Raw genomic sequence first — 60,948 nt, forward strand, 5'->3', positions numbered from 1 at the left:
AGGGTTTCCCTTTCCCTCAATAAAACAGGAAGACAGCCAGGTGGAAAGCAGCCCGCAGAGGAGGAGGTGGCAAACGAGGACCGAAGGAAGGATGCACTGGATTAAAAGCACAAGTGTTGGTACCATGTGTGCGCGTGGGGAGTGGTGTTGCTGTGACTTTTCTAGGCAGGTTCCTTGAATGACCCAGAAACCCCTCCGAGCACATCTTGAAAACCATCTTCACTCAGGCCATGAGAAACAAGGCTTTAGGCATTCAAAACACATCGAGGATTTCACAGCTGGGGGAAAGTTATGGGCAATTGACTCACCCCCCGCCCAAGAAATTCTGGGCTGGAAGGAGACTTATTTATTTGTTGATTTATTTATACTAGAATTCTTCTCTGCCTATTCCTTGTTTAGTTTTGGTTTTTAGCTTAGATCACCTGACATGCTCATGAAGAAAGCATATTTTCCCCTCGCCCCAGACTCTCGCAGAAGAACAGTAGAGCTCGGCGTTCACCGATGAATGTCGTATGTTCTGCGCTCCCTGGGGTTTCTTTACAGTGGTGTCTTAAACTGGCAAAATAATCAGAAACACAGCAAGGAGGAGAGTACAGCGAATGGAATTACAGTTCCTTTATGCAAGAGACGTGGGTGGCACTAAGTTTCTGGCTCCGCAGCAATCATAGTGAGGTAAAAACTTGTGCAAAAGAGTGCCTCACTCAGCATAGAGACCCCATGAGATCTCAGGAAGCCTCCATGAAGGGGGCTCTTCAAAGGGTATCTGAGAGAGGGAGTTGGTCCATGTTCCCTCACATGGGGAAGGAGCAGCCGTGCATCCTGCTGTGGGAGGGGGGCTAAAGTACAGGAGGGGGCAAAGGGGGGAGATGCCTCCTATCAGAGAGGAAGGCAGGAGAAATCAAAGAATAGGCAGCAAATAGAGAAATGGAGGATGCATTTAGTGAGACTTAGGCCAGGGTCTTTCTGGATGAACACACCCAGCACTACAAGGCCACCCTGCCAGCCATCTCAGCACAAATGAAAACTGAATGGGCCATGCAAATGGTGTCTTCTCTGGGCCCTAGAAAGGTCCTTAAAGAGGAAGGGTCTGGTATACTGGCACTGGATAGCATGAAAGAAGCCTGGCGTCTACAAAACACTTTTCATTCTCCGTTTCTCAGAGCTTTGTGTCCTGTCCTCTTGTGGTGGGTTGACCTTGGCTGGATGCCAGGTGCCACTAAGTTGCTCTATCACTCCTCTTCCTCAGCAGAACACGGGGGGAGAAAATAAGAAAAAAAACTCATGGGTCAAGATAAAGGCAGTTTAATACAGCAAAAGCAAAGGCCGCGCATGGAAGCAAAGGAAAACAAAAGATTTATTCTCTACTTCCAATCAAAGGGCAATGTCCAGCCACTTCCCGGGAAGCAGGGCTTTGGTACGCGTAGCGGTTGCTCCGGAAGACAAACGTCATAAATAACAAATGCCCCCCGCTTCCTCCTCTTCTCTTAGCTTTTATTGCTGAGCAGACGTCATATGGTATGGACTATCCCTTTGGTCAGTTTGGGTCAGCTGTCCTGGCTATGTCCCCTCCCAAGATCTTGCCCACCCCCAGCCTACTGGTGAGGGGGGAATGTTGGAGAGACAGCCTTGGTGCTGTGAGAGTGCTGCTCAGCAGTAGCCAAAACACTGGAGAGGTGTCAACACCTTTCTAGCTACCAATACAAAGCCCAGCACTATGAGGGCTGCTATGGGGAAGATAAACTCCATCTCAGCCAGACCCAATACACCTCTGCAGAAGGTAACAGGCCTTGCACTCCAGTGGGCTTGGCCACCCCATCCCTGCCACCAGGCAGGTGGGCTCAATGCTTCCACCCAGCATTAAACCAAGATTAAGTCCACTTCTCTGTGGTTTTGATGAATGAGCGAAAGTGAGGGAATAAAGGATTTATGATCCTCCATTTTCCCCTCTGAGATGGGCAGAATTTCAGCCCGTATGAACAGGAGGGGATATGGTGATTAATTCCCTGGCCTTTAATCTCACGCAGGTCCTACACAGGGTTTTCGCACTGCCAGTGTGTGTTTGTAGGAAGAGTCTATTCCCATTGCAAAGGACGCCCTCCACATAGGTGTTTTTAGAGAGTTGTTCTCTCTGCACCCCTATAAGAAAGAAATATTATTATTCCTGGTTTTCCCACTGGGGACCTGGATTCCAGTGATATGAGCTGCACTATCAGGTCAGTGCCAGTCGGAGCCTGCTCTCACGGCCAGCCCTATCGCACCATCTCCATTCTTGCCCCAGCCTGGCCCTGTGGAAGACGGTTTCTGTGAATCAAGAAATTCTGTCAGTCACTAAATTGTGCAGGAGCAAGACCTTGTATGGACAGCGTGGATGTACACAGGTGATATTCCAGGCTAGCAGACATTTGGACCTGTTCAGCACAAATACTCTTTTCTCTGTAGAGCAGCCTAAGGACAGCAAGGACTACTGCCGGCCAAGGCGTATCAGCTAAGGGTAGGTGAGTAAGAGACACCACAAGTTAAGATGGCTGTTTGTTAGCAGAGCTGGGTGGGAGAGGCCAGGAATGGAGCAGCGGTCAGAGTTACAGGCTTCAGGGAAAGTGAATACAGTGAATGCAATAAGGAGGGAAGCTGAAGATCAAGCCTGAAATGTTTAAAGAAGAGAAGGCATCCCAGCGCCTCATTTTTACTAGCATATTAGTATCTGATATTCATATTCTCTGAGATTCATCCAATTAACCAACCAATGAATATTCCTAACATTTCCTGTTGCAGAAAATACTATTGACGAAGGAAAGAGAATGTCAAGAAAGTAATTTTTAATGGTTATTTATTTATATTGAATGGTACTAGAGCGTTATTAAATATTATGTGAATAGTACGATATTGCACCATTGTCTGGTCTTGCAGCATAAGTGCTTACTTCTTTTCCAGGAAAACACAGCAGACTCTGTAATCAAGAATGTATCAGTTTTAGTTGTTCTCATTTTAAGGGTACTCCCTTCAGTCTTCATCTGACCCAAATGCCACAAGACAAATTCAAGCAAGAACATTTCAGGTCCTTGAGACTGCTGCCTGCATTATGGAGATGAAGGAAAGAGACAGGAGGAGACAGGAGAGTATAGCCTGAACTCCATAGTCTTATGGCATCTCTAGCAGCAAGTTTGTCATTTTGGTGATGTGGTGATAGTCCCTACCGAGATTGCCCTCTAAAGGTGCTGACCACAACTCAGAAGTGGGTGGTGGTCAAAACATAGGGCAGGCAGTCAGATCTCCATCACAAGGGAGAGGGGAAAGGTGCCACAAACTGTCTCAGTGCAATGGCAAGCTGCGTTGCACGGTCATGCCTAAACAAGGCTGCTGCTGGCAGTGAGCAGGCTGCCCAATTTCTGTGGAGGTCTACTGGGACGTTATGAAATCTGTCCTGCAGGGTTCACGGTATCCACTCCAGCTCTGTTGGGCCAGCCAGCTCCTGCAAACTGTCCTCCCCTCTGGGAAGAGCCAGGACAAGCTCTCCTGGCCACAGTATGGTAAGACACAAGGGATCTCCTGCAGGAATGTGCACAAGCATCACATCTCAGGTCTCAGCAAAAATTGATCCAAGGTCATATATCCATGTTGCCTGTCTGCTCTGTGAAAAGTCTCTCCCAAGTGGTTCTGGCGGCCATGAAACCTCTTAAGACATGTTTTTCAGTTTCCTTCCTTCCTCCTGGAGGAGGACCAGTTGCTCAGGACAGGAAGCAATGGGAAGCAGGCAAGGGCAGTAGCTTGTGGTGCTCTGCAATACAGCCCCACTGCATCTCCTGGGGCAAGGGGGAGACACCCAGGAGCAGCACCAACAGGGTAAGGAAGGGCAAGCTAAGGCATGACAAGGTCTAGTCTTCCTCACCAACTGCACACTGTTTCAGTCCCTGCTTCTGCCAGTCCCTGTAAGCCACAACCCACTGGGAAAAGTGTATGAACTCTCATTGGGGCACTGGATGTCAGTGCAATGGGATCAGGTAGGGAAACAACTCTAGTCTCTTGGTTCCTCCTTCTCTCTCCAGACCAGAGCAGAATGGATGGGCCTATTTGACAGGAGCCCACTGTTGGCTAATCCAGAAGCCTGGGAGAAGCTAGCAGACCCAGGTCCTGTTTCTAATGTTCTCACCGATTTACTCTTGTCAGTTGGCCAAGGTACGTCACATCAGCTATCTGTAACTTTGGGGTTTTTTAACAACAAGGGACCCACCTCCCAGAAACATGGAAGCACTTTTAAGACTCTTTTGAGGAAGCACTGCTAAAAATGTAGCATACTAGAGTACAAGTCATTCCATCCCTGTGTAATAAAAAAGTCACATTCACAAAGGCTTTGCTTAAAGTGCAATGCGAAATTCACAAGCCAAGATCCTGTGAAAGGCTGAGAAAGAACTGCCGTGGCCACAGGTACCTGAAATGTCCACCCCACTAGAAAACACTGTCACCCTCAAAAAAGAGGGACAGCTCTGCTTGGCTATGGTGGCTGAAAGCCTCTACAATGCCTCAACAAGGATGAATGCTACCTTCCTCTTCCCTTGACAGAAACCTCAGGGATCAGGAGGGCAGTGGATAAGACACATTGACTGACGCTGCCTGAGCACCCTGTTTGGTAGCCCTGTGTTACACCAGCGCATTGTTCCTCCCCTCCTTGGGCCCTCCGTTTTCAAGGCCAAGCTTCCCAGCCACTCTGCTGTATTTTCAACAGGGGTCTGGTGCAGGCCCCAGGAGACAAAGCAGGGAGGAGAAGGGGAAGGAGAAAGAGCAAGCAAGAATGAATCTTATTAAACGGAGCGAGGTACTTCTCTCAGTCTCTCATCACATGCGGGCTGATTGGAGGTGAAATTACACTTGGAGGAGGGGAAGCCCCCCTCCCCTGGGACAATCCAGAGGCTCTCGCACAAACTTAATTTCAAGCTCTGTTGAAGATGGTGTTTGTCTTTTTTTTTTTTTTTTTACATGCATTCAATTTAATTTCTCAGGCAGACATGTGAAAATGAGAAAGGCAGACCTTTGACTGTGAAGACAGCCCGGTGCCTGCTTCTTACAGATCCAGTCTCACATTGTTTTCCTCCATCACTGCCCTCAATAAATCTGTGCGCTGGGGTTGCTAAAATGCCCACCACCTCCCTTCCATGCTTCAGTGGAGACAGTTAAATTATTTTTCTTTGCATTTAAGCAATGCAGTTCATTTTTAATTCAAAACACCCCTCAGCTTTTGACAGCTCTGCTTAAAACAGGAGCACTGTGACCTTGAAAAGGATCGGACGTGCTGGCACCATGAAGTTCTGATCTGTACCCTGCTCTCCAGTCCGTACTTGCTTGCTCTCTTGAGAGAAGGTGGCTCATGGTGGTTTCTGATCCACCCATATCAGTGTTGATGGTTGAAGGGGAAGGAGAAAAACTGCATTTGGTTTCGGAAGGCTCCCGACGGAGATGTTCCTGGAAATTCAGCTCTCCCAGCCCGCACAGAAGCACGTGCTGTTCGGCTCCTCTGCAGAGAGTTGATCTGGCTAGTTGCATGCTAGTTTTCCAGTCTTGAGAGCTATATATACACAGGTAAAAAACCAGCTTGGGGTAGGCTGTTGCCTTTCCAGCTGACCTGCTTCTTGTGCCCAGGAACAGATGCAAGGTGATGATTTTTACAACTAAGCCCTGACTGCCAGGAAGTTAGAAGAGCTGCTGGTGCAGGACGGTTCCAGTGGGTCCAGCTTCTCCCTGCCTCTGAGACAGATGGAGGCAGACAAGCCTTGCCCAACGTACTTCTGCATCACGATTTCCTGCTGTGACCCAAGGGAGGATCACGAGCAAAGCATAAAGCGTAAAGCAGTACAACTGCTGTCTGCAACCCCATGTCATACCATGAAAATCCTGGTTCCTCTGTTTGTTTCATGGTTGACGCAGGGATTAATTCTGTCCTGTCCGTGGCATGGTACTTGCTGGAGCTTTCAGCAGAACAGTGAGCGTTGCTTTGTTTTATGGAGGGGAAGACAAGAAGGGCGGGTTCGCCATGGTCAGGTGGGGAGTGGCACAGGGAGAACGTAAATGGTAGAGACTCACAGCGGTGCGCAAGAGAAGCAATCTTTGCAGCAGCAGCATTAGGTGGGTTTCAATAAAGCAAGACTTTGCCCAGGCAAAAGAAATGTTAAATACATTTTTTATTTTAAAAAGCAATTAATTTAAAATTAAATGTGAAATGATGACAATTTATATCCAGGCCTTAAGCAATCCACTTAAATTGAATAATGAGTTGTTCTGCGCAGCAGAATGATTGAGGTCACGTTTCCTGCAGATACGTCCCTTACATCTTAGTCCAGCTCTGAAGCAAGAGTAATCCCATATCCCCGTAAAAATGCTATCACCCTCTCCCCTCATCTTTTTCACATGCCACCCCATTTGGAGGGCAAACAGCAGCACGTGCTTTGCCTGGTTTGGGGCCAGGTGACAGGAGCTGACTGCCCAGCCAGTAGCTACGCCTTGGAGTGGGACGGGAGGCTGAGCTAAGGGTGCCTTCCCCTTCTGGCTCACACAAATTTCCTCTGCTCTGCTCAGTGCAAACGCAGCCACTGACTTTTCTTTGAAGCCTTGTAGGAATTTAATATCGGTAAGACTTCTTTTCCTCTGCCAAATTTAAGTGAAAATGAGCAACACCATTCAGTGTGACCTGGACAGGCTGGAGAGTTGGGCGGAGAGGAACCTTATGAAATCCAACAAAGACGATTGTAGGGTACTGCACCTGGGGCGGAATAACCCCGTGCATCAGTGCAGGTGAGGGGCCGACCTGCTGGAGAGCAGCTCTGTGGAAAGGGACCTGGGAGTCCTGGGGAACAACAGGACGACCATGAGCCAGCAATGTGCCCTTGGGGCCAACAAGGCCAGTGCCATCCTGGGGTGCATGGAGAAGAGTGCAGCTAGCAGGTCGAGGGGGGGTTATCCTCCCCCTCTGCTCTGCCCTGGTGAGGCCACATCTGGAGTACTGTGTCCAGTTCTGGGCTCCCCAGTTCAAGAAGGACAGGGAGCTGCTGGAGAGGCTACAGCAAAGGGCTACAAAGATGATTAGGGGAGTGGAATATCTTTCTTATGAGAAAAGGCTGAGGGACTTGGGCCTCTTAGTCTGGAGAAGAGAAGACTGAGGGGGGGATCATATTAATGCTTATAAATACTTCAGGGGTGGGTGCCAGGAGGATGGGGCCAGTCTTTTTTCAGTGGTGCCCAGTGACAGGACGAGAGGCAACGGGCACAGACTTGGTCATAGGAAGTTCCATCTCAACATGAGGAGGAACTTCTTTACTTTGAGGGTGGCAGAGCACTGGAACAAGCTGCCCAGAGAGACTGTGGAGTCTCCTTCTGTGGAGATACTCAGAACTCTCCTGGACACATTCCTGTGCGATCTGCTCTGGGTGACCCTGCTCTGGTGGGGGGTTGGACGAGATGATCTCCAGAGGTCCCTTCCAACCCCCATCATTCCGTGACTCTGTGATTTCTGTCATCTGGTATGAGAGCGGGCAGACGGACTGACAGCACGATCTCGTAAGGCCCATCTCATTAAGAAATCGCCCACTAAAGAGACGGGTGTGGAAGGAAAATGTTTCCGAGCAGTGAGGCCGTGACAGGCGGTCCCTCGCTGCGGAGGCCACGCAGTCCCGGCAGGCGCCCGTAGGGAGTATTGGAGTCACTCAGCCCCTCTCGCTCGGCTCAGCTCAGTAAGCAATTCAGAGTCGGGACAGCGGCTGCGGGCTGACAGAGAAGAGCCGCGGTACACCTCAGCAGCCGTCCCTACCCCTCTCCCCTCCGCCCCGGCGCCGTTACTCGGCGGCCACCCCTGCCGCGGGCCCTGACAGCGGCGGGCGCTGAGGGAGGCCGGGGACTACATCTCCCAGCATGCCGCGCGGCGGCACAGCCCGGCCGGCCCGCGCCCCGCCCCGCTTTCCATGCTGGGAGCCGTAGTCTCGCCGGAAGGCGGGAGGGGGGTGCGCGCGGGCTCCCGCATGCAAACCGCGGGCGCCGGTGGCGGCTGCATGACGGTCGGGCGGTAAACGGCCGCGCGCCGCCGCCCGCCGGTTCCGCGGGCTGGGGGAAGGCCGCGCTGCCGGGAGCCTCCGGGGTGGGGTGCGGGGGGTTACAGGCCAGCCTGCTCCACACGCCCCCCGCCCTGCCGCGCGTTGGCCGTCCCGCCGGGCCGGCTGTGCGCCGCTCCGGCCCCGGGCGGGCGGGCGGTCCTTTTCCGGAGGCGCCCGCGCGTGCTTCCCGCCGTTGCCTCCGCCTCAGGCAGCCTGCCCCGCGGCGGTGGGCGTGAGGCTGTGGGGGGGCGGCCGCTGCGCCTGTGCTGCTGTGGGCCGGGCTCGGCTGCCGCTGCCCTCGGGGCTCTTCTCCGGGTGGGCTTGAGCGGCTTCTCCTCTCCTTCAGTCCGGCTCGTGGAGCTCGTAGCGGGGCGGCGTGGTTTGGCTGAAAGCGTCCTGACGAAGCCGTGCTGGAAGAGCAGGCTGCCGCCTCAGAAGGTCTGAAGAGGAGGTCGAGGTCTTCCCTCCGCAGCCGCGTAGCGCTGGAGGTAGCACGGCGGCCCGTGGAAGGCGGTTAAACTCCTCGCCGGTCTGATAGCGGAGCATGGGTGAAAAGCCATGTCCCTCTCTCGTGTCGAAAATCCTTGTTTTCTGCTGTTTCTGTTTGTCTTCCAAGCGATATTCATCCTGATACTCTACCGAGGTGGACCTTCAAATGTGTTTCGTGGGTTTTTAGACTCGCATCAGGCTCTGGATTACTCAAAACCTCACGATGTGTACACAAACCTCAGCTTGTTTACCCAAGCTCCTAGTGAAGAAGCTATGCCGTACTGCTCGGTGCAGTCACCAATATTTGGTGGGTATAAACCGGTAGTGTTTGAAATAGCTGCTTTGGTACGTGATAACACGGAAGGCTTTGTAAATATAAGTATGTTTTTCAAACTTTCCCACTTTAAAAGTGGTATACTGATGTAATACTTACACTGACAAAACTTTCTCGTGTTCATTAACTCATTTTTATTGGTTATACGAGAAAAAGTATTTTACTGATCCGAAAACTTCCAACATTAAGGACTTGGCTACATAGAGATTGTAGAACAAGAGCGAAAACAGTGCATGCTGTTAATACGAACATAGTAACACTTTTTACTTTTTCCTTGGCGGTCCTGTATAAAATGGGCCAGCGATTGTACTTCGGGAACTGCATAATTTTGATGTCTGACTCACTGTAACTCCTGGGTTCTTTATCTCAGCCTCATACCAAGCCTGTAGTTCAATATGAATTGATTAAGTCGGCTTTAAAGACCATTCATATGAGAATGTGGCTTGGCACCTTGCTCTTCATGGTGATCTTTTTGACCTATGGTTGTTACGCGTCCTTTAGACATAGAAACTTCTTTAGACTTAAAAATCTGGTCACAAGTTAATTTGTATTTACACTAGGACCAAATTAGAGCTGATCCTAGAGGCAGCATTAATCCGGCTACTGAACTACTAAAACAGTTGAGAAACTTCTAAGTAAATACAAAGTCAAACCCATAAAGCAAGTTTGTTGGTAGTAAAGTGGCGCATCTCTGGTAATAGTGAGTCAGTTCGACTCAGCCAGCCAAGAATGGACGAGTTCTGTAAGCATGCACTTACAGCTGATTTGGGGATGCCTACTTCTTCAAGTACTGTGTAGTAAGTTACCCTTGCCTGGTTTTCCATACTGCACAGGTTTCTCCACATCTAAGTCTTGCATATAACTAGTCTGGGAGCACTACTTACTAGTTGCCCTGCTGTTCTAGGGAAGCTGATCACTGCACGTGGAGCAGAGTAAGCAAACGGTTCACAGGTGGAAGTATTGTGGAAAGCCAGTGCTGTGGTTACTCTTGGTCAAGTTGCTTACTTTGGTTAGAGAACTCTCCTGGGACGCTTTGGATGAGCCTTTTTAGACTGCAATCTTCGTAATGATGCTTGTTCTTTTGGGAAGTTTTCTTCCTTCCTCTGTTGCTGAAGTTAAATGAAATACATGCAGTATGTATAACAAAATGGTATGATAACTTTTGGGTATATGCTTCAGCGTTTCCCTTGGAAACAGCTCTACTAAGTAAATACTGAAATACTAATAGTACAGAGCCTTTTTGCACAGGCGCCAGTTGTAATGGTCTTAGTGCAGTCTCTGTTCATCACTAGCTACAGCCCATCGGTGCTTTTGGGAAGCTACAATTCTGTGTTTCAGACTTAATTGTTTTATTTGAAAAAGCACAGCAGAAACATGCCTGCATCCTGTTTGTCTCCACTACTGATGAGAATCCACTGTCCTGAAAAGAGTCAAATGAGAAAGCTTTGGTCTCAAAAAAAGAAAAACAAACAAAACTAGGTGCAATTCTGTGCAGCTTGCCTGCAAACCATCAGATAAGCAAGAGTAGTGACGTATATGGAGGAGGCAGATGCAGAATGAAATTACACTAAAGTAATCGATGCTCTTAGACCTCTTAGATCACTGCTTCTGCCCACCCTTGAGAGCACTGAGAACAGAGGGGGTTGGCCTGCATGTGGTACTTAAGAGCTAAAATGAAACCAGAATGTTAGTTATAGACAGAAACAAACAGTAAAGTTGACTGGGAGAGAAAAAAAATATTAGGCAAAGTAATTGTGGAAGTTTTGCTGCATAAAAATTAGAGTTGAGCATGTGAAGCATTGTTGCTGTGAAACACAAACCCTTTGGAGCATTGATACAGATTCAGCTTAAGAAAAATGAGCGCTCTGCTACAATTTAACTTTTACTTGGTGATATTTCCATTTAAGTATAAGAAGTAAATTTTTCCTTCTGGTATTACTATATGCCAGCCTCTTCCGGTTTTGGGGTTTTTTTTCACCCTGAGAAATGCATGCTACTCTGCAAGGTGCTTGCCCTTTGTTTTGTATGTCATGGGCATATATGAATAGATACATAAATACTTTCATAATGTCTTGATTGGTTTTTATCATCTCTCATGGGACTGATCGCTCTTGGAAGCATTACATCAGCGAGAACGATACCTTTTAATATTAATTTAATAAACTCCATTAAATGAAATTTCAAATCAAGTCTGGAGGACTCCAGTCTCCAATTCAGAGCTGGTAATAAGTCACTGTGTCCACCCCAAAGCATGTTAAAGTAACTGGAAGAATGCCAAATGGCTTAAGTGGTTTCTGCATCAGGGCTTTTCTGAAATGCGGCACTTCTTCCACTTATGTATATAGTAGATCATTTTGATAACTGTTTGAATGTAAGATCAGCTTGCAGCTCATCTGTCTTTTTCCAGCCTCTTGAATCTACAGCATCTTGGTTCTTCCAGGGCTGTGGAATAAGAATTAAAGTATAATTGCTAAAGATGTACTAGAAGTTTTGCATCTGCCTTGGAGGAACTAGACTCTTGCTGACTAATGTTACTTTTGTAATGCTTAGTGGTGTCTGTTGAACATTCTGTGACTGACAACTTGAAAATGGAAATTGTACTAGATATTCAGTGTCTTCACTAATATTGTGAACAAATTACTCAAGTTCCCTTAAAAGTTAAAGTTTCTACACAAATAACCAGTTGCCTGTTTCTCCCTTCTTTGTTTTTGGAAAAAGCAAAGTGCTTATATGCTAGAGTTGTGCTTATTCAAACTTGACAAAGTAGCATTTAAATTCAAAACCTGACTTTCTCACATGGCATGCAAGATGTTTTGTTTCGGTTCATCTTTTCCTCTTTCACAGGAAGAAGCTTGATGCCGGAAGACTGAGGTTTTTATTTTTTTTTAAGGGGTACTTTCATGCATGTTTTGCGCTGAACGACTTGGTTTGGCCCTTGAGGACTTTCATAGTTGCAAGTTCTGTCTGTAACTCTGCTGTTTTAAATAACGCTGATGCTATGGAAGAATTTTTTTCCATGCCCTTCTTATAGTAGTTACTCCCTTTCAATCCCGTCTGTCATAACCTTTTCATGAGTATGACTGTCTGTTGTGGTGATGAGTTGCTCCTGCTGTGTTTTCTAGTGGATGCTCTTCTACCAAGGTTTCTTTTCTTCGATTGAAAGAGAAGTAAAAAGGTGGTAATGCTGAGATTTCTTTTCAGCTGTAGTTGGGGCAGCCTTGTATTCTGTCATTAGAAACTGCTGCTGAAATTAAGGCTGTTGGTCTGCTATTTTTTTTTTTTTACTTTCATTCAAACAGTGGTAGAACTATACAAATGTGACTCTGTTAATGTAGCATGAGGTGCTGCACTTTGTCGGCAAGATACTCATTCATGCTAGTGTTCCTGTTTGTTGAGCTTGTGTAAATTCTGCTTATTGTGGTTGAACTCAGTAGTTATAGCTGCTAACTCTAAATGTGTAGCAAGGAGTTTGGAAGTCATGTAGTTTCTTTCTTAAGATGGGATAGATCTGGTCAAAACCAACAGATCCCCCCAGTCAAATGCGTTGCCTGGAAAGTAAAGCAAGCAGGGAGTATGCTGTCACTGGCACAGCTAACAATACAGGCAGGGAATTGGGAGTTTTAACTCTACACACTAAAGTTTCATAGTAATTAAACGCCTTCTGTGTGATGGTACAGGCACAGAAAGAGCTTAGGAACCAGGCTGCGGAGAAATTGCTTGCACGCTTCAGGGTGTTGATTCTGTACCTTGTCTGAATTGGGATCCTGTGCTTTCTAGCACGTCTAAGATGGGGTTTTCCTCCTTTCCCAAAGCTGTGCTTTAGCAGGTTTATTTTTCCCTATTTGGTCCAGGCTGCAACTGCTCTGTTCACATCTGGGATTTAACTGGATTACAGTGCATTAGCCTTTTGTTAGTTGGGCGGGAAGGAGACCTGAGAGCCAGAATTCAGCTTGTAGCCACAGAGCGTAGGGCAGCCAGAGGTTTGGGGGATGTAAGTCACAGACTAACTTCTTTTTTCTGTGTTTCCTTGGCATATACTAGATTGAGTTTCTGAGCTGAGTTGTTTGAGGTATGGAGCCAGGCAGCTCGGGAGAACATGACATCTTGAAAAAGCTGAAAAATGCAGATATACCTTCAAGAATTGTACGTTTGGGTATGGAAGGAGGCAACAGGAGTGAAACTATTGCACATTATCTTACTCATACTCTTATGTCCAAATTTAGATTTTATTTTTTTGGAATTTAAGGATTATCGCTAAAGAATCTTACTCTGCAATACAAAGAGCCCCGACTGTATTATAGGAAACAAAACCCTGCCTTTCTGGGAGAATAAAAGGGATTAATTCCCATTCTTTTATTTTCCTTGAAGCAATGATCTCTAGTTGAAATCCAATCCGAAAGTAACATTTCTAGCAAGCTCCGGTTATCATCAAATCAGTGGTTAATGGTGCTTTAGGTAAAAGATCTGATAATCAGGGAGTTCATAAATCTAAAAAGCAACATAAATTACAGGTTAAAAACAATGTTGGATTGAAATGTGGTGGTCTTTAAGGCAGAACAGGAAACTCTCTGCATTGAAGTAGGTAATAACATCATAAAATTTTAACAATAAACGTGACCTAGATTCATGGGCCCACAGCGTGATTCTCTGAAGAACTACTCTTCTGTTTCAGGTACAAAGGTATGGCAACGTACTCCAGTTCCCTACTGAGGGTAACACAGTCAAAATCAAATCCCCCCTGCATTTTAGATACTTAGGGAAGGATTGAAAAGTGATACTTAAGGTTCAGCTATTGCAAGATCTTGTTGACAAGCAAAATTCAGCTTTTCCTTTTAAAAACAAACAAAAACCAACCAACAAAAACAAACCATGAAATCACATTCACAGCAGCTACACCTTTTTGACAGTGTGAAGAATGGGATCACCGGCTGTTCTGACCGACCTTCAGGAGATGCCGTTATGTGTGTTCCTTGAGGAGGAAAAGGAGATCAAGTATAGGTTTGCCTGTCAGAAATGTGAGATATCCCAGCTTCCACATCCTAGCAAAATGTTTCCCAGTTCTGAATGGACAGCTTGAATCTTATGCCAAATTTAGTCCCTAAGCCTTGTCAGTGCTCAAAAAAGAAAAAAAAAAAAAAAACCCAAACAAAAAACAACCCACCCCCACCACCAAAAAAAATAGTGGAGGGATGTTGCTTCCTTCTGTGTCAGTTAAACAGGATGTGGGTGAACACAGACTCAATTTTTTTTTTATTAGAACTGTAGCAGAGATGTGAATGTAGGATGGGCTGGAAGAGGTATCTTCTGGACTCACCTGCTTAAATATTTAATTAGACTTAAGACACCCATACCTTTCCCTGCTCAAATGAACTAAACACCAGGCTGAAATATTTGCTCTTTCTCTCTCAGGCTTCATTATCAGAAGTTTTTTGAAAGAATAATTTATTTCAGTGGTTTAAGAGGGAGTCTGACTTACAAGATACTGAAAACTTGCTTCAAGAGAGCCATAGGATTAACTATGAGCTTGGAAGGAAAAGAAAATCTTATCTACAGCTATTTAAAAACCCCAAAACCCTAACAACTTGCCTCACAGGCTTCTGGTGCAAAAAATATTTTGTCTTTAGGTAGCATGGCCTGCAGAGAATTGTTGGTCCTACTTAAAGCTGTCATTTGAAATTGTCAGCTTTTAATTGTGATTTAAGTAAAGGGTTCCTCTAGCTCATTTAAGTAATACATTTTAATCTTGTTCTGCATTTGTGCTTTATTTTCTTAGAAGTTGACAGTGGTTGGAAACTATTAAGACAAACTGATTTGTCTATTAATATAACTCTTCTGCTAATTCTGGAATCTTTTCTCACTACCCAGAAGGAGAGGTATTTAAATAATTGTAGAATTTGTTTATTCATATTATTACAATGTGAGACTTGTGTTAAAGTGGTGATTGACACTTTATATTGATTTTTTCTTACTTGTGACTTGTCAAGATTTTTTCCATCTGAAGAATGGAGGAATTCAGATAAAAATGCAGATTATTTTTTTTAATTAGGTAAAAACTGTTAAACATACTGGATATGCTTTGCATTTTAAATCAAGGTGCTGAGTAGAGGAACTATCATATGTAGTTTCTTTCTACCCTGCACCTGTTCCTGAAAATACATAACATCTCTCTTCTTCCTTCTCAGTTCTTTTTGTCTGCTTTTCCCAAGACTTTGAAGTACTGCCTGTGTATAATGTCTATAATTAAATAATATAGCAAATTCAGCCCTTGTGGCGTGTGATTATAACATCAAATTGAACTTGAAACTTTTTTTAAGGTAAAGCTACCATTTCCTAGAGCGTTTGTATTCATGCAGGCTTTAAACTACTTCTCCCCCAATCTGCTGAATATCCTTTTGGGCATCTTTGTCCTTGAATCTCCTCTGAAAGAGGCTTAGAGACATTTTCCATATGGGTAGCAAAAGCAGTTATGTCTGTTCATTTTGATTCATTTTCAACGCTATTCTTACAGTGAATAGATTTCTCCAAGGATCCCATCTAAGCAACACAAGGCAGAAGGTTTGCTTGTGTAGTAGGGAGCCAATACCAGGAAAAAGCAAGCTGTGCGGGAGCCCCGTGAGGCTTGCTGTCTGTGCTGGGACTCGGGGTGCTGCTCTGGCAGGTCACCTGCCGGCCTGATGCTGAGCCCGGCACCCCGCAGTGGGGAGGTAACCCTCAGGCAGGGTGGAATTCATCGTGTGGGCACATCTGCGTGGTGGTGTTAACTGTTCCATGCTAGAGTAGGGCTGGTGTCTTTAGTAAACATACGTAGCTAATCTGATAGGCTTGAATGAAGGTTGAGAAACATCACTGATCTTACTTTTATTTTTTTCCTGTCTCTCCTTACAGTTGGTCCATTAACCATCACCTTCAGGGTGCTCCCTAGTGAAAGAATGATCATAAAAAAAAATCCTTTTGTTCAGCCTGGTGGCCGCTACAGGCCACCTCACTGCTTGGCCCGCTACAAGTCAGCCATCCTTGTAGCCTACAGGAACCAGGAGAAGTACCTTCACCATCTTCTCTACTATATTCATCCTTTCTTGCAGCGCCAGCAGCTCAGTTACAGTATCTACCTGATTCAGCAGGTAAATCTAAATCAGATGTGCCTGGTGGTGTAGCTGAGCTTCCCAGTTAAGGGTTAGGTTTTGACCAAGAAATGTGAATCTTCTTACATGTAAGTATGGTTTTATGCAGAGCAGGTCAGTTAGATGCTGTTCCATCTCCATGGCTGCTAATGATTGAAATATCATACCACTTGTCAAGATCATCATTCTGCTATTGATTTTTTTCTACTTTTTTTTCTTTTAGAGGGATAAAGTTGTCATTAAGTGGTAACTTGTATTTTCAGTTCAAGAGTTGAATGTGATTTGTCTGTAGCTTGTCAGTGTGGCTACTGAGCAAAACTGTTGAGACTAAATGCTGAAGTGAAGTTGAGTATTTTTAGTCTTTATCAAATAAAACCATCTGGCTTGACCCTGCTGTGGGGCAATCTGTGCAGGTCAAACAGTCATTTCTAACTGACGTGGACTGGTGTTGCAAAAGATCAGTGGTGAGAGAACAAGTTTTGGATTCATTAATTAAAACTGATAGATGATTGGGAGGGAGAGGAAGCTTTTTTGTTTGACCAAGATCTGTTTTCTCATTTCTAAGCTTTAATGAGCAGTAGTCAGGGCAGAAGTGTTGATGTGCAGATGTACACCTGAGGATTGACTTACTGGTCTCTTAAAAAGTCAGCTTCCTTCAGGTGCCCACGGTATACAGACCCTGACACAACAAAGCGTACAATTGCTGAGAATACTGTGAAGGGAATGGGTGAAACTTTCAGAGTCTGGGGCATGAAATTTGCGGCCAGTATTGATTCATTCCAGTGTCATTCAATTGAATAAGGCTTTTTTACTAACATAAATTTTAATTGAGTTATCCTCTTTGTTGTTTTGGTGAAGAAATGTAGGTTTTCTTTTCCAGGTGGGGAATGGTACCTTTAACCGAGCAAAGCTGCTTAACGTTGGTGTCCGAGAAGCCCTGAAGGATGAAGACTGGGACTGCCTTCTTCTGCATGATGTGGACCTAGTACCTGAGAATGATTATAATCTCTATGTTTGTGATGAATACTATCCCAAGCATATGGCTAGTGCCATGGATAAGTTTCAGTACACGTAAGTGCCTCCATTTGCTTTGGATATATATATGCTAATGGGTTCACTTTATGCATAGAAAGTATGAATGGGGACAGTGAAAGATCTAACCTTTTAAGAGGGTTTGTGTTTGTTTTGCACTAGTGACTTTCCCAGAAAAGGGTATTCTTGACCTAAGCATGCAATCTTGAGCGGTTTCTTGCCTGCAGTTCTCTGTTCCACTGATAGGTCAGCTTGGTGACAAATGACTGGCAGATTTCTGTTTGCCTTTCCTTCCAGAATAAAAGTGTAGGGTGGGAATTACTGGATTACGTGGAAGATGTCTGATAGGATGCAGGTATTTTGAACTAGCCCAAGCTGTGAATTTCAAAACGAGCTTTTCTTTGGTCTGGCGGGGGGGGGGGAAACCATGGAGGGGGACATCACATGATAGAAATGACACTGGTATTGCTCTTTTGGGTTTTAGCACTGTCATGACTGTAAGGTATGCGATTAATATGTGTGTGACTTGGATCACTTTGCTAGTATGTGGAGGACTGGTATTAGCCTTCAATATTGATGCTTTTTTTTTTTCTTTCTCTTTTAGTCTGCCATATAAGTCCTTTTTTGGGGGTGTATCTGCTCTGACTCCAGAACATTACATGAAGATGAATGGGTTTCCAAACACGTACTGGGGCAGTGGTGGTGAAAATGACGACATTGCTACAAGGTACTAGTGCACAGGACAGGCTTAAAATAGAACCAGGCTGGCTAGTGAAACATGTAGCATTACCCTAAGAAAGGAACCAAGATGATGTTCCTTAACGTGCTTACAGTCTCGTTATAATCCAAAAAGCTGGTGGTATTGGGAATGGTTTATGATGTCAGAAGATGCTCGGAATCTATGAATCCAATTATTGTGTGCTGGGAGGACAGAGCTTTTCTCAGATTTTGGAGGGTGGAATGTTACTTCACATCCTTCTGCCTTCAGTTGCTCTGGAGCGTACAAGGGGTTAGAACCACCAGTAGTTGACAAGTGACTCCATTGACATTAACAGCCCCAAGGGAAGGAAGGAATTTGCAAGCTTGACGAATAAGAAAAGCAAGAAGGTACTTAGTAATTCTCAGACAGTTGGGAATTTAAGTTATGTTAAGTGCATCTAGGTTGCTCCAAGTATTACCTAATCACCACTACTTGGAATTAAGGAACACAGGGAATTCTAAGGTCTGTCTTCAGTGCTGGGTGATGGAGAAGCCTGGGTACTATTGTGAGTCAGTGACAGCAAGAGCTGATGTTTTTTCTTGTACTTCAGTTGCCATGGCAGCAGCACGCTATAGAAATGAATACAATGAGTTTAGTTCTAGGTACTCTGCCTAATGCAGAGTACAAAATCATGGTTGTAGCTTCTTTATTCAGCTTTGTAGTTGCACTGTGCACCTTCATCATCCTGCACTGAGGCAAGCTCTTGGGGAGTTTATAAAACTAAACTGACAATAAAAGCCTCTTGTGTGTTTTTTGGTCTTGCACAGTGTGACAAGTTACACAGTTCTGGTGGAATGTTCTGTTTGAGGAGTGTAGGAGTTTTTACAAAGCAGTATTGTTATGGGAATTGAAAGTCAGATTTTCTAACATAGAATTCCTCCTTTTCCTTTCAGAGAAAGCTAACTAAAAGGGTGTATGATTGTTTAGAGATTTGGCGTTTACTAAAGGAATGGAATGCCAGGAAAATAGGTCTTTACATCAAACACTACAATGCTGGGTCTATTCAGCTGTTCTTAGTACAGCTTAGGCATCTAATGTGGTTTTCAGTACCGGTGGTAGAGAGTCATGCCAGTTATGCATAGGAGTGTAAGCAGGTTATGTAAATCCCAAAATAGCCCTTTCTTGAAGGGAAATAAATCATGTGTTGTTTCTTTGAAAACTTACACTAATGATGAGCAATGTTCTGGCCCATAGGTACCTGGAGGCCACGGACAGTGCCTGTTCATGATTTATTCACATACTGAAGCCTCAACCTGCAGAAGTTAGGAATGAGCTGGCTGGTTTTGAACGGCCAGCTTGATGCACCTACTGGGATTTGGATTGTAGGAGGTGCTCAAGCACTTCTTACCATGTAGCAACACAATTAATTAGTATTTGAAATTGGACATTGAAATGTCAAAAAAAAAAAAGTCCTGTGTAAAGATTTTCTTGCTGGGATACTGCTTATTAAAGCAGAGTTAGTGATAAAACATGCTGGCTGCTACTTACAGTTGGCAGACTGCAGTACTCTCTAATGTTAGTCCTAGCAAACACCAGGGTCTACCTTTTATTAGAAGAAAACACTACTCTGATTGGAACCACTTATGTGTTAACATTATCCACTACAGGAAAGTCTGTTGGGTTCTTCTTAACAGTAAATGAATGTATTAACTGTTTTGTATTATGGTTTTAGTTTAGTCTTGCACTGCAAAAACTGTAACAGCAAAGCTAGGTTAGCATTCTTGCCTTTTCTTTTTGATTGAATGTGCAATAAGCTTATCTTTAGAAAAGAAGAAACCTTGCCTGAAACTCAATCTGAAATAATAGTACTGTCAATGAAGTGTTGTAATCATTTGATGGCTCTGGACTAACAAATATTTTCAGTTCTGTAGCTTCTTTCGGCTATATAACATTCCTGCTTCAGTGCAGCTTGCTGCTGTACCAGATCTCAACGGAAGGCAATCAAGTGTTGCAAACATGCCAGTTAGATAACCTCAGTTGAGCAAACATTCATTCTTACATTCACAGGAATTTTCTCTGCCTAAGAGCTGCCCTGTGATAACGAAGGTTTGCTAGCCCTAGTACTGTTACAGGCACTTTTTATTGGTAAACTAACATAGATGCCATCAGCACTGGGTAGCTTGAAAGTCACCCCAAATGCTGGTTTTAGGAGCTCTGTTCTGGAATTCTGAGCTTTCAGTTCCCTTTTTTCTTATCTGTCTTGCAGCTGAGCAGCTCATACTTTTTTGTCTGGTGCCTGTATTTGTCACTAATCTTTTATGAAGCCAGTCCTCTAATCGGGCCATCTGAATGAATGGCATTTCTCAAAGAACAGAGAGAGGCTTAATCTGGATCTGAAACTCAGGACTGGCTTCCTTTCAGAAACTGCAGGTTTGGTTTGTTGGGTTTTTTTAAGTTTAGGTAATGGGCCTCTAGGCAGCAAAAGCTCTGCTTCTACAAGGAAGTGAAAATAATGCTCAATTGTCAGATTCATGGGAGTTGCTCCTGACTGCTCTGTATGCTGTTGTTCATTCCCTGCTTGCTATAATCCTCTTTGTACCCTGTCAAAGTGCACTGCAGCTGGGAGCTTTCTAGCCTGAGCCTGATTAGAACCTGCTAGAGAAGATAACATGGCACTGTGGGGTTAAACTTGCTCCCTTCAGCTTCTGCATTTTGCTTTGATTGCATTAACACTGAAAAATCATCTCTGACTTTGAATTTCCTATAACTAAGCCTAGAAACAGCATCTTTATGCCTAAGCAAACATTTTGTTTGTTGTTTTAAAGGATTCAGTTAGCAGGAATGAAAATAGTTCGGACATCACCTCACCTTGGACGCTACAAAGTGATGGACTACAATGAAGAGACAGAGACACAAGAGCCTTGGAGAAGGTAATTATTCTGGGGGGGCAGTTAGGAGGCTACTCTCTGCCTTGTGGCAGGTTGACTGTTACCATCATCTTCCTCAGAACAGGCAGTAAGTATACCTAATGCCACTGCTTCTTGTTCTGCTTGATTGTGGCTATTTAAAGAAGGCTTCCAGTCAGTTTTAACCGAATCATTCTGCTTCTGTCTCTGCATTTGAAGGGTTTCCCCTAGTTTCCTGGTTTTTTCCTATTGTTAAGGACCTGTGCTAGCTAGGAAGCTAACACATAGCAGACTTAAGCATCAAATTCTTCAGGGAATAAAACTTTAAAAATAATAGCACCTGACTTGTAAAGAGGGAGAGTTCAGGTTGAAGAGGAGCTTTGTTACAAGGTCCCTATAATAAAAACTTGCCCTTCAACCTGTGGATTTACAAAGTGCCATTAAAACAGTGGAAAGCAGCATTCTAGTTTGAAGACATGAGGAAGGTGCTATGAGAACCTTAGCAAAGACTCAGTTTACATGAAGGAGCTGGAGGAGGGGGTTAGGTCAAGTGTGGTGGAGGCTTCTCACACTGGCAGTGCAGACTTCCCTCTATCATCTCAAAACTCAGGTTTCCATAATAACCCTGTCTTAAAAACCTACCTACAGCAGCCTGTGTACACTATTGCTGCAAGCCTCTGCGTTGCGCTCCCAGGTCTCACTAAGCTGCTGCCAGTTTCTTGGTTTTTTTGCACACTGTAGTTGTCATCTCACTGGTCTCCCTGTCTGATCAGGTTCCAGTCCAAATTATCTTCCTTGTTTAGAATACTCAGTATGAACTTAGTCTAATCTGTTTAGTCTGATAAATGCTTTCCCTCTCTAGTCTGTATTATGTGAGAAGAATTTCCTTGGGGCTTTTCTGCTAGCAGCTTTCACCTGCTAAGCCCTTGCCCCCTCTGGAAGTCTGTTTCTTCTGCAGCTTCAGCTGCAAACATCACCTTTGTTCTCTTCCTTTTTCAGGCCTACTTCCCGACACGACACCAGAAAAACATGGAAGGATGATGGAATGAATTCGTTAGAATTCAAGCTCCTTTCCAGGACAAAGCATCCTCTTTATACCAACATCACTGTGGATATTGGATACGTTCCCCCATTTTCTTAAGAGAATGAAAGCAGAGTTTGGGCTCAGCATGGCAGCATGCCTCTGGGTGTTCAGCCTCTACTGCCTGGTGTGTGTCCGCACCACTTGAGACTAATCCTTTTGTCTTTCAAGCATTTCACTTCTGACTATTTCAGATCTAGAAGAAAAGGCTTCAGCAGTAGGGTGTGATAGCTAATAAACAGGCTCTGGCTTACTGTAAAAATTGTCCAAGCACTGTATAACCAACTGCTGAGCCAGACCCACCTCCCGGTCCTTGGGGAACAAGGTCTGCTTGAGAGTAAGCTGACCCAAGTTTTCTGGAACCTTTGTTCCACAGCTGGATCACTCTGTCCTGCTGCATACTTAAGTGTTAATGGGGGTGCAAGCTGTGGTGTCAGACAGGCCCCTGAAGTGCTCTATTTTGAGAAAGGGTTAAAGCCAGGTACAGTTCTGTAAATATCTTTTGTGAATTTAAGTAAAATAAATTGAGTTACATGTTTGGGTTAAGGTTTTCTAGACTATTTAATAAGAGTCTAACAAAGGAGAAAGTTGCCCTGAAACCAGACAAAACCAGAGCTTAAGCCCTTGGTTTTTTTCTGGCCTGATCCGTGAGTGTTTAAATGTGTTTATTGTAGCTGTAAGTAATTCAGGCTGAATGGGACCTGAGGCTGTCACCTAGTCTAACCTCCTGCTCAGAGTAGGGAAATGAATCTAGTATTTCAGCTGTTGCTCAAACATTAATTATCTTTCAAGGTTGATCTGTCTTCAGTATGAAATACCTCAGAGAAATTAAATACTGGAGGAAAATCTAAGTCAAACATATCAACAGTGGAGCTGTGACCCTGTCAGGAATGCACTTGTACTTACCTGACTGTGAGACTGACACAGTCTGCTCAAGACCTTGCCCTTTCTCTGTAGAGTCAGGCAGTAGCACTGCCTACCAGGTCCAATTATTTCCACAAGCATGACACAGAGTATTTTTGCTTATTAGTTGTAGATACTAAAATTTCCTGTTCACTGAAAAGCTGTATCTATCCCACTAAACACCAAAGAACTTATTCCAACTGTAGAGAAGACTGAAGCTTTAAATAACATGTCAACCAGCTGGAGAACCATTCCTTCAATATTCTAGTAAGCAAAAGTTGCTTTTTGTCATGTCATTCTTAATATATTGTGTCCTAAAAGAAACTCTCCCAAGCGTGGCTTCACATCTGCCTGCAAGGGATGCATAACCAACAAGCCAGGGTAAGGGAAGTGCTCTAATCAAGATTTTCACAGAAATCCTGTAACATAGTGGAACGGTTAGTTACCCACAGACTTTCACCAGGCTTCTAAAACAAGAATCACAAATAATAATGGCCTAGGTATGTATACAAATACGCACTCTGCTAACAGTGTGGCCCAAAGCATTAAAAAAAAAAATATATGGACATGAATTTCTCTCCATCTGACATAGCTGGCCACTGCATTTCCATCCACATCCCTCCAGAACAATACACAGCCTACTGCAGAACTGAGACTTTCATTCCGCCACAGGACACTTCAGCAGGCCGAGGGCAGGGTGAGTTGAGCTCATGAAGGACAAGAGAAGCCTTTTGAATTCAATGGAGTGTATTTATTGAGAGATTTTTAACATCTCCTTACCCATTACCATTGTTGCCCTTCCTTCACTCATAAGCAGTTTTTCCTCAGGCTGGACAAAATAAGCTTTTCTCAGTGAATGTGTAGTTGGTGAAGAATTCTTGTGCTTTTAATGAGGAAAGACTGGCCTGTTCCTTTTGAAGTCATGGCAATGTTGGCAGCACGAGGCAGCCTTCCCCCTACAACAAATAAGAAGTTTAGGAATAGCTGCAACGACAATTCTTTTTTTCAGAAGACTTAGTTCAAGTCCTTCCACCGGACGAGCCCAAACAAGGACACTTTCACAAATGTCGCAGCAGAAAGTGCATAGAAGAACACGAGGACCTGTCCCTCAGGTCAGTCCATACCTCCAGTCCTCCCAAAAGGAAATTCTCAACCGATCGACTAGATGCTGTGAAAAACAACTTTCTTCTGTGCTACGGAAGTACTCTTTCAAGCAGAGCGCCGGGAGTCATTTGCTGTAGCAGCAGCAACCCCACAAAAGGTCTGTTGCCATTTCCTATAACCTGAGCAGTGCTCACCCTTATGAGATCTTGGGCTGCATGCTGAAATCCACTGTGATGTTGACATATAAAGGGTTATGTTCCACTGAGAGCAGTTTATACGAACAAGAGTTCAGCCCATCTGTTTTCCACGTTCTAGATACCTGACGTAGAAGCTTCATCCTGAGGACAAAAAGGAGAAAATCTTCATTGATATGCAAACGAGAGGAGTTTTGAGCTCTTTCCCGTGACTAGTAAACTTGGAGGCAGAGCTGCAGCCTTCCTGTATCTGCTGGGAATGTAAAGTCATGCTTTTCCTGTCCTCAGCAAGTCAGACACAGGGGGAAAAAGGCCTTTGGTTTAATCTCTGAAGTCATATACTCAAAACATATCCATGTAACCGTAACTTTGGAAGTTTGTAAGGAACATTATCCGGTCAGTTCTAGGCAGATCTCATGTACAGAACAAGAGCTGCCAGCTGTGAACAGGGGTGTCACACGGGTGTCCCCCAGGGCCTCTGGGTACCACAAAATGCCCATTTGGCCTAGAGCAAAGAACCTGGCCCTCAGGTGCCTGGCTCCCAGTCACATACCAAGACAATGCAAGGTGGAACACTGTTCTTGACTCACCTCTCTCCGTTCTCCTCATTACCGTGGTCTCGTTTGTGGAAGATCATCGTGTACCTGGCTACATCAGCAGATGGCCTCACCACTCTCATCTTCTGCATCTCAACCCTGGAAGAAGCAATAGTGCCATGAGCAAGACATCACCTATAAACAAGCTCTTAAGTAAAAAAAGAGCCCAACATTTGGAGACTTTATCTCTTGTAGATGCCATGGAAGCAAGCATAGAGAACTGTAAGAAACTTATCTGTGTCTCTTCCACACCGATTTTGCCAGAGAAATGGGGCTCAGAGTTGCATTTCTGGAGAATAGGTCCAGTAGGGTGACAGATACCCCTTTCTTTTGAACAGAAGCTGGTAGCTACCACAGTAGAGGTTGTGTAGAGCTTTAAGCACACATTATACAACAGAGTACATTTAAATTAGTATTGTCTGGTCTAGTTTGTACTGCCCTGTATTAACCTAGGAGGTCTGTAGCAGGATTCCACACGTTTTGCAACAAGTTCATCTCAACTCCTGCAATAAAGCTCCTATACTTGGTAGTTCTCCACTTAAAAAGGAAAAAAAAAGCTTGTTTTCTTTTTTAATAGCTGCAAAGTTTTTGTTTGTTCACATGAAGAAAAATTTCTTGGAGAACAGTACCAGAAACACTAAGCCCTGTGCATGGATTTAAGTATCTGACATCAGGCACTTGATTGGAGCTTTTGACCTTAAACATATATGTGGAGCACAACAATTTTGCTCTGTCAGCAGAAAGGGTTAGCTTCATGACAATGGAATTAAGGAATAAGCCTAGGTCTTTGCTAGTCACATCAGCAGCTGAAAGAGCAATAGGAAACTACGAATTGAAGAAACTGAGCCCCTTACAGATTTCCAATGGCTGTAGCAGTAAATTATCAAACAAATACAACAAACTATCTGAAAAATCTCTTTGGCATGCACACCTTAGGAAGGGGCCCGAAAGAGACCACCACATTTAGCACAGAGGCAAAGCGGTAGGACCTGAGAGCACTCTTGAAGTTCTTGAAGATACCGAAGGGGCTGCTGCCATCTGCTGTCTTCGCAGAGGAAGGCTGCAAGGATCTCCATCCAACACCCCACCGAGACAGCAAGCTTCCCGTTGCCTACCCGCTGCAAACTCTGTCACCAGCCCAGTCCAAGACCCACCCAAGAGGAAAGGCATGAGCCAAGCCCAGTTGCAGTGCGCGTTCTGGGTCACACAATGTGGTTTCCTCACCAACACCACAACAGCTGCAAAGTTAGGAGGCACCACATGCGAGCAAGCATCGCTTTTGAGTCCAATCACTTGCAAACATTGTGGAGACCCTCAATAAATCCTGCTGATCTGCTGCACAGCTGGTTCTCTGCCGCCCACAGAAACATTTGAAAGAACACCGCTATCACCTTTGTCCGCTCATTAACTGTGACGCTTCTCAGGACGCTGGGGAATAAGATGGTACCAAGCCATCCCCTACCACTATAAAAGCCAGCTCCCAAGAGGTCACAGAGAAGACGTTGGTGTCTCTAGTGAGAAGTAGGGAGAAATGAGAAAAGTTATGATTAAGAAGGGACAGAAACCCATGTCACCAGCAGAGCTTTTAGATTTGAGATACAGCTGACTGATCTGCTGAACTGACACAGAGAACAACTTTCATTTGGAAGTTCCTAACTTTAACACACTTGATTTCACCAGTGTAGTTATTTAGTATCACCAGCAGTATGAATTTTATGTCCCCCAAATGTTTGTTTACACATTTAAGCAATTGAAAAGGATAAACGTTTAAGACTGACAGAGTATACCCAAGTTACAAACTGACAGGCTCTGCCAGCAGAGCTTGCGGGGTTGTGGGGTGGTTTTTTTTTAGTTGTTGGGGATTTTTTTTTTTTCCTTCCTCCACTAGCAGCAATGCAGGATTAGAGGTTTCTTCCTAGGCAAAAGATCAACGTAAAACTTTTGTTGACTCCTTTGTGCCACTAAAACTCTCAAACTAACAAGTTTCTCCTACATTGACAGGCATGTCTGCAAAACTGGTTTTAACAAGAGCAAAGGGCATATGCATATACAAGCAGTCTTTCTAAAATTCAAGTTATTCACTATCTTAACTATAATCAACACCACCCACATACAAACTAAGCCCTGCTTGGAATAAATCATGGTAATCAATGAATGCGAAAAACCCAATCCCACCAAAACCAAAACACTCCCATGCTCTTCTCTTGCAAAGTACCGGAAGTCAATACTTGTGTCTCTTTGGCAAATCACACTCCAGACTTAAATCATATTATTTCCATTATAACCAATTTCCAAGTGAGAATACAAATACTGTGTAGCTGAGACAAAAACAAAACAAAGCAACTGGAAAAAAAACCCGCAACAAAGCCCACACCCAACCAACAATGCTGTCAGGAGGAGGACCAGGTCTCAGGCACGCCTAACCTCTTCAAAGAGGAAACCATTCACAGAACTGCGTCACACACTCCAAAATCCCAATGCAACGCTGTTTTAAATTGAAGCCTCCTGTACTGTTCCGTCTTTGGAGGCCAGGTGTGGAGTCACACCAATGTTTTTATTTTTTAAATTGGTACCTCCCCCTCTCATGCCCATACCTCTCTAGCCTTTTATGTATTTATTTATTACCTGATTCGAAGGTCATCATCTTCTCCACCCCAACCCCAGTAGTTGTTAGAGAATCCATTCACTTTGAAAAACTGATCTCTTGTTAGAGCAGTTACACCTCCAAAATATCCCTGGTACCGTAACCTAGAAGTACACAAAAAAAAGAGAATGAAGAATTAAAAGTCAAATTCTACCAACAATGAAAATATCACCCCGAAAACTCTGGATCTAGACCTGTCTTTCGCAGAGTTAAGGGTGCGGAAATCCATGACGTAGGTCCTGTTCTTTTCCTCTTTTCAGGAAGAGAAAGTGATTTGCTTTAGGCCAGAAAAAGTTAAGTCTCCAACAGAGAGAACGGAGCCTTCTTCAGTAGTTGCTTGCTCTCTTTATACAACTCCCCTTGCCAGTCAAAATGGCACTTCACTTCAAGGATTCTGATGAGTAGAAAAGGAACAAAGCTGCACGCTAATACAGCGGAAGCTTTGCAATAATGATAGCAAGCCATTGGCTATCTTAGAGCTGAATCTGAAAAACCTGGAATGAAATCAGATCACAGCAAGGGGGCATGTGCTACTGGACCTCAGCTCCAGCTAGGAATATTGCAGGACCAGTTCCAAGTAAGGTACAGTGCAGGTTACTTAGTAACATAATATCATGGAGCTCAGCTCTAAAGGAGGTTAATTTCTAACTTCTACCTTCCTTGTCCTGGAAACTGCACCGACTTTTAAAAGGTAATTACATACCATGCTTATTTATCTTCTTATACCATTTTGCTAATCGCTTTTTATTATATCCTCCTCTCTCTTGCCCTTTAAGGTAAGCATTACAACACAGCCTCTGCCACATTGCCACTGCCATCTTCAGAGGTGACGTGCACATGGCTGCAGATGGCATTTTTTGCATTTTCTAGATGTATGTGAATCTAAACAGATGAACAAGTTGCCATAATGGATACTTTCTAGCCCTGTCAATTTACATGCCAGATAAGCAAAGGTGCAATGCTTATTATCATTTCTGGTTTGTCATAAATTTAAAACCAAACAAAACCAACAAAAAATACCCACCAAAAAAACAACACACGCAACCTCCCTCATGGACTGTTTTTCCTGGCTGATTTTTGCTCATGTCATAGGATCACAGAAGAATTGGAGAGATTGAAGGGGCCTCTGGAGACCAAGTAGTCCAACCCCCCTGCTCAGAGCAGGGTCTGCTAAAGCAAGCTGCTGAGGACCATGTCCATTCAGGTTCTGAGCATCTCTAAGGATGGAGACTCCACAACCTGTCTGGGCAGCCTGTTCCAGCATTTGACCACCCTCACAGGTTTCTTTTTGTACTTTTAAATGAAGTCTCCTGTATTTCAGTTTGTGCCTATTGCCTCTTGCCTTTCACTGAGAAGGGTCTAGCTCCACCTTCTTTATTCCCTTCCATCAGGTATGTATGCACTTTGGTAGGATTCTTCCTGAGCTGTCATTTCTCCACACCCAACAGTCCCAGCACTCTCAGCCTCTCTTCATAGGTCAGATGCTCCGACCCCATAATCATCTCCATGGCCCTTCCCTGGACTCACTCCAGTATGTCCACATTTTTATCATACTGGGGAACCCAGAATTGGACACAGCACTCCAGATATCACCTCACCAGGGCTGTGTAGAGTGGCACAATCACCTCCCTCAACCTGCTAACGTCCCTTCTAATGCTGCCCAAGATGCTACCGGCCGCCTTTGCCACAAGGGCACATTGCCGGCTGATGTTCAACTTCTTGTCTGCCAGGACCCTGGGTCCTCTTCCGCAACGGTGCTTTCCAGACAGTTGGCCTCCAGCATGCACTGGTCCATGGAGTTACTCCTCCCCAGTTGCAGGACTCTGCATTTCCTTTTAGCTGAACTACTTGAGATTCCTGTTGGCCAAATTCTCCAGCCCGGCAAAGTCCCTGGTGCATCAACCACCACTCCAAGATTGAGATCTTCTGAAAACTTGCTGAGGGTGCACTCTGCCCTATTCTCCAGGTTACTAATGAAGATGTTAACCAGTACTGGCCCCAGTATCAACCCCTGGGGTAAACCACTAGCAACTGGCCTCCAGTTGGACTTTGTTCCACTGATCAGAACCCTTGGAGCCCAGCAGTTCTGCCAGTTTTCAGTCCCTCACTGTTCACTTACGTAGTCCATACTTCATCACTTTGTTAATTGGGATGTAATGGGAGACAGTGTTGAAAGCCTTCTTAAGTCAAGATAAACACTACCCAGTACTCCTCCCTCATCCACTAAGGTACTCAACTCAGAGAAGGTTATCAGGTTGGTCAGGCATGACTTGCAAGTAGATTTTCTTCATCACCTTCCCAGGGATTAGAAGGTGAGGTTGACCAGCCTGTAGTTCCTCAAATCCTCCTTCTTGCCTGTCCTGAAGATAGAAGTGACATTTATTTTCTTCCAGTCCACAGGAACCTCCCCCAATCACCGTGACCTTTCAAAGATAACAGAATGGCCTCCCAATGACAGCAACCAGTTCCCCAACTCATGGATACCTCCCATCAGGTCACATAGTTTCATGGGGTATGCCCAGTTTGATCATCAATTCACTTCAGAAATCTCCTGGATTATTTGTGCCTTGTTGTGTTGCCCTTCCAGCAGATACCAGGAGGATTAAAGTCCTCCAAGAGGACCAGGGCCTGTATATGTGAGGCTTCTTCCAGTTGTCTGAAAAAAAATCTTCAACTGTCATTTGCTGGGACTGTGATATACTTCCCAAAATATAGTGTTATCTATATAAACATACAAAAAAGGATTGCTCTAGGCAGATGCAGTCTCTCAGGTGCTCTACCTGCATTTTTTAATACCTCTGGAATTTTTTACTCTTCCTTGCTCTCTCCCTTTTATCTCCTCTCCTAGAGGAGACCAACCATAAGGTAGGGGAGGTCCTATTGAGTTTTAATTATGGATTACTACCTTGAGATTTCTGCTATGGGTACTCTAGAGAAATGCAGTGAACAGGTGGAATGGACAGCAAGGAGGTCCCACATAAACAGCAACAGCAGGGAAGAGCCCTCCCCAGCCATGCTTTCAGGCTGCACTGCCAGTCACCAACAGTACCACATCCCCCTGTTCCAGCAGCCTGGTAGGGTTGGGGAGCTGACTGCCCACCCACACATCCATATATGCACCCCACTGCTTCCTTATGCACCCTGTAATTCCCCTACACCACTGGAGAGGCAGACACTGAAGGAGCCAGAGCTGTAACAAGGACAGTGCTGTCCACTCAACCCTCCTCAGGCAGAGCAGAACTGGCAGGGCCCAGGGATATCTTGCTCGTAGGTGACATCATCTATAAAAATGCACCTCTGTAACAATGATCAACCACCTCTTCCCTGAGGACAAGAGAATATCAGCTCCTTTGGGATTTTTAAAATAGGACTGAAGAAACCATACAATAGAAATGGTCATTAGGAAAGGATGCTGTGCTGGTCTCAAGGAAATAGCTTAGCTAAGCTAGGCAAGTTTTTCCCACCCTTACCTTCAAAGTTCGAGTATATAAAGCTTTTCCTAAAGAATCTAAACCCAAGCTGTAGTTTATATAACCAAACATAGGGTACTTGCTGTCCAGAGGAGCACAACTGTTAAGATTAGCGTGCACTGCATCACCATAGAGGATATCGCCCTGGAAGAAACACAAACAAACAGAACGCCCCAAGAAATCCACAGAAAACCCACATTCCTGCCCAGGACACTGTGTGTTAATGCAAACCATGTATGACTTCCATTTCCTCAACCCCATCTGAGCAACATGTCTCAGTGTGCTCACCTCAGCCTAAGCAGAACACTGAGGTCACCCAACTGGGATTTCAACCTGTGGGCTCAGCTCAGTTTAGGTATCATTCTTGAGTTCAGGATCTGAATTCCTTCAGACGTACCCAGGAATTCCCTTGGAAGTAGAGCATTATCCCCACTTCACAGATATGTAAACAGAGGCAGTGACACAGAAAAAGTATGAATCTGATTCAAACCACCAGTATCCTAGCGAATACTGGTGCAGGGTATTCACAACACCCTAGTGCCGGCTATTCACAACAAAAGCATTTTGTCAGCGTAAGACTCTCTAAAGCCAAAGCTTAAAGCTGACCCATAACTAACAGCGCCTTTCCACAAACAGGAGAAACCTGAGGAAATTAATAGTAAGATGATCCCTTAGTAAAAGCAAAAAAAAAAAATTTCCATCTGCATGCTTAGCTAAGCTAAACACTTGCAGTAACTGAGGCCCAAAAGGTTAAGTAAAGCACCTCAAGCTTTGTGCCGTGTTCTTAGCCTGGATTCTACATGCCTGTCAATTAGCCAAAACAATGTTTCTGTTGCTTTGGTGCACAACCATCCTGTAGCCCTCAGCATTCTCTCTGCAAGGCACAGTGCTCCAAAAACTTGTCACAAGCCTAGTCCATTTGTGCTTGTTCCTGTTTTCACTGCATAACTGGAAAGTGAATGTTATTCGGTAGAAGAATCTGCACATCCCAACCCTTTCTCATATATATTTCAGAAAGGAAACACAGAAATTAAGCAGAACTATACTTCAAAGTACTCTGAGATCAGCTTTTAAAAAGCCCAGTTTAATTAGTATTTAGAGTGACATGACATAAGAGGTGACTCTTAAACGAAACACATTCAATGAAACCACTCTAGTCATTAAATTCACCAAGCACAGGAGCCTTTTTTTCTCTGAGGTAGACTGAACCTGACTTTTCCCTTAAATAGTTTATATCACACTGTTACTTAGGGGACCCATTTAAAAATCAGAATGATCCGGTATTAGACACTGTACAGCCAAATAATTAAAGGACAAACCTATCCCTTGGCAAATTCTCCCACTTGAGCTCCCAATATCAGAAGTTACCTCTTCAACAACAAAAGCTAAGTGGCAAGTTTCATTAGCACAATAGTAAGATCATACCGTCAAATCACAGGACCAGGAGACTGCAAATGTATTTCTAGCTTTGACAGAAGGTCTTCGCACCACCTCTGTCACATTGCTTTCCCCTCAAAACGCCCTTTACCTCACCCCAGAAACCAGAATGATGACAATGATCACTCATACAGGTGACCACGGAGCTGACTTCAGAGATGTCTGTGCAGTTATCTTTCGTCAGAAGGCACTCCAGAGAGGCAGAGCATTACCACCAGAAACCTGGTGTCAGAAGGAAGGGTAGATACCAGCATACAGCTCCATCAGAAGAGGAACATTATCAGTAACGTGGCATTTCCCAGTTGGTATTCTTTCCGTATTACTGGTTTCCTACCTGTATCCAGTATTGTTCCTGCCAACTACAAGGTGCTTTGGTTGTCTGTCACACATGTAAATGTTAAAGTCATTTTCTGGCACCAGATCCACATCATGGAAAATGAAACAGTCCCAGTTCGCTTCCTTTAGGGCCTCTAGGTATCCTACATTCAGCAGTTTAGCTCGATTAAATTTGGTGTTGCCAGCCTGTGGAAGAGAATGGAAAAAAACCTCTGAAGAAGGTGTCAAACCTTTTGAACCAGAACTGCTCCCAGGCATTTGTTCTGATCGCGTAGCTCACAATCGCATTTGTGCGTCACAGCCTTCACAGCAGTAGCTACACAAAGAGCTACCCCATAACATTAGATACAACATCACAGTGGCCAATGATGCAACGTGTTTCTTTAGTCTCTACTTTTTTTTTTCTTTTCTACAGAATCACTACAGTTGGAAAAGACCTATAAGATCATCAAGTCCAACCATCAACCAACTTGTCATGAACAAACACAGCCAGGGCCAGGAGAGTCTACAGTTATCTGGGCACCAGAAGTATGCATGCTGCACGATGCAATTTCACTGTTATTGCTGCTCCTGTCCTGGAGTTCCCATCAGGCTACATAACAAAAGAGATATCAGTAAACAGTTTAGGAACTGGTGCTCTATACAACTGTGTCAGTAAGGCTTATGGAAGTTTTTTTTTTTTTAAAAAAAAAAAAAACAGCAAAACAAAACACCAAAACATTACTCACATACTGATTGGTTTATAGATGTCAGAGCACCTGCCACAGGTGATTTATGCTTGTCCACTCAGTTTAGAGGATAGCAATGCTTAAAGAGTTCACTGTATTTCCTTAGGTCACACAGTAGGTGGCAGAGCGGGAAATAAAAAGCAGGTCTCTCCATTTTTAACTCCTATCTATAACCTAATTATTTTGCTACACAGGGACTCCCCCTAGCACAGAGCTTCACTTGACTTTTAGGAGTCTTCATTGTTTGCTTTTGCTTTAAGTTAGTGCATCTTCGCTTTTCAAAAACACCATTTTTCACCTTTGAGGTATACATACATATGCACACACCTGGCAGTTTTGTAAGCTTACCATATCACCGTTCCCTCTGGAGCAACGGGTGTGCTTATCTTGCTATTTATTTTTTACTGGGCTGTACGCACATGCCAGTCTGTGGAAGGCTTTCTGGTCCTGAGGACAAGGTGGTGAGTTGCCTCAAGTTCCCACCTGGGAGTCAGAGAGCCAAGCCCTGTGCTCCCAGAAACTGACTGGACAGTCATTTTCCAGAGCTAGGAACCTGATGTACTTAAAAGAATAACAAAAGCAATTTTCAAGAGAAAGTGGTCATTTGCTAGAAGGTGCCTGGACTGAAAGAGGCTCCATGGAAGATGAGAAAAAAGCTGGCCTCCCCAGACTGAGAGAAGGTTAGCTGTAGGGAAACGCAGTTGTATACAAAGCATGATTTATCGTTCTAAAAAGTAACGCTTTGCTCTGAAGAAGCAATTTCTTTGTTCACCATCACTAACAGCCACCTGCTCCTGCACAAAGATTTATGGGATTTACAGCTCCACACCTGCAGTTAGGGAAATACAGGCCAGTACGAGCTCTGAGAAATTAAGAGAGGGATAACCAATTGCTTCCATTCTCAGTAGGGAAGGAACGCGCTTTCGAAGAAAAATTTAGATACAATTCACCCAAAACCTATGAAGTCCAATTCCTGACTTTTTTTTTTTTTAATGTGTCCTGTATATGAAAATATCTGTCAGAAAATCTTCTCCTGATGATGAAAACATATGTTATTGAGTGAACAGAACAATTCAGATGACTGGTCAAGAACATACTAAGAACTTCCCTTGTATTGGGTATCAAAACTGGCCTAGTTCAGCAGCAGCATTTACCATCTGCTGCTGTTGTGTCTCTCCCATCAGTACAGTCAGCCACCACAGCCCACGTCCTGCACAAAGGTAGCCAACCGACAGCTAAAATTGCTTTCCAGGAAGGACAGTTGTCAATGTTAGACCACATGCCAAACAAATAGCAAAGTTTACTCCCATCTTTTATTGAGGAGAGGATTGTCCTCCTTTGTTTCTATGGAAGGAGAACACCAGTCACAAGACAAACTTATGTTGGGAAAGAAATTATTCACCCTTTAGGGATTACAAACTCACATTTTTTTCAGCACTGCCTTCACACATTTGTGCAGAGAAACACGATTTTCAAGATGTTACACATAGCCCATAAAGAAGAGATCTGGAGTATGCCCTTCAATGGCTCACAGAGAAAAGTATAAAAGGCCCACTTCTTAATCTTCTTCCAAAGTAAACTCTGTGTATTTTAATAGTTAAATCCTGTTTTTAACTATTTCTTTCCTCACAAGATACTTAAAACAACTAATGACATCACAAATGGAGAGTGAAAATGGATTTGCCATAAAAGAGAGTTTTGTTAGATCCACTTTCCAGTCTCTGGGTATGCCTATCTACATGGAAAGGTTAAGCAAAAGCTTCCAATCTTCCAAGTAAAAACGCTGATAGAACAAGTCCAGACTCAACATTGCTGCTCACACCAGACAAAACTTTCATACTTCTGTGTTACTTTTTGCTAACATGACAACAGCCATTCTCCACCTCACTTATTTCAATAAAGAAAGTATGCACATTCTACCAACGATTTATTGCTAACCGCTGCTTGCTAGCTGGAGTGAGCCATTATATGTACAGTTACAGTACATACTAACACAGAAAAACAGCCTCACTTTTTCCATTCTACGGGCCACATGATGGCTCTAAACAATGAAAGAACAGTCTATTCCAACTGAAAATATATGCCATGACTTTTGTTGCTGTTCTGCTGTGCCGTTGAGCAAAAGTGTAAGCTTTCATCTAGAATGCAATGCCTCATACTGGTTAATTGACTCTAGCCTCTTTAAACAGAACAGAAGACAAACCATATTAATCACCTTTTTCTCCTGCTGTCTGAAAAATCAGTTTAGAGTCAAAACAGAACAGGTAAGTAAATAATAGTAAAAGAAATCAAACACCATAAAAGATCAAGAAAAAGACAACATATTACAAAAGAGAAATCTATACCACTTTTAGCTCATGTGACCAGAACATAAGCACCTTAGATGAAAGACAATGTGGCACAAGTGTGCATGCTCAAATTTTAGCTGCTGACTCAGCAGACCTAGAAAGAATGCAAATAAAGAAATTAATAAACCTCTCAGGAATCAAATGCTCTGCCATGACTACTTCTTCCCACAGCCCTTGCTGGGCAAGTAAAGCACCTACAAGCAGTAGCTGGTGTGTTTAGTTTGAGACAGCAGAAGTACAACCACATGATACACACAGCTTACTAAGCACGACAGCCAGCAAGCAGATGGGAGAGAAGAGCTGGATACAAACTGAGGCCTTCCATCCAAACAACTCCAAATTTAAAGACAGGCGGTTACAGTATGTGTATACTGCAAGAGAAGGGAGTTGCATTAGTAATACAAAAGTTGCTCACCTTGAACACTAACTCAGTAAGTTACTTAGACTGAGAAATGGACACCAGTTAAAGACACTGTTTGTTAATACTTCCCAGCTTTGCTAACAGCAGCTGAGATCCTGTAGTGCTACCAGCAATAGCTGCATGCACTGTTGCATCTCTCAACAAGTAGAAGTGATCGAAGCATGCTTGGAGGACTGATGTCAGACAGCAGAGGCAGCAGCTTGCCTCTCCTTGGACTGCGGAGCACTGACATCATCCCCACCCGAACACATCTCTGCACAGTTGCCTCACCTGGTGAATAACGTAGATGCCGTAGTCCAGCTGCTGCCTTTGTAGGAAGGGGTGGAGGTGTTCCAGGAGGTACAGCAGATGCTTCTCTCGATTGCGGTGGGGGATGAGGATGGCCACACGCTGCAATGCTGAGCACTCCGTAGGGTGATACCGGCCCTTGGCTACCTGAGGGTTCTCCTTTTGCACTTCTTCTAGTGTGAGAGATGCTTTGAACGTGAGTTTGCTGGCACCTCCTGTAGAAGCACAAGAAGCCTTCCTGAGATGTTTCCGGTTGTGGCTAGTCCAGTCACCTAATGAGGCACTCTGTAACCAGCATAAGAAACCCAGTTTCAAGCCCCAATTGGTTTCCCTGCCTTTCCAAGAGAAAAGTAGTGCTACAAGGACATTATGCAGGCAGTGGAAGGAGAGGGTGTTGAGTGTTTAGTTGCTTAAACTAATTATAGAGTAGTGATGACAAAAAAAAAATATATATTTAAAAAAAAATAAAGATAAGTTCCACCCTACTGCAGGAGGATTGGCCAGAAACGGCTGCCAGGGCAAAGCAGAAGAGAACAAAGTAGAAAGAGACATAGGACTGTGGCTGTGAGAAGTCATCTCTACTCCAAGCATGAACAAAAGCATCACAGGCTTAAGGCTATAGATTTGTAAGATAAAATATACCAAGCCTCTCTGTAGCCAAATGAAATTTCCATCACTTCTTTTGCACTGAGCTATCATTCCAGCCCCTCTGGACTCGGACAACCCATGAAAGAGAACAATGCAGACAACTATGATGGCTACAGCTGCCATGCATTCACTTAAGCAAATACGCCTTGGGGGCAGGAGTGGGGGTGTGCAGCTAGACAGCAGCTTTTTGGACTACACTGGGGAGGAGGGAAGAATCCATCTTCCCAAACAAATCCCTAATCAGGTTCACAAAAAGGAAGAGGAAGAAGACAACGACATGGTTCTGCAAAGCAGAAGTCTGGTGCTGTGAGCAATACCAAGACAAAAAAAAAAGTGGACTAATAAAAATGGCCAAACCAAGGTAACAGTCACCTCATTGAACCTTCATCATAAGTAGTGCCAACCCCAACACAGCTGTGAAGTCCTTCAGTTGTCAAGATAGAGAGACAAAAGTACATCTAATAATGAAAAGGCAAAAAATGGAGGAAAGGTGAAAAGACTTCTGGTTGAGATAAAGCTAGTTTAATAAGAAAAGCAAAAGTTGCGGGCGTGAGCAAGGCAAAAAGAGAAATTCATTCGTTACTTCCCATGGGCAGATGCCCAGCCATGTCCTGGGAAGCCGGGCTTCAGCACATGTAGCAGTTGTTGGGAAGACAAACACTGTAACCATGAACAGCCCCCCCTTCCTCCTTCCCCTGAGCTTTTATTGCTGAGCATGATAAATGGTATGGAATATCCCTTCAGTCAGTTAGGCTCAGCTGTCCTGGCTGTGTCCACTCCCAAACTCTTGCCCCCCGCCCCCAGCCTACCAGATTTTAGGGGGCCGGAGAAGAGAGACAAAGCCTCAACAGTGTGCAGACACCGTTCAGCAGTAGCCAAGTCACTGGTGTGTTACCAAAGCTGTTTTAGCCACAAATGCAAAGCACAGCACCATACGGGCTGCTATCCCAGCCAGACCCAGCACAGGCACTCTGTGCCACAAGTCGCTTCCTCACCTGGAAGTGCTTACTGCAACTGGTTGCGCTGTATTTGTTTCACAGGAAAAGTGTCTAACTGTAAAACAGCTAGGAAGAAAACTAAGTCAGCAGTACCAAAGCAGATGTAACTTATTAGATAGGAGAGGAAAGCACCATCACTTACGCAGGTATGGAGACAGAGCTGGGCAGTGAGCCTGAAATGACTTCACTGTGGGAACTTCCGCAATTGATTCGATCTTCTCTTCCTTTTGACTGTCCTCCAGGCTAGTTACCTTTCTGAAATCCTCCACCATGCTCTTAGCTTTAGAAATTTCCTGTCTGGGGTCCACAAAGTAACTGAAAGTGGCCCATAGCACCATCAAACACAAAATGACAAGCACCATCATTTTGAACTTATAGAAGAGGTGAAAGACATACAAGCTCAAGGCCATGGCTCTCCCTGATCCACAACTGCTTCCTCTGCTCCGACACCGAGGCAGGCCACTGTGCACCCAGTGGGAATGAAACCAAAGGTCACAGGAAGAACGTCACAGTAAGGAAGGAAAGCTGGAGGTAGGGAAGGCTGCCACACTTCCTGCGGTTTTGTAATTCATGGAGCCATGGTGCTCTTTGCTCTTCAAATGCCAGAAAATACAACCTAACCTGGACAAAGAAAAAAAGGAAGGAGAGAGTTAGTTGCTACCACCCTCCACTGCTGTACCTTCACAAACTTCATCAAAAGAACTTATGACAAAACATGAAAGAAACAGCAAGTGTGAACTACTAGTCAAAAACTAAGACACTGGGCTTTGGACCTAGCTCAGCCACAAACCAGCTGCATGATTTTAGGCAAATCACTTTCCTGCTTTGTTCTCCACCCCCAGTCTTTTTTTTTCTGATTAGAAAGTGCAACCACTACCCCATGTTACATCTGTGTACAGTGCCTGGCAATACACAGGCTTTACTATTTCTATTCCTACCAAAATTAACAAAAGCTGCAAGGCAAGGGATTCTGCTGGATATGAGTAAGTCAGTTCCCCTCACCAAAATGAAAACTACATGACATTATCTCTGCAGATTTAAACTGTTTTCTTCTGAAAGAGAGTATTATTGATGCTACATTGCTCTGCACAATGCGGTGTGAACCCCGCAATATTCAACTGGCATTAGAAATCATTCCTCTGTATCTGCTGCCTGCCCGTACCACCTTGCGGGTCTTTGCCCAGTATTCCCCTCTCACATGATGCTGCTGCTGTAATGAGAAATAAAAAAGACAAGGGCAAATCTTCCTGCTTTTCAAGGGAAAGGTTCAGCCTTTCATTGTTAGGTCTGTGAGGATCCAATCCTTTTTTCTTTCCTGCCCAAGAGCTCCATTTTCATACAGCCTTTCGCTGCCATCATACTGTAAAGTTACCATGCTAATACTTTTGTCTGTTATTATCATCTCATAGCAGAGAAAGAATGAAATGTTAATAAAAAGAGAGCTTTGATATGGAAAACACACAAGAAAATTGCCACCTGTAAGAAGAACAAGGACTGAGGCTATGTGATGCAAAGGCAGTGATTAAAGACAATGTACACAAAACAGGCTGGATCAAAGAGAAGAAACACAAAAACACGGAAGGCTATTTTATACCAGCTTTCAAAATATACATGAGACCCTGGAGAGATATCGCAGGCAGAAGGAATACAGTAACTCTACATTCCCACTAGTTTCGCCCAGGTGCCTTCTGGAAAAGTTTGTTGATTCATGGGGATGTATGTGGGAGCCAGACCTAGGACTAACAAGATGAACTAGTCAATTTACTGTACTTCTTGGGATTCACTGGGAATGACCAGCTGCTGTCCCTCCCGGCAGGCACTACACAGAGAGGCTAACCTGCTCTCTCCATCCACGTGCACTGCAGTGCTGCTCTAAGGAAGCAACAGAAGAGTTTTCAGTGACCTTACCACTAACAGTGAAGGATCCCTACATTCACTTCAATCACAAACAGAGAAGAGAGCAAAAAAAAAAGGGAGGCTACACTGGAGAAGAGAATATTACTTACAAGGAAAAAAAATAAAGATGAGAGGGAGCAGTTCTCAAGAAGAAAAAAAAAGCCATGCAGTCATACTAATAACCACAGGTGGGGGGTTTTTTTGGGGGGTGGAGGGGAGCATTTGCTGTTTTTTGTTTTTGTTTTGTTTTTTCCCCCCTCTGGTCTTCAAGAACACAAAGACAGAATCACTGAAACAAACAAGAAAGGAAGTCTGAGTTCCTCTTAGTCCTCCCCTCCTTGTCTCCTGATCCTTGAGACCAGGTTTTCTAATGAATTCTTTCTGTTCTTAGGTAAATTACACTGGAGACCGCCTGGGTGTCTGCCTCATTTTTCTGTGTCTTTTAAAACAGTTAGCTTAGTGCCCTCATTTACAGACTTTCCCCTGATTTTCCACGTGGGAAATCATCAGAATAGCCTGTAAGGTATTGACAGCATGGGTCTCTACTACTCTCTAAAGGAAACCTGAGAATGAACAGAACTAATTTTCCTTCTGTTGATACCCATTAGCTCTGTTGTCAGAACAGGAAAGAAAACACCAACCACAGAGCAACACCTAACATCCAAGTGACCTACAAAATAAGGAAATCTACACAGTTCAGGACAGCTGTATACATCTGAAAAAAAAAAAAATCTCAAGAGGATCATCAAATTTAAGCTGCATGCTGATAGCACACTACTTTCTACTGTCAGCTTGTAATAAACAACTGGAAAGCAATTTTGAGGGGCAGTCAGTAACACATTTCACAGATACAGTAAGCTCGACTACTTGTTTCTGAAGGTAATTAATTTCATAATGCTAAGAGGAGTAAAACACTATCCAGCTCCCGCACTATCCAACAGAACAGAGTTCAGACCCAAATGCAAACAAATTTCAGGCCTCAGTTATAAAAATCTTCACACTCACTTAGCGCACCTCCTTGGTGTATTTACTTACATACTGTGGTAGAACCATACCTCCATCACTTCTCTCTCCTATACCACCAACACTGACAACTGAAAAGCGAACTGGAAATTTTTTTCTCCTTCTGCATTATCAGAGCTATTCAATGAATTCTTACTACAGAATTAGCTGGCAGAGGTCTCACGTACCTTTATAAGAGTACTGCTCTCACTGCTGACAGCTACCCCAACAAGCCACGTTTCTGCTAACACTCAATACTCCTTTCACCACAACCCTGCGACAAGCAACGTTCAGCCTCAGCGTCACACTATGTACCACCACCACTCTGGCAGCCACAATACAGTCTCATATTAAAAATATACGTACAAATGGTGATGTCTCAGAACCACCACACACGCCCCAAGAGGAAGCCCACCCCAAGTATTTTGGAGTGTGCTTTCTGACAATCTGCTCCAAACGCCAGATGATGCTAACCCTGAGCAGCGTGCACATGAGCCTGTCTGCACCAGCTCACTTGGCAGCCTAATTCTCTTTCTGGTACCGTCACTTACAGCACAGACTACAACACATACTGGTTGAGCGCTGGAGAGAGTACCATTACCACTGTGAAACCAATTCTCAAGTCTCTGATCTTTCTGCAGCACTCAGCAACTTTACCCTGGGTATTACAAACAAATCCGGACTGGAATGCAACCAGATGGAGAGATTAATGGTGATTAATACAGTCACGTAGATATCCCAAAGCCTGGAGATCAATGCAAGAAACAGCAAGGATTTGCCCCTCTTATTTCCCCCTGCCCCAAAAAGGGCCACTTTAAACACACGAATATTCTTTTGACCTGCTAACCTTCCTACTGGTCCTGGGTTTTGTGGACAACTGTCCTAACACAGCCTTGGTGGTACTCAGAACAGAATCCATTAATCCAGAGAGATGAGGGAGATGTCAGCAATTGAGGGGGACTCTCCAGCTTCCACACCCTGCAAGGGGGAAATCTGACAGATCTGTTCTACAAAAGCTTCATCACCTTTGGAAGTGTGGTGGTCCTGCATATTTTCAAACCAGAGGTTGAAATGGACCCCCTCACTCCACTGTTTTCCATGCTAAGACCAACTACAAAAAATCATTATCTCTAGGGTCCTGCAAGATAAGAATCTCCATAAGCACCAAATACTATTTTGTTTTAACCCCCTTTTTTTTAAAAAAAAAAAAGGTACTCGGGCAGTTGCTGTCAGTAACCAATACTATTTATTCTGACAGTCTTTATTCTGCTTTTCCTTGTAACAGCTGTAGGCTATAGCTGAAGTACTGAACCAATATACAAAACACACTCCTGGGAATGCAGGCAGATGGGGGCAAGAGGACTAAGATGTGAAAAAGCAACAGGAAAAGAAGGAAGAGAAAAATCTCAATCAAGGAGAGAGAGAAAAAGCACAGGGGCAGGGGGATTCACTTCCCAGCAAACAGGACACTCCAGTTTGCCCAGGAAAATAGATGAGAGTAATTGCTGGTTTACAGTTAAGAAAAAAAAAAATCAAAAAGTTTGAAGTGGATTCAAGCAGAAAATAGATTAAACCTAGTTAAAAATCTCCCCATGTTTCTAGAGTCTCAATTCAATCAATCAGTCTCTGCAACAGGTGTGGAGCAAAAGCCCCCTAACTAAACAGGAAAATAAAAAGTAAGTAGAAGGAAATTAAATGGGAAAACTAAATGAAGGGAAGACAAAAATGCCGAGATTTTCAATGACCATATTTTGTTTCAGCAATGAATTTTACTTCTTACGTTTTGCCGAGTCTTGCTGGCCCACATGCCATAATAATATAAATTAGCAGCCACGGTGCCCTAAGAGGTGGCAGCAGAAATATCATATGCATACAGGTTGAGTTAAATAGTTCCAGTTTTGAGCTCAGCTAATGTCTATTGCCAGCTAAAACATCAGTGCGTGTCTTTCAGCCCAGAATCACTTCCTAGTTAGCTGTCATTAGCTGTCACACCAGGGAAAGACTTTTGCAGGACAGAAGTGATTCTGAACTTTTTCAAAATTTTTCTTTGTTCAAATTTCAGCTCAGTTGCTTAGGACTCCATAACTGTAGCAACTGAGGAAATAATGGTCCGAAATGCTTTACCCTATTATCCCATTGTGTATCATCACCAAAACAATAGGGATTCAAATAAAAGAGAAAATGTCCACCACCTCCTGCCAGTTTACGCTCTGCAATAGTTGCCTACACGAAATCAGTGATAAGCTATATGAACAACCTGAGAACAGTAAACACTGTGGACCCCATGGGTAATATTAGCCTGTAATTATTAAATCAAAGACCTTATCATTTGCTCATCTAAACTCTACTTGCACGTTTCTGTGGAATAATCTGAATTGCTGCCTTTCATAACCTCTTAGTTACTGTGCAATGTGCAGAAGGTAGAGCACTTCCCCAGAGGGGGGTCATCTCTCCACAATAAACCAAGGGTATCGCTGCACAAAATACACGCATGAGGAGGGAACTGCCATCTCACCACCCAACCCAAATGTGTTCCAGATTAACCTGGGCTGAAAAGGACAACATAAAGTTAAGATACTGAACTTAATGTGCAGGGAGTGACTATCAACAGGTATTTGCTAAAAATCAATTTATTAAATTCATAGCCTCCCACTTTATCAGAAATGGACTGCATTCTTAAAAAAAAAAGTTAAGACAGTCACTTACCTCTGATGCACAGACTACTGCAAATGGGCTGTCCCCCCCCCCCAAGAAATTCTTTTTTGTTTTCACAAATAAAATAAAAAATTAAAAATTAACTATCCATGGAAAAAACCACAATAAACCAAGAGGAAGCAATTGGCAGTATTAGCCAGAGGAACAAGCTTCTGAAATACCTTTTTTTTTTAGTATCAGGAAGAGCACGCAGGTGTAAAATTGCTAAGGTATAAGGACGTTAAATTAGGAACATAAACTTTGAACTTACTGAACCCACCTTATTTCTACCCTCCTCCCCTCCTAATCAGTTAGGTGAAATCTCCCACATACAAACTTCCTTTGTCAGCTTTGCAAGATTCCTTTACAAGCAGATGTCAGTAAAAGTTCACAGTACTTGCCTCTAACAAATATTCAGACCATACAACCATCAGCGTGAATTATTCCACATAACTAAAACTACATCTTCACTGAGTCCTGTGTCAGCTACGGAATGTTGCTCTTCCTTAAAATACACTTCAGCACTTCAACAGAGCAGCATAAATATGCATGCATGATCACAACAATTAGTCATTTTCAACTCATTACAACACACACGCCGAAGGGCATAATTCATATTTCATAAACTTGCAGCTTGGTATTTTGATGTTTTCTATGGAGAATATAGTATGTATTTCAAAATGTGGGAAGTATGGATATATTTTGGGTATTTTAAAATGGAAAAACATACACGAATCAATTCACCCATTAATTTACCTTACGTTATTACTTCACAGGTTAAATCTTGTCAGTTTTTTTTCCCCAAGACACAAGAATGGCACATGCACAGAAAAGCATGTCTGATTCTACTAACAAACGATAAAGAACTGCACCCTTATGAATGAAGGCGACTGAGAAACACAGTGAGGAGCTGGCACTTTTATGACTCCCACCAAAGATGGAGAACTCATGAACTTAAGTGGACAGTAACTGGAAATAAAAGGACAAGCAAGAGGTTAAGCCTCAATAAAAACTTGCTTGTCAGAGAAATGAAAGGAAAACTTGATCATTGCCCCTCTGGAGGATGTTGCTTTACTATTTTATACTAAGGACTCTTCATCTGAAAAAATGATTTTTCACCAGCAAGCTTAAAATACCCAGGTTGCTAAGTCAGGCAGCTAACCCAGAATCAAGAACACTGGAGCTTGGGCGCTGTTAAAGGAGGAAAGGAAAAAAAAAAAACAAAACGTGTTAGGCCCAGGGCCTGCTGTTAGAAAGCCACACTTGGAGAAGTAGTATAAAAGCTGGAGTTGTAATACATTCATAAAATCATTATTAATGGACTAGCCTTAATAAAATACTGACTAGAATAGTCATGCAGAATCTCCTCCAACAATAAAGCCCAACAGTCATTCTGCAATTCACATGAAATAATGGAGCAGATGCTTTGCACTTCATAACTTCCAATTAGATAAAATTAAACCCTTAAGTACAGGTTAAGGATACGCAAATCACAATCACAGGATGGCTGAGGTTGGAAGGGACCTCTAGAGGTCATCTGGTCCAAGCCCCCTGCTCAAGCAGGGCCACCTAGAACCAGTTGCCCAAGACCGTGACCAGACAGCTTCTGGATATCTCCAAAGATGGAGACTCCACAGCCTCCCTGGTCAACCTGTGACAGGGCTCAGTGATCCTCACAGTAAAATAAGGGTTTCCTGATGTTCAGGTGGAATCTCCTGTGTTTCAGTTGTGCCTATTGCTTCTGGTTCTGTTACTGGGCACCACTGGCTCCATTCTCTTTGCACCCTCCCTTCAACCATTTATACACATTGGGAAGTTCCTCCCTGAGCCTTCTCCAGGCTGCAGTCCCAGTTCTCTCAGCCTTTCCTCATAGGAGAGATGCTCCAGTCCCTTCAGCATCTTCATGGCCCTTCGCTGGGCTCTCTTCAGTACTGGGGAGACCAGAAATGGACATGGGACTCCAGGTGTGGCCTCACCAGTGCTGAGTAGAAGGGAAGGATCACCTCCCTCGACCTGCTGGCAATACTGTGCCTAACGTAGCCCAGGATACCACGTGCCTTCTTTGCCGCAAGGGCGCATTGCTGGCTCACATTCAGCTCGGTGCCACCAGCCCTAGGTGCTTCTCTGACAAGCTGCTTTCCAGCTGGGTGGTCCCCAGTGTGTAATGACGCATGGGGCTGTTCCTCCATCTGGACGGCAGCACGACCCTCTGGAGTATCTGCCGCTCTTCGCTATTTGGTGTAGTGTGCAAACTTGCTGAGGGGACAGTCTGCCCCATCATCTACATCATTAATGAAGATGTTAAACAGGACTGGACCTGGTATTGACCCCTGGGGTGCACCACTAGTTACTGGCCTCCAACTAGACTTCATGCCACTGATAACCACCCTTCAGGCCCAGCTGTTCAGTCAATTTTCAATCCACTTCACTCTCTGCTTACCCGGCCCGCATGTCAACAGCTTCTCTATGAAGATCTTATGGGAGACAGTGGTCGAAGGCCTTCCTGAAGTCCAGGCAGACAATATCCACTGCTCTCCCCTCGTCTACCAGGCCAGTCACTTCATCGTAGAAGCTTATCAAATTGGTCAAACATGACTCCCCCTTGGTGAATCCATGCTGACTACTCCTGATGATTTTCTTGTCCTTCACATGCCCGGAAATGGTTAGCTGCTCCATCACCTTCCGAGGTATCAAGGTGAGGCTGACCAGCCTGTAGTTCCCTGGCTTGTACTTCTTGCCCTTCCTGAAGGCAGTAATGACATTTGCTTTCCTCCAGTCTTCAGGCACTTCTCCCAGTCGCCGTGATCGATCAAAGATTATCGAGAGTGGCCTCGCAATGACATCAGCCAGCTCCCTCAGCACTCATGGGTGCATTCTGTCGTGGCCCATGGACCTATGTATGTCCGATTTGCTTAAGTATTCCCTGACCTCTTAAGTAATCCTCTTCAACTACGGAAGGGTTCATCTTCCTTGCTCCAGCCTTTCCTCCTGGTCTCTAGAACCTGGGATTCTTGAATCCCAGTCTTGCTAGTAAACACTGAGGCAAAGGCGGCAGTCGGTAGCTCAGCCTTTTCCATGTCCTGCGTAACCAAGTCCCCCATCCCACTGAGCAACAGGCCCACATTTTCCCTTGTCTTCCTTTTGTTACCTATGTACTTACAGAAGCCCTTCTTGTCATCTTTGATATCCCTAAATTATGGCTGATATATTGGTTGGGGGGTGAAAAAAGACCACCCAGTCAGACATGAAACATGTGCAAACAATAATTCAATCAAAAATTCAATACTAAACAATTCTTGCTATAAACAATAATCCCCAAGATGCTGGAAATGTGGTTCTTCCTTCTTCTGTCCTTTGTAACTCAATGTGGCTATCCCTCAAATACAGGTGGGAAAACGTCTGTGGTGCAGCTAAACTTTTCTCATAGCTCTCAAACCTGTCTCTAGCTAGATCTGACCTTCATCAAAGGTACCAAGAAACTTTCAGAGGAACATGGAGTGCAACTCTTCTTGTGAAATAAATTCTCAGTGAAGCATAACCAAACCTAGTTTAGAAAGTTACAGATGACTACAAGGGCACAGCACTTCGTGCCACAAAGTTAAAAACACCACAGTACACATTTCAAAATCCATGACAAAAAATTAAACAGAAAAAAACATAGTTATCCAAATATGATGTCAGCCAGAATTCTAAAATCAATGAAAAATGAGAAAGGTCTCCACCTGTATGTAGACATACTCATATCTAGACAGATACTACAAACACATTTCTAAATATATCCATGATCATATTGAGGCACATAAATACTGCATGATCTGTATTCCCCAACATCGTATCTGTACTGATAACTGTCCCTGTGCTCTGCAGCTTGTCTGCCAACTCAAGCTCTGTAGCCTGCTACGTCTTTTGAAACATATGCCAAACCCCACTTGTTTGCTCCAAGGTTCCTAGCACTGTTCAGAATAGGCTACCTGCAGGAGCTGATCAGAAATGCAGTGCTGTAAGACTCACCCCAGGAACAGGTGGGTTCAGTTCTGATCCTTGAGCCTGTTGGCATGAACACAAAGCCTTAACTTTCTCTCCATCCAGGCAGCCCAAAATAGTAAGCAAGGTTCCAGTGTGGACAAGACTTCTTCCTAAGCAAACTAGAAAGAACAGAGCCACCCATTTTCATTCAGGGTTTTCCCCAACAGAAATATGCATGCACTGGAGTCCAACAGGCTGTGCAAGCACAGAGCAAGTGAGCAACATATGTGCAAGCTGGTTCCCCGTGCAAGGGCTGCAAAGTCAAGCTACCCATATGCAGTGGGCATTTGCCTAGCAGCCTGATTGAAGCCACTAGCATTACCAAGCTCGGAGATACCCAGAAATTCTAGACTAAAGGCTGTTCCTTTTTCATCTAGGTAAAATTCCTAGGTAGACCAAGACAGTATCAGCAGGAAGATGGATTACTGGTAGCCCTGATCTAGATATTAGTGAAAGAAAGTAACCTTATAAACAAAATTTGATAGGCAATTGGAGTTGATAAAAACTCATTATTTTTCCAAACACTTCTTTTTCCCTGATACATTTTTAGACAAAAATTGTTGTTATAACTATGCTAAAGCCTAGAGTCACATGATTACTTACCAAAAAAGTTATGCTTAGCAGTATAAATAATCAGTGAGAACATACTTTCTGCCTAAATTTTATTCTTCATGTGTTTGTATTTAAAATAATTCACCCTGTATGGAACATCTGCAGAACAGCTCCAGAGAGATACTTTCATGTGTTGCATGGAAAATCAATTTTTAATTTACACAAACTAACTTACTGACTCTACCTGTTTCACACTGTCCAGCAAGGACAGGTCTCCTATCATGCAAGATTTTCCAGAAGCCCTTGCAACCTCCTCAAGCTCACACACAAATTCACAGATTGCAGAACAAATTCAGCAGCAAAAAGAACTAACTTCAATCTAACTTTAAAAACCCTCATAAGTTCAAGCAGGAAATGAAGCATGAAAGAGTTCCTTAGGACTGCATTTATCAGCTCTGTACTAGGCAGACTATTACTTAGTATTTTATCTAGGCCAAAGTCAAAAGCAGCAATAGGTTAGCTCTGGGACTATGATGAAGCATTATAGCAAACTTCTTCATTAAAACTTCCAAGAAAGAATCAAATTCTTTACAATTGACAAGGCAGAAAGATCACTGTACAGCATCAGCTTTTCTATGCAAGACAGTTCAAGTCCTCAAGTTTTACAAGAGTCTAAACCTGCTCCTTTCACAGGCATTTCCTTCTTTTCAGGAGATTAGTAGGGCATTAAGCTAATAGTTTTTAACACCTCTTTTATACACCACTTACAATCTTATTACCTCTTCCTATTAAAAAAACCACCAACTGCACTGAGAAATTATGAAATCATGAGCTATGTAAAAAAACAAACAAAAAAAACCCCAAAAGAAACCCAATCGTCAGACAAACACCCCTTCCACCCCACTTCCCACCTCTCAGGATTTCAAGCCAAATGAAGCAAGGGCATTAAACCACTCACTGCCGCTGCCACATCCCTTCTTCCTGTGGAGCAGTCACTCCAAGAAGTATGGAGAGCGCTACACAAACAGCTGACACATTTCATCCAGGAAACCCCACACCATAAAGAGACCTCTGTTACCTCTCACATGCTGCAGGGAAGAGTCAGCTCAAAACTCGCAGGATGACTAGAAAAAAAAAAGAGCCAAAGACCCAACACGTCCCGCTTTTCCCCAGCCCTAAGAGGCTCCCTAGTGCCGTCCCACACGCTCCTCCCTCGGCTTACGTCCCAGCCCAGGATGGCAGACAGCCTCTCTCCTTTCCTCCCAGCACAGCAGAACCAGCATGGGGGCACTCAGGCATACCTTGACCGAGAATTGTACCAGAAGCAATACTGCATACAAATAATTACTATAACAAACCAGCTGATTAGAAACAAAGGCTCAAGCCTTTGCTCCTAAAAGGAAACCACAATTTCTGTTGGAGCCTGTTTGGTATCCGCTCCATTTGGAGATTTGTAATGTTAGAGATGCCATTCTTACATAGCTCAAGCTGCCCACCCTCTTGTCATACCTGTGGAGAAGTCCAGGTGCTCCCACTGTACTTCCTCTCCGTTATCACCCAGGCATACCTGCTGATGACAGTGCCAGCACGGACAGAAGTGTATACTTCATGCAAGGGTGTTTCAACCATCCTGGCTTACTGACCAGTCTTTTCACAAAGGTAACTTCGAATAATAAGGTTGTCCCTCACTGGTGCTTTTTCCCCCACTCTGCCCCGTAACACTCCGCTAGCAATCTCACAGAATCAGCAGGAGGGGAACAACGGAGGTGTCTCTTTGCCACCCTGCCCATCTGGGGCTCTCCCAGGCGACCAGGGCAGCAGCACCACAACATGAGCTGTGCTGGCCAAGCTCCGGTCCAGCACACAGCTCCCAGGAAGAGTTTTGCTGCCAACCTACCTAAGCCTCCTCCCTACCTGCTACATATTAAGCTGACAATCATACTTCCTTCAGTAGAGTTGCACCTACATTAGAGGAATTTATAAGCGCACCTATGTCAGGTAAGGGGTGGGATTTTCTCACGCTTCCCGTCAACATACAGGTAATGACAAAACATATAGAAAGGGTGAGACCTGAGTACACACGGGGTACAGGGCTAAGGTGGATTGTATTAGAGGTGGGGACAAAAAGGACAGGTACAGGAGATTAACACTTGTCATGAGGCTGTAACTCAAACCTGTTTGAATTCTTTGTGCAAGACATACATTCCAAGCAGGTACATATTTCAAAGCTTCCCCAGTAAGCTTCCTCTGTGCCACAAAAGTCTTACTTATTATCAGGACTGCACAAGAATTTTGGGGAAAAACTTCCTTGTTTCAGACACTTAGTAGTGTGGAAAAAAAAACTTTCAACTGGTCAGCCACATAAAGTCAGACCAGCCTGGATCTCGACTGGCACTGTCTCACCTTCCTCTCCGCCCCAGTCCCCAAACTATACTTTCTCTGCCCCAGCTCTCATAAAAATACGGGGTCAGCCGGAGCAGGAGGCAAGTAGTATTTCTAGCAACCTTCTGTGATCCTCTGTCTACCCTTCCCACTGAAGAATGTCAGAAGACCTGGTATGACTACCTGCAGAAAAATAGCAGCTCAGCTTTCAGTTCAAAGGAATGGTTATTTTAGGAGGATGATAATACACATTTCCAGGCAATAACTGGTAACATTGTACAAACTGCCTGGAACCAGACAATTTCAAAGAGGAAAGGTATGAGTTAAAAAGAAACAGACCAAGGTGCATTTGTGGGGCCTGATTAGAGTAACAGCCACTGCCAGATAAAACATTCCAGTTGTGTTGAGAATACAAACAGATGTGCTGTTTCCACACTCTTTTCTTGCTATTTATTACTTGATAACTGCTTGATACTCAATGTAAAAGAACAAAAGTACTGGCAGCTCCAGGTCCCTGAATTACAAACCAAAAAAGATAAAGAATACATAATACACCAGGAAATAACCTAGATATTTAGCTTACATAACTTATTGTCTCCATGCGTGTGGGCATCACGGAAGAAGTGATTGCGACAGACGTAAATAAGGAAAGGCCTGGCAGGCAAATACAATAAATCTATTTCATACAAAAGGAACATCACAGCAGAAAAGCACTGAAAGAGGACTCTCCATACATCTTTAACTCTGACGTGCAGGACAGAGAAGAAAATAGGAGCGTCTCTCACCTATCCCTAACAGGGATGCCATTGTTCTTCCACCCAACGCTACCCCAACCGAGGGGTGCTATTCCTGTGTTCCAACCTGCTTTGGTTTATGCTCAAAGAGCTGAACAACTTGCTCCACAGGGAATGCACTGGACAAAAGCAGCAGTATCTGAGCGCTGGTATGCGTGAAGTCTATTGCCCTTTCAATGTGTGTCACAGATTTTCTGGCTGCCAGACACCCACCCAGCCACTTCCTCACTTCCGCCCTCCCCAACAGGACTGGGGGAGACAATAAGATGAAAAAGTTCATGGGTCGAGATAAAGACAGGGAGAGAACTTATCAATTACTGTCACAGACAAGACAGACTCGACTAGGGAAAAGTAACTTATTGTCATTTAAAAATAGAGTAGGATGGTGAGAAACAAAAATTACAACACTTTCTCTCCAGTCCTTCCCAGGCTCAACTTCACTCCTTCATTCCCACCTCCACTACTCCCCACCCCACAACAGTGCAGGGTGATGGGGAATGGAGGTCAGTTCATACCAGTTCCTCTCTACCACTCCTTCCTCCTCACATTTTTCCCCTGCTCCAGTGTGGACCCTTCCCATGGGGCACAGTCCTTCACTAACTGCTCCAGCACAGGTCCCTGCCACAGGCCACAGTTCCTGCCAGAAAATCTGCTCCTGCGTGGACTCCTCTCCACAGGCTGCAGTCCCCACCAGGAGCCTGCTCCGGCATGGGCTCTCCACCGGCTGCAGCTTCCTTCGCGGCATGTCCATCTGCTGTGGCATGGAGCCCTCCACAGGCTGCACGGTGGGTATCTGCTCTGCACCAGGAGTGCCTCCTCGCCTCCTCCTTCTGACCTTGGTGTTCACAGAGCTGTTTCTCACTTTTTTTTTCCTCACTCACTCTCTCCTCACTCCTCTCTCAGAGCTGCTGTGCAGCATTTTGCCCTTTCTTAAATACGTTTTCCTCAAGGCACCACCAGCTCAGCTGATGGGCTCAGCCTTGGCCAGTGGTGGGTCTTTTTTGGGGCTGGCTAGAAGTGGCTGTGTTCAGCACGGGTGCAGCCCCAGCCTCTTCTCACAGAGGCCACCCCTGCACCACCACCTTGCCACCTGCACCCGATACAGCATTTCATTAGCTGAAGTGCAATACTGACTTAAAAGTGGTTTAGAAGACCCAACGCATTGCTTGAGATGTATGGCTTCTTAACGATTACTCATATCTATTTACTCAGAATGTGTGTCATTTTCTGACTGCTAGTACACCCAGGTGACAGAGTCCTCTCTACTCTGTACTTCCAGCCACAGCATGTACCTGTGTGCTTTGCTGTCCTCTACTGATGTTCAGAATAATAACTACACACTTCTACCACCTCAGATTAACCAACTGACACTGTTCATCTAGACAGTCATTGCTACATGGCATAACTATTCTGCCATAACTATGCAAACCTATCTTCAGGTGGACAAACTTGAGGCAACAATTTCACCAATGCAGAAGAAATTCCAGTTGACATTTTCACTTAATACGGGGCGCTAGAGGAATCTTGGCTTTAGCATTACTCTTGTTCCAGTGCTTTACATCTATATTAGATAGTGGATATACAGCTGCTTTTAACATTTCCAGACAATTTGGTAAGCAAGCAGCAGACATTTTTATATAGTCATGTTTCACTTATAAAAGAGAGGCCCAACTCTTGGCAAATACTCAGTGCCTAAAACATCACATTAAGATTTCTGAGATTACCAAAGGAAAAGTTCATGCTTTCTTTACTAAAGAAGTACAGAGCCTTTGCTGCAAATGGCCCAACATCATTACCAAGCACAGGCCAATTGAGCAGGCCCTACTCCAATACTCCAGTTCAGTTTTCACTTTCCTAGGATGTAACAAACTCTGATTTTATGCTAGGAAATGCAATCTAACATCTCCAGGCCAAGGAGCACACTTATGAATGGCCTCTCTTGTTACACAGCTACAGCTGAGCCACTGACCTCACTGTAAAAGACACAGCACTGTCAGACTGAGTGCAGTTAAAGAGATGGAGCAAGGCATTCAGCAAACAGTATTGGCACACCCTGAAACTACCTAACTGCTTATCACGGAAATATCTTTTTAAAAAATACAGCACAATTTAAAAACACCTTCCCCCCAAGGTTATTGGAATAGCCTGAAAACGCACATGGTAAAACAGATTTCTGAACACAGGAATCTCATGTATAACAGAAAGCTAAGGTCGTGATTCAACTCAGCAATACCCTATCTTTTTCTGGCAGCTGCTGCCTTGCTCGAGTGGTATCAGTCAGTATGGCTGCCAGATGTCAGAGACCTTGCCACTTTCAAAAAAAAAACCAAACAAAACACGCAACCACAAAACTCAACACATTTCTAGCCAAATTCCTCACTCACCTCTCTCCTGCACAAAAGATTACACCTGAGAAAAACATTATACTAAAACAGTGCACATTCTTATTTCAGCTTTAAGTGCTTCACAACATGTTTTTTAAACCGAAGTGTTAACCACAGATAGCTAAAGCAATACCGGACAGAAGTTCATGTGAGAAGTACAGACCTGTGGCTACTTAACACATTTATAGTTTTCAGTTTACAAGTATCTGCGAACAAAGCTGTAAAAAAATGAAAACTAATAAAGTTGTCCACGTATTATGAATGCATAACTAAGAACAGAATCCCATTATTTGTTTCTTATGGAGGTACTTCGGCATGAGAACTGCACCAAAGACATTCCAGTTGAAGCTTCCTTAGGCATAAACAGATTTTACTTTTTACTTTTTTATTTTTGCTGTCTTATCTCAGTAAAGATCACAAATTGTCAGTGCCCACTGCAAAGGCAGCTATCAAGAAACTGTGTAGATGGCATGACTTTGTTAAGCTATTAAATGTGCAGGACCTTTTCCATGTTAGAACACAATTTAGATCCATGCTGATTTTCAACCCATCTGCAGCTGGACTTTTATGCAGGAGAAAAGTTTCAAACATATAATTTAAGAGCTCTGACTCACATCCTTTGAAAGTGTTATGGCCTAGAACAGCATTTGACAGAATTCAAAACTGTTCCAGCAATTCTAGTTCAACCTAGCAACAAGCAATTTTAATCAAATGCTTGTGGAAGTAATTCTAAAAACATACCCCCCCACAGAATGAGGATACTATTAAACCTTTTGGACGAGCAGGTCAGTAAAATTTCAGGTAGTGGGAGATGGCATATCACTCTTCCTCCCACTCAGTTACTCATCTCTTTTCCCCATCTCACCAGATATTGCTGGGGAGTCTGGAGGACTAAGGGCAAGATGTGATGTGGACTCCTCCTCTCCTACTCCCTCAGGGTTAAAGAGCTCCTGTCCCTCTACACTCCTCCTCCTCACCCAAGCAGCAGCCAGGCTCTAGCTCTTTCCAGGGACAAGACAGAAGGTCAAGGGGGATGATACTTAACTCAGACGCAGTGTAGGGGAAAGTGGCTCCTTTCCGACCCTTCACTTCTCCTTTCTGTGGAGGTATTACCCCTGCCCATCTCACTGATGAATGGAAGTAGCTGCAAGAGTTCAGAAGTCAACTACAGGACTGAAGACTGAGGGGGACACAAGATTAGTGCTGCAGATGCTCCAGCAACATCAGATCCTAAAATTTTGCTATTATTTATAACTGCGTACATTTACAATCATCATGATATGAGTTTAAAAGGATTACCTGAATTATAACGCATGATAACTTTATCCCACAACTCACTGCCTGACAAATAAATACTACCCAGTTGTTGCTCTCAGCAGCAGCACTGCATATATGCTAAAAAAGTATTTAAGGATACCAAGATGACACAATCATAGCTGTAAGGCATGTTACTTATAAGTATGCCAAAGCACTTCCAACAGGGAAAAAAAAAAAAAAGAGGCACAATACTTATAAAAATCCCCTAAATATGCCAAAACTACAAAGAAAAGAGTGATGGAAGTTCTTTCCCACTGTTTTACAAAACTTTCAAGCTCCCATTTATACACAGCACAAAGCACACAGCCTCTGGAGCAAAAAACAGCTAGCCCAGCTGCACACCTGCTGGGTGACTTTTGGACAGCATATTTGCCTGAACAAACACATTTTTAACTGAACTCTTGCATCAAGCCAGGCAGTCATTTGACCACTCTTCAGAATCTCCAGGCACACCATCTTCAAACTACTAAAACCCAAGTTCACCAAACTCATTCATGCAACTTAGATTTAGGAGCATATCACAAAAGACAGAAATCAAGCACCCCTCAACTTCTTCTCTTTTAAACAATATGTAGGAAAAAATAGAACGTGGCAACTCAAACCAGAGAGAAAAAGAAAAATCCAAGCCTTCCGAAGTTGAAGTAACATATTTCTTGCTTCTAACTGAAAAGTATTTGTGAAAATGAAATACAGCTGTTACAAAAATGACAAGGAAATACTTACATAAATCAAAACCAAGATCCAGCATACTTAAAGAAAGTCTTTATCACAAAAGCTCATTTACAGTAACAGTATCTTGGATGAAAGGTGATATACTTCACAGTGTTAAAGAAAAGTTCATGAAACATTATCTATGTTGAACAGTGACAGAGAATTATACAAAACGCCAAAGCTGTGCTTTTCAGTATTCTAAACCTAATCAGAGTATTTGTAATAAACAACAGAAGACTTACAGAATCATCACTGCATTGCAGAGCAAAAAAATCTTTAGAGAAAGAGCATCTTAAATAACTGCCAACTTTACTGATAAAAAATGTAAATATTTAAAGAATGTGAACAGATCCTGAAGTTTATTTCTTTGGGTTTTTTAATGTTAACCATCTCAATGACATCAAACTTTCACCTTCCTTTAATCTTCTTTGGTGAAAACTGAGCACTGCTAAATTGACTCAGCTGTCCCTTGGGAACTTCCACAGCTGTTAAGTGAAAGGGTGGAAAGAATGTTAAATCCACAAGAGGTCTTCATTGTTCACTCTGAGACAAGCAGGTATTGGTAAGAAATTGAATATCTGTATTCTCTTTTTTGACTATTACTACCATAGTGCCATGAAAATCTTAAGTCTACAAGGTTTCTAATCATACCAGAGCTATACTTTAAAAGTGTTTGCATTATGACTCAGAAATCAAACCTTCTCAAATACTCCCGCTAGGAGCCCCACTTCTGCTTTCGCTCACGACCGGCAAACACATTTCCATCATCGCTAGCCCACCCGGGGCATTTTTGTCAAATGAGGGCTCCCATGAACCTGTGCAAGTCTTCACTCAAGCCCTCTGATTACTTTTCTGGCCCCTCCAAAATAACATCTAAAGCAATGAGTGAAGAAGTTTGTCTCAGCAGTGAGGAAATTTTAGTGAACTGCATCACTTGCCCGTGCTCTAGCTTCTCCATGTATGAACAGAGAAAAATAATGCCAAGTACTAGATTTACTTTACCGCAAAACCGTTCAAAAGCTTTAGTTAAATAAAACCACCAGCGCACTACATCCATCCTCCTGACTTACAGTCTCTGAGCCTGACACAGTAAGCACTTCCACCGGGTACATAATTTTTAGATACGTAACTGTTCCCGGTTATATCAGTAACACTACACTGCAAGGGAATTACGTACCAGCTTATGTGCTGGCAGGATCACATCCCCAAGCCCTGCCTTTGACGTCCCTGAGGGATCACTAAGAGGGCCTCCCTGCAGAGGCAGCGGGCTGCCGAGAAGCGATGAGCGCAGGAGGCAGCCAAAGTTCCCTCCACGCACCAGAGGCTCGAAGTACGAGGCACAATTCCAGCAAACCCCCTCCGCTCTTTCGCTAAGGATTTAAAACTGAAACACCGCCCGGAAATGCGCTGCCCCCACCACTCCTTTGCACCTTTTCACCCCTCCCTCCACAATTTCACCCAGTCCCAACGCCCCGCTCCCTCCCCTACTCCCACTCCCGTCTCCGCCCGCCGGCCTCGGCGGGGGGGGCAGGCCCGCCCTCACGGCGGGCAGCTCCCCGCCGCGCTCCCACCCCGACTCGTACTCACGGGGCCCGCGCCTGAGGGCGCCCACGGGCCGGACGCCTCTCACCCCCCGGGCCCGCGCGCCACCCAGCCCGCTCCCGCCGCGGTCGCGCGGCCCCCGGCCAACCGCCGCCCCCGCGCGCAGGCGCCCTGCCGCACGCGCCCCCCTCCCCTCACGGCCCAGCGCCGCGTGCCGGAGGCGGGGCGCGCGCGCCCGACGGTTGCCGGGGGCCCGCGCCGCCGCGGCGGCTGAGGGAGCGGGGCGAGGGGCGGGGTGGAGGTGCGGCGGACAGGCCTTCCTTCCCGAAGGGCGCGGGCGGGACGGGCCGCGGCCGGCCCTTACCTGTCGGCCGCGCTCCGCCGGCAGCGCCGGCGACCCCAGCGCCCGCCGCCGACCATAGAGCGCGAGATAGAGCGGCCGCCTCCCGCCACAGAGACCCCCGCCGGAGGGACAGAGCGGCCCCGCGCTGGCGGTCGCTCTCGTGTCCGTCCGCGCCCGCCGCCATGGCAGCTCCTTGGCCTTGCGGGCCAGCCGGCCTTACCCGCTTGTTTGCTTGAGGCTTTCAGAGCAAACTCGAGAGGCGTAACTTTCATCAGCACGGGTCAGAAGGTGCCGGCGGCCCCGCACGCCCGGGGTGTGCGTGGCTGGCTGCCAGAAGCCTGCCGGGTCTCGGCATTTGCGGGACTGCAGAAGTACCAGGGTTTTTTGAAGGTGCAGGGGAGCTTTGAGGGCCGTGGGCGTGACAGCATTTGCATTGCTGGTGCTCATTAAAAGTGGAGAGTTTCACTTCCTCTCAAAATGTGTTCTCTTTAGCACTTTTTTACAGCGGAACTAGGTGAGGCTTGGCAGGAGTTCTTAGGCTCTCAGAAATCAGAACTTAAGACACCTGCTTCCAAAACCTAACTGCTCAGGAAAGAGAAAGGTGTTCCCCTCTTTAATCCTGAGTGGAATCACAAACGGGCTTCTTGTGTCAAACCCTAACAGTGCAGGCAAAACCCCTTCGAGGGTGCGTGCACACGTGCAGATGGCTGCAAGCGTTTATCTGTTACTAGCAAGTTTTCTTAGTATTTGGAAAAAGCCTCAAAATGGAAGGTATTTTCCCCTGTGGTACAAATCAGATCACAATACGGATTAACCAAAGTTCATATTGCTATCATGTAACATTTGTTGTTTCTCCATGCAAAACTTTTCAGCATAACTGCCCCTACCTGCACAAAAGGAACAATTATTTTTAAGTATTTGGTCAAAATATCAACGCCATTTCACTGACAGTAGCAAGAAAAGCAGAAGGGGAGCAGTAGGGATGCCCACGGTGCTGCGCTGCTGAGTCTGCCTGGCTGTAGGGTAAGCCTGCGTACATGCCCAGCTGGAGTACTCCACCTAGACCTCTTAAAGTTGCACCCAAGAGGAATCTGCTGTCAAGCACTAAAAAAGCCCTTCAAGAAGAAGGCAAAATTAATCTCTTTTATGGTGAGAAATTACTTCAGTTAAAAGAACCAGAGAGAAGAAAAATTCTGTTTAAAAGTGTAAGAAATGGAATTAAGCAAAATGTTGCAACTGTTTTTGCAAGAAAAAAATAACCTCCACTGAAACTGTCAGAAATTGGATCTGAGGGAGCATGCAGGACAGTCTTAAATTCTTTCCATTTGTAAATAGCGAAGGATGTTGATAATCCAAAATTAAAAGATGTGTAAGTAGTTGTCCAGTAAAAACTGTATGAGTGACCCCTTTTCTAATGGTATCGGTCATACCTATTGATAGTTTTAGTCAGGTTTTATAATGTGTAATTGTCAAATCCAGATCCTACTTGCTGATGGTAATCAAACCTGCCAAAGCGGCATCAGTCTCAAAGGTAGTAAGTTTCTGTTAGTGCTGTGAGAGCTATAGATACAGAAGACACACTGCTGAGAGAATGACAGAAAGCGTTAGTCATTGTTTGACCTGGCAAGAGTGTATTGGCATTATCCGGCTCATCAGTCCTCATGCAGGTTTAATCAGCATGTACCCTAAGTCCCAACACACCCAGCAAATCACATTCTGACTCATCCTACAGGCCAACAAAGACAGGTAAGTGAACGGTGAGACATGAAGCTCTTGTGGTGTTCTCGCAGGATAGATAAGGGGAGAGAAGAAGTGGCCGAAGGGATGTGTGAAGATGCTAGGAGCGAATCGGGATATGCAGAGGATCTGCAAGTGGTGTGTGGACATGGAGGTATCAGGGATCCTGTGTTACAGGGTTATAAAGGATGTGCGGGCAACTTGGGCTGCTGCAGTGAAGGCATCGTGGGGGATGTGGGAAACAAATGCACTGAGAACAGCAATTAACTCTGTTTCTGGCTCGTGGAACACTGTGTTAAACAAGCACTTATGTGGCTACACTTTTATAAAAGTCCCTCTGCGTGTTTTCCTCCACAAGCGTTCTTATCTGGCAAATTTAACATTTGTCAAACTTTCTTTAATCAGGTTTCTTTCCTCTGGACTAAATGTTATGCTTGTTCTAAAAAATAAAACCCTTTCGTGGATCTCATGGGAACACAGCCTGTATTGAGAAGGGTCCTGAGTCTGGGGTCTCCTTCAGTGATTTAGCTTTAATCTTTTATTAAGCAAAACCTTACATTTTCTCCTACCTCAGAAATTCAGGTTGTCCTAGGTGAGATCTTTAGCTGTTGATTTTAATCTCACTTGTAGAATATGACAAGAACTGAATTTAAGCTACCCAGAATATCAGCCGTGCATCACTAGGCCCCACGCCACATGCAAATATAGTACAAGCTATTTTTTCCCCAAATGTCCCAGTGACTCAAGGTTTTCAAAGTGTAAAATGATATTTTTGAAATCTTTGAAAAAGACCAAAGATCATTAGTTGTGGAAATAATGCCATCCAATAAACAATTCTCTGTAAACTTAGCAGTAGGTATTTCAGTGGAATGCTACATCTCCAGTTTGGAGATGGACACACAGTATAGCATGTTGAGTAACATTACTATGTTGAGGTGATGAATGGACAATTTTTTTCCCGTCCGGGAAGAGGCAGTGATATCAGACAGAAAACCTGATACCTCATCAGTCTCCTTAGCACAGCATAAACAGTTTCCCTCAGAAAACAAATGCATACCAGCAGGTTCTTAGTACTACTAAAACATGACCGATGAAGCGATCCTGCATGTAGTTTATTTCAATACAGCATCATAGAAATAGCGGAATTTCTGAGCAAACAGAATCAGAACATGGGTCATTTGGGGCTGTTTCTGATAGCGTTGCTATTTGCTGAGCAGGAGTAAATTTTGAAGCCCTGCAGGTTAGTTTCCTATTCACATGGACATCGGTGATCTGAAGTAAAATTGTTCCATAACACGACTTGTAGAAGATGTACGGAAGCACCCTTTTCTTGGATGCAGGTACAAAGTCCACATCAGACGCTCTTCCCTGCAGCAAGTGTGAATGCAACCTTTCTTTTCATCTCTGTTCTTTAATCTCACAGTTAAACCCAGGCCTTTTACCTGTCTGCCTGATGCAATGTGGCCTCAAAAGGTGAAGAACAGCAGTGACCCTCTCTTGCATGCAGGTGTGATACAGTGGAACCTTTGGAAGGGAGATTTGACTTTCCCAGGCAGTGTTTTGCAGACAAAATCCAAACCGGTGTTTGTATGGACACAAGAGGAAGTTCCGCCTCAAGTGTTTAGACATCAGTGACTCACCATCCCCGTAACGCTAGTATTTTCTGGAACAGTGTTAAGATAGTTGTGTTAAATCCAACTGTGCTCCTGTTTTTACTG

The 60,948-nt window shown here is 44.2% G+C and overlaps 2 protein-coding genes across 2 annotated transcripts; one reads left to right on the top strand and one right to left on the bottom strand.

Annotated features, from left to right (window-relative positions):
* The first annotated feature begins 8,374 nt into the window (after nt 1–8,374).
* Nucleotides 8,375–22,258, top strand: LOC104259788 (beta-1,4-galactosyltransferase 3). The gene is made up of 6 exons (XM_059819566.1): nt 8,375–8,868; nt 15,781–16,016; nt 16,897–17,087; nt 17,653–17,775; nt 20,574–20,678; nt 21,654–22,258. The coding sequence occupies exons 1-6, from the start codon at nt 8,631–8,633 to the stop codon at nt 21,793–21,795; spliced, it is 1,035 nt and encodes a 344-aa protein (XP_059675549.1). The 5' UTR covers nt 8,375–8,630; the 3' UTR covers nt 21,796–22,258.
* Nucleotides 22,259–23,413: 1,155 nt separating this feature from the next.
* B4GALT4 (beta-1,4-galactosyltransferase 4) lies at nt 23,414–57,229 on the bottom strand. The gene is made up of 7 exons (XM_059815748.1): nt 57,196–57,229; nt 37,993–38,471; nt 36,187–36,419; nt 32,418–32,605; nt 27,158–27,280; nt 24,527–24,631; nt 23,414–24,080 (listed from the first exon to the last, which is right to left on the bottom strand). Exons 2-7 carry the CDS (start codon nt 38,258–38,260, stop codon nt 23,939–23,941), a joined length of 1,059 nt encoding a protein of 352 aa, XP_059671731.1. The 5' UTR covers nt 38,261–38,471; nt 57,196–57,229; the 3' UTR covers nt 23,414–23,938.
* Between the last annotated feature and the right edge of the window lie 3,719 nt (nt 57,230–60,948).

The sequence above is a fragment of the Gavia stellata genome, chromosome 1 (assembly GCF_030936135.1).
Source record: "Gavia stellata isolate bGavSte3 chromosome 1, bGavSte3.hap2, whole genome shotgun sequence".
NCBI lineage: Eukaryota > Metazoa > Chordata > Aves > Gaviiformes > Gaviidae > Gavia > Gavia stellata.

Excerpts from the sequence above, each read along its gene's own strand:
- LOC104259788 (XM_059819566.1), top strand. The coding sequence starts at position 8,631 with ATGTCCCTCTCTCGTGTCGAAAATCCTTGTTTTCTGCTGTTTCTGTTT. Across the intron at positions 17,776-20,573 it reads AATGACGACATTGCTACAAG|GATTCAGTTAGCAGGAATGA; the intron begins GTACTAGTGCAC and ends GTTGTTTTAAAG. Across the intron at positions 20,679-21,653 it reads ACACAAGAGCCTTGGAGAAG|GCCTACTTCCCGACACGACA; the intron begins GTAATTATTCTG and ends TTCCTTTTTCAG.
- B4GALT4 (XM_059815748.1), bottom strand. The coding sequence starts at position 38,260 with ATGGCCTTGAGCTTGTATGTCTTTCACCTCTTCTATAAGTTCAAAATG. Across the intron at positions 36,420-37,992 it reads AGCTCTGTCTCCATACCTGC|GAGGTGCCAGCAAACTCACG; the intron begins GTAAGTGATGGT and ends GTGCTTCTACAG. Across the intron at positions 24,632-27,157 it reads GATGATGACCTTCGAATCAG|GGTTGAGATGCAGAAGATGA; the intron begins GTAATAAATAAA and ends TGCTTCTTCCAG.